The sequence below is a fragment of the Cygnus olor genome, chromosome 2 (assembly GCF_009769625.2).
Source record: "Cygnus olor isolate bCygOlo1 chromosome 2, bCygOlo1.pri.v2, whole genome shotgun sequence".
Taxonomy (NCBI): domain Eukaryota; kingdom Metazoa; phylum Chordata; class Aves; order Anseriformes; family Anatidae; genus Cygnus; species Cygnus olor.
The window spans coordinates 142,121,746-142,193,834 of NC_049170.1; the positions used below are offsets into that span (position 1 = coordinate 142,121,746).

At 38.9% G+C, this 72,089-nt stretch overlaps 1 protein-coding gene across 2 annotated transcripts; it reads right to left on the reverse strand.

The window, feature by feature from the left end:
* Positions 1-17,886: 17,886 nt before the first annotated feature.
* On the reverse strand, positions 17,887-41,167 carry EIF3E (eukaryotic translation initiation factor 3 subunit E). Of its 2 annotated transcripts, XM_040546745.1 has the most exons (14): positions 41,010-41,167; positions 39,326-39,440; positions 37,213-37,263; positions 36,208-36,325; positions 32,705-32,747; positions 32,115-32,219; positions 30,026-30,151; positions 28,454-28,578; positions 27,683-27,809; positions 25,653-25,754; positions 24,594-24,703; positions 19,576-19,678; positions 19,229-19,363; positions 17,887-18,068 (listed from the first exon to the last, which is right to left on the reverse strand). In XM_040546745.1, the coding sequence occupies exons 1-14, from the start codon at positions 41,097-41,099 to the stop codon at positions 18,030-18,032; spliced, it is 1,389 nt and encodes a 462-aa protein (XP_040402679.1). In that variant the 5' UTR covers positions 41,100-41,167; the 3' UTR covers positions 17,887-18,029. The 2 variants fall into 2 exon arrangements, with proteins under 2 accessions (XP_040402679.1, XP_040402680.1); XM_040546746.1 differs by lacking the exon at positions 37,213-37,263 and having other exon boundaries at positions 41,010-41,166.
* Positions 41,168-72,089: the final 30,922 nt, after the last annotated feature.

Here is a 72,089-nt window from a genome sequence, read left to right on the forward strand (position 1 = left end):
GAAACAGAACTGTTAGAATCATGAGCACTGATAATAAGTGGCTGTGAAAATGTCAGTTTGCAGATTATTTTCTTGTAACAGAGGCATTGTTCAGCATAGACATATTTTGTATTCAACAGCTCATCTGAATTATATAGCCTTCTAATTTAGTAACTGGTTTTGGAGACGTCTTCCAGTACAACTTAGAGACCTTTACTATTTAATGTTAACAAATGTTAAGTGCTAAATATTGTGATGTTAAGCACATGCTTTCTCCAGCATATCTGTTTAGCAATAAAGTGATTGCAATATTTGTTGGAATATAGAAGAAGCATTTCTGCCAAATGATAATAAAGAAGGGAGTTTAAGAAGAAATTTGGACAGTTAAGAATCCCTAGATAAAATCCTAACAATTTGTGTAGTTTATCTGCAGTGAGTTTCAGAAGTAAAGTTGCCTCCATTAATATAAAAGCGTATGTTCAAGATACTTGTATAATCTGTAGAATATTATACTTCTCCACTGCCACCTCACTGATTACCCCTTGTCTTATTTATCTAACAAAAAAGCTGAGGGAAACAAATTAAAAGAGAACTCATTAACATCCTCTCTGAAACACTGTCATCTTCTTTAGCCTAGCTGAAAAGAAAGCCTGGATCAGTAGACAACCCTACACCAGAGGAGCCAATGTGTCACACCAGTGGTGACATTAATGGGATACAGATGTAAGATCTTATTGCGCTCAGGATGCCAGCCCATGACACGCTGTTGGGACAAATATCTACATACAGAAATGAAGGTTTCCAGTGAAAGGGCAAGAAAAGAGCTTACATTCAGTTTTGTCAGAGAAATTCCACAGATGTACCCAAGGAAGTATTTTCAGAACTTGAGAGCCACAAAATACTACTTTTAATTTAAAAAGTGCACAAACCACACTGGAATCCTGTTTTGTTTAGACTCTATACTCTGTTAATGACTACGGGAACTGAATGCCAGCTTTTGCTCCATTACAAGTTTTGGAAAGGCAAATCACACCTTTCTTTTGGAACAAACATTTGACCCATTTCTGTCCTTACAGTTAGATAAAGCTAAACCATGAGAGGAAAAAGGTGCAATTTTAAGGTCATCTTTCTTCAGAGTAAAATGAAATTATAAGATGGGGTGGAGGAACTGTGATGTCTGCCATTTCTACAGTTCCCCAAGGGCTGAGAAGAGGACTGCCGGAACCAAAAGCAGGAACCACAGTACATAAGTAGCTTTAGGCTTTAACCGTGACTATCTTCTGCTGATCAGCAGAGAGCCTATAGATCATGCTCCCTAGGGACTGAAAAGCTTAAAGAAGTATTAAAGGACTCAGTCCTGCACTGGCAGAATAATACATATGGTAATCTAGTAGATGATGTCCACAATTAATTTCTACTTTCTTTCGGATTGTCCTTTTTTTCTCCACAGAGCCCTTTAATGCAGGAGAATAAGTGAGGCCATGCCAAACAGAGATATTTCACTTTGTTTTCTCTGAACTCAACACTGAAGTTTTATCACCTCTTTAATGGATTTTTTTGGGTCAGATAGAACTCAGTGTTGATTTCCATGTTTAATGTCAGCTTCTCTCCCTGGATAAAGCACAAGGTTTGGGTTTTCAGGCAGCATGACAATTAACAAAGGGGATATAACAAATCACATGGCTTAGTCTAAAAACAGCTACTGATCATCTGCAATGCCCTCATGACACTCCCAAACCTTCCTTCACCCCAGCCCTGGTTTGGCCCACAGCTGGCAGCTGAATATTTTCTGACTGATAGCTGGCTTGGTGAACACAACTAATAATAACACTGGGCCCAAGTCCACCCCCCACTGTTTAGCCCTTCTGTGGAACAGCATCTTGCACAGTAAGCAGTCGTTGCGGTATCAAAATCCATATTTTATCTGCCCAGCATGGGAGATGCAGAGAGATGTGGCTGGGACAGTTTCAGGCAATGGATTTTAAAAGTGAATTCATCTTGAGCAATTGCTGTCCCCTTAGCATTGTCACTATCTTTTTCAGATATCAGAAAACTTACGATTTCTTTTTTTTTTAATAGTAGGAAAATATGAAACACTTTATATCTTATAGCTTGCATACGTGTGGAATAGAAACTAGGGGCTAAAACCCTGAAGAACCTTAGTTCAAGAGGAACATATCTGAATGTCTACAACTAAATTTCACCTGAATTGATGCACCTAAATCCAAAACTGAAATAACAACAATAAAATTAAAACTGTTTTAAGCTTGATCCTCACCCTGAAGGCTGTGACCTCAGAAGCAACCTTTAGATTGATTTCAAGGATATTTTAGTAGCAGAGTTTTGGAGTTTTGCCTCTGCCTCAAACCAGCAAATGTGAAAGGCGGAGATCTCTCACAGCAGCATTCTCAAAGCCCAAATGCAAAACAAGCACAAAATGTGTATTGTTGTTTTCACTCTATCACCCTAGTCTTTTCAGTGTGCTTTTTTTGGACACATTCTGAGAAAATATCTTGGAACGGTCCACTCGCAAAATGCATCTGAGGAAAATGTAAACCTCCAGGCCTGAATGTACAGCAGTAGGGAAGGCAGGCGGGGGATGTAATCTCTACCTTCCTCAGTGCAGCATGCAAAACCATTTCAGAAGGGGTTGCTTGGAGCCTCCTTTACATCTGCTTTGGAGCAGTCAGACCACGAATACTCTCTCTGTGGTCAATAATGATGAAGTTGCTGTGACTGAAAGCAGCAACACATCTATTGCTAGCCTTCACTGAGGAAACAACATCAGGCTACCAGCCCCCAGGAGGCAGGAGAAGTGGACTCAAAGGACAAGGACAAGTCTGAGTACCCTGCTCTCCCTCCCTGGGTAATTTATCACACAGACAAAAGACATGAGTTTCCCAGCCTTGTTTTATAATAAAATTGTCAGATTTGATCGGTTCTTTGACAGTGTGGCTGACAGTAAGGACACGTTGCCTGTGCTTTCCAAAGGTCTTGGCTGGTTGGGGCAGTGTCTCCCTTACGGTGGCTCTTTGGAGATCAGAAGGGACCCTGTGCTGCCTCCCTGGAACTCTCAATCACCAGGTCACTCAGACAGCTCCACCAAGATTTCTTCAGCAGTTTCCTGAGCAGCTCTCCATGCAACAGATAAGGGAAGGCTTTTAGGTTCCAATAAAGAGAGCAGAGATCTCTGCTATGCTGGCTTGCAGCTACCTACTGTTTCAAGACTTTTAAAAAACACCAGACCAATAGGTTTTGTATTGGTATCTGCTTATCTGGTATCATTTATTTGATATGGTAACTGCTTGCTGGGTCAGCCAAGGAGTCTACTGTTCTGTGAAATGTTAGGTGAGCACTGGCTTGCTACCTCAGGTTAAAATTCTCATTTATAACCACAGATGTCTTGTCAGATGCTTGATGATTAAATTATGATCATCTGCAGGGAACGGATGGAATAGAAGGGCAGGGCACAGCACACAAATCAGTCTAGCTAGATAAGTTTTTCCATGCTCTCCTTTTGCAATAAGCAATGTTTGCTGTGTCTGTGACTGCATTTGAATTCTCAAGTTTGCCACCAGCTGCTGGGATGTGACCAACCTGGAGCAAAAGCAATGGACATGGAAGAGGTCTAAGACCAGGTTGACTGAGTCACAATGTATAGTTTTGTCAAGAAAGCCTGTGCTGCTTTACCCAAACTGCTCGCTCACTGTTTGGAAGAGTCACAGAGAAAAGCAAATGGTGCTGTCTCCAGGGGGGACACAAGCAGGAGCTAGGGCCCAGCCAGCAGCAGTGTATCCATCACCTGCCGAAAGAAAGCAAACCCTCAACTCACAACTGTAAAACCAGCCATAATTAAAGAGGGATGCAGAAAGAGAGAGAAACTTCTGAAGAGCTAATCCTAAGATTATCAGGTGGGAGAGCAGCAAATCATCTTTCTCACCAGTGATAATATTAGCAATACCCTCTACTCCTGTTCATGCCCAGGGTATGGCTCAGATGTTCAGAACAGGAGCAGGACATTCCTGTCTCCAGAGGACCCATCAGGGTCCTTAAACTTTCTTCCATCAGAACTCAGCCTTGGCCAGACCCATGTCAGATCCCAGCCACACTGATATTGAAGTTGTTGGGTAGGGACCAATTTATTTTGGACTTTCCCAGCTATTGCCCTTGTGAAGACAGTTTGTGCTGGTAGACATCTCGGACCTCCCTCCAAGACAAAAGGGATGCATACCATAGGAACCTTGGAGAATGAACTCATAGCAAGCTCTGTGGCCCTGGGCTGGGGTCTGACTTCAGCTCTGGCATAGCTGTCCTGCTTTTTAAGAATGGGTAAATTGAGCTGTTTGGTACTGGCACATTTCCATTCAGCTTTCTCAAATACAAATATGATTATCACAGAATCATGGAATGGCTGAGGCTGGCAGGGACTTCTGGGGGCCATCTGGTCCAACCCCTTGCTCAAGCAGGGACACCCAGAGTGGGGTGCCCAGGACCCTGAGCAGTCAGGTTTTGAATAGTTCTATGGATGGAGACTCCAAGACCTCTCTGGGCAAGCTGTGCTAGTGTTTGACCACCTCCTTCTCATCAGGTATTTATTTATACACTTTGATGATAATCCTCTGAGACCTCCTTTCTGCAGGCTAAACAGTCCCATTTCTCTCAGCACCTCCTCATATGAAAGACAGTCCTCAATAAACTTTGTGGCCCTTCTCCCAGCTCACTTCTGGAAGTCCATCTCTCTCTCAAATTAGGGAAATGAATGGTGGTTCTTCTGAGCTGGCATAGAAAGGCCAAATGAGATTGGCACAGGCCTGATGGCAATTAGGAAGCCCAAGGACAAAAAATCTGAGCCTGGTTATGGACAACCTCATCAGGCAGGCTGATAAGTCATCATGAACATAGCATCTACCTTAGTAGCGTTTGCCTGTACCAAGTCAGGAATCTGGCTGATGTAGCTGCAGCATGCCTAATTAAATCCCAAATGGTCTACAACTGTTTTTGCTCTTGCATTTGATACTGTAATGCAAATGTAACATTGACTGAGAAGTTGAGTCATATTTATGATTTGCTTTTTCAGTCTTCCAGCAAGATACTCAGGAAGCAGAGTTTTCATAAAAGCATGCAGTACCATAGCAGATAAAATATGCCATAGCAGATAATGAAAGTAACTTAATAATTTTAGTAAAATATATAACTATATACGTTGTACATGTCCAGGCTGAGACTGTGGACATAAGCAAAATCCTGCAATACTGCATAAATTATTTGAACAAGCACTAGAACAAAGCTACCTTTCCAGCCAACTAACTATATGAAGTCCTCCATTAGCACAGCTATACTTACTAAGAATGAATCTCTTTATGGATATCTCAGATGTCTCCAATATAGAATCATAGAATCATAGAATATCCCGAGATGGAAGGGACCCATAAGGATCATCAAGTCCAACTCCTGGCACCGCACAGGTCTACCCAAAAGTTTAGACCATGTGACTAAGTGCACAGTCCAATCGCTTCTTAAATTCAGACAGGCTTGGTGCAGTGACTACTTCATGGGGGAGCCTGTTCCAGTGTGCGACCACCCTCTCGGTGAAGAACCTCTTCCTGATGTCCAGCCTAAACCTCCCCTGCCTCAGCTTAACACTATTCCCGCGGGTCCTATCACTGGTGATTACAGACAATAGGTCAGCGCCTGCCCCTCCACTCCACCTCGCGAGGAAGTTGTAGACTGTGATGAGGTCTCCCCTCAGCCTCCTCTTCTCCAGGCTGAACAGGCCAAGTGACCTCCGCCGCTCCTCATATGTCTTCCCCTCTAGGCCCTTCACCATCTTCGTCACCCTCCTCTGGACACTCTCCAACAGTTTAATGTCCTTTTTGTACTGTGGTGCCCAGAACTGCACACAGTACTCAAGGTGAGGCTGCACCAGCACAGAGTAGAGCGGGACAATCACTTCCCTAGACCGACTAGCAATGCCGTGCTTGATGCATCCCAGGATACGGTTGGCCCTCCTGGCTGCCAGGGCACACTGCTGGCTCATATTCAGCTTGCTGTCAACCACAACCCCCACATCCCTCTCTGTGGGGGCTGCTCTCCAGCATCTCATTGCCCAGTCTGTACATATAGCCAGGGTTGCCCCATCTCAGGTGCAGGACCCGGCACTTGCTTTTGTTAAACTTCATGCGGTTGATGATCGCCCAGCTCTCCAATCTGTCCAGATCTCTCTGCAAGGTCTTTCCACCCTCAGCCGAGTCTACAACTCCCCCAAGTTTGGTCTCGTTGGCAAATTTGCTCAAAACACCTCCTAGTCCTACATCACTAGCTGATATTTCTCAATCAAAAACATCCACTTTGTCATTGTGTTTACCCTGGTGGGGAGTTTTGGCTAAACCAGAACCTTTCCATGAACTGTACTGTTTTGTACTCAAGGTATAAAAAAAGTATTTGTATCTGGGTTACTGGCTTGTAGATTAATAGTTTGTCTTTTTCTTAGAGATAGTTGTTTCACTTTGAGTAAAGCACTTAAACGTTGATTGTAAGGGAATGACTCTAAAATTTGCTGGAGCAGAACTGCTTCAAAAAAAAACAACAACAACAACAACAGAAAAAGTCATTTAGGAGGCCTAAAAACAGAAAAAGGAAAAGCCACTCTGATGCTTTCTTGAGAGGCGAGATATTTCTGTTCAAATCCTTGTTCCAAATCAGCAAAAGGTGGACTTCTGCCTGCAGCTGAGTGTCTCAGGCATGTGCCCAGACTATACAGCAGACATACCTTTCTTCGTCTGTTTTTGTTTTCCTGCTTGGCCAGATCTGAGGGCTATGCTCTTGGAGTACCCACGGTGCAGGCTGGACGCTGCGTGCACGCAGGTCATGCTGTGAGCTCTTGGAAAGCTTTGCCTGCACGCATGAAGTTGGGAATTCAGCCACGTGGGAAGTTCAGGAGTCTCAAAGGTTAGATTGCAGCCATGAAAGGTTTCACAGATTTAATTTTTAGATTTAGGCACCTGGAAGTGAAAGTAGTGGTTTTGATCACTAATTCTTCCTATGGTATCACATGGGGACACTGCTGGTGACAAATGGCGTAATGGTTATCAACGAGATTCCCAAATTAGTGTGATCCCACTGGCTGGCTGAAGAAAGATGATTGAACACTGACTGTTCTTACACATTTCTGCCTGCTAAACTAACACATACAACATAATATACTAACACATTTCTCCCTTCTGCTTTCTTTATCAACAGAGTTGTGGTTAAAAATGAAAATTAAAAATGAAGAAAACACCATACTCTCAGTCTTAGAGGATCCAAGTAAAATGTGCAGTAAATCTCTCATATACTTGACACCAGATGTAAAAGTATAGTTAGCTACACTGTTCACTTCAAAGTCAGACAGAAAATTTCAGGAATGTACAGTGTGGCTAGGACAATACTGCTGTAGCAGCCTTGGCATAACCCAACTTTTTGATACTGGGCAATCCTAACACTGGTATAGTTTGGGGGTTTATAGCAGGTGTTTTCAACATGGAGATTAAATCTGCACTGCAAGCATCACCTGGCAGACAGACGCCGAGAAGATCTTTGGGGGCTGGAATTAGGTGATCCTTAAGGTCCCTTCCAACCCAAACATTGTATGATCTAGCTGTGTGGGCTTCACCGTGGGCTGTACTAACTGCCAAGGACACTGGGACCTTATGTAGATACTTAATCTTTGCTGAGTCCTAAAAGGTAGCATCTGCATTGCTACTGGTATCCAGATCAGGTGTATATAGGCTAGTATGGGTGCACCCTCACGCGGTACGGTTACACCTCCATTTCGTGTGTGTGCAGGGGTGACCACACAGCTGTCTCATAACATTTTTATGGGCAGGTCAGGTGCATCTAAAGAATAGGCTTAGACCCTAATTCTTCAGTGAACCTTGTGCCTTTTCCATTCAGCACAGTTCAACAGATATATGTGAGAGGGCACTAGTGGAAGGATCCTAAAAGGCAGCTCTGGGGCTGGCAGATCCTGACCAAAATGACGGCTACATCTCTAGTTTGATATCCCAGGCCATTTGACAGCATGAGGACAACAAGCCACCTATAGTGCTTGGAACAACCACACTGTAATTTTTTATCCTCATTTCAGATCAATCTAGCAATAATAAACTGATTCTTATGGTTCCTGGCAGGCTGCCCCAGTATGAGAAGTATTCTCTCCCTTGTTCAAACCAGCGATCTCCCAGCCAGACTGCTCCTTTAGCTCTGGGAGGTTTGGACTCTGGCGACTCCTTGCTCTCAGACATCCCCACATGATATTATTTATTTGTGGCATTTTGTACAGGAGCTCCTATGCAAATTCTAGCTTGGAGCTTTTGTCAGATTGATAGCAAGATCTGTCGTGTGCCATTCCCCCAGCGGTGAGCCTGCTTCGGTGTCACTTAATAAATCAGCCTTCCAACACGAGAGAAAAAAATACAAGTATGTTGGAAATTTAAAATTGGACCTTTTCTGTCATTCTTCTCTCATCACAAATAAACCAAAAAGGAAAGAAAGAAGCTTGTGGTACTAGAAGCCTTTGGATTGTTACAGCTACTAACCAAAACCTCCGACCAGCTGCCAGAGACTACTTTCCTCAAGCTTATTATTCCATTGCTGTTTCTGCCATTTAACTCCTCAACTGTAATATTTCCATGCAAACAGCATGGTGTGCCTAAAATATCTTATCTTACATTAGAGAGAAAACAAAGTTTTTCAAGGAGAAACCAAACTGGTTTCTCTCTTGGAAGATGGGTGGGATTCTTAATGAGCCAACACACAGAAAACGGATAAAATTAAGAGACAAACACTAGAGCCTATTTTATCCTCTCTTTTCCCATCCTGTTTTGCCCATCTCTTACAGCCCCATTCCTGCAACTAAAGCAGACAGAAATTTAGAAAAAATGTTGCAGTGCCACTAGCCAACAACCACCTTTAATTGGTGCAGATTTAACACTTCTGCATACCCATGGCCATTAACAAGTTTTTTAACAACTTTTTATTGTGTATGCATCTCTGCTCAGATTTCCTCCTACCATTGCCTAGTACTTTTTTGATTTTTCTTATTTAACAGCTTCTTTCTTTATCTCTCTCCTCCATAATACACCTCCTGCTGTTTCATGCTGTCTTTGTACTTTCCCCAGGATTCTCCATCACTTGCTGTGTCCTGTTTCTTTAGACATCCCTTTCAAACTCTCCTCTGGAACAGAGGCTTTCCCCCATGGCTTCCCTTTGCATCCTTCCTCATGACTCACTCATACAAGTCCATAAAATTTCATTGGTTCAGGTATATCACAGAGCTGAAAAAAAATTGTGTGGGTTAAGTAAAGCATCTTAGATTTCCCACTGTGGTATAGTTGGCAATTTTGATGCAATCTACACAAATTGATGGATACCATTAGTTAAATAGATGGATACTGCCAATTTATAGATATCTTTTTAATATCCTATTTACTTTCCTGACACATATAGAGATAACATATGGAGGGAGTGAAAGAGACAGGGGCTGTGCTGACCCCCTCCACAGGATAAATTCAGACCCTGGTAGAGGAAGCAAAGGCGTAGAGAACACGGTGGGCTACTGAAAGCCGTGTGTTTAAACACAATGTGTACCTCTTTGTGGCTTCTTCTGCCTATATGTCAAACAGTCCCATTGAGTCTAGCTCTATAAATCAGTACATGTAGATCAGGCTATAAATAATGTTTAATACAATTTTATTTTTCCCTAGGAAATTCCGTTTTTAGCATTTTATCAGCATTCAGTTCTGCTGACTTCTAACAAGCCTTTTTGGGGATTTTTTTTTTTTCCCTGAGATGGTTTTGGTGGTGAGTGGGAGTGAAAAAAGAAATTCAATAAGCCCAAAGGCAATTGCTCTACTGGCAGCGTGCGTTGCTTTTCATTTTGGAATTGGCATGAAGGCCCTCCAAGTAACACAAGCTGTCCTTTTTGACAAAATTGACACAAATTATATAACAAGACGCAGTCAGATATTGGTGGGGAGGGAGGGAGGAGAGGATTGCATGAAGTCAAAATAGAAAGCTCATTTCACACCAGGGGTATTCCTTCACCTTATTATTTAATAAAGCACCTTATCCAACATGCTCCTATGGCACTTTACACAATGTAAACATGACTTGAAATGGCATGTCTGTCTGAATTAGGTTCCTCAATCTATAGTTGGACATACCAATAATAACTCGATCACAAGTGCTTGACCTCTCATGAATTCTGTTTACTTTGTGGGTGGGTGGGGGCACTGCAAATTATTACTACCTTTGAGCTGTGTGAGTAATTATAGTCCTCAGAACTGAAATTATATATTCTTTGAAAACACCAGTCGAATTAGTACTAGAAACTAATACCTAACCATGTTGAAAGCCAAAATAGATGAGTGTTCTTGTTTTTCCTAACTTGATTTGAACCTTCTGTAGTCCCATGGAAATTGTCTGACATTTCTCATTCTTGGTAACACTCCCTTTATATTGAAATCATACAACATATTGAACTATATTTTTGGTACTAATGCTTTCCAATAAATATTTTCAAAACTTTGGAGGCTGTCTGCCTTGAGCGAGTTTCAAATCCTTCAGGCAGTATGCAGTGAGGAATGGAGAGGAAATTAATTGAAATAAGACTTTTCCTGAATATAAGGTAAGAAAAGCATAACACTAAACAAATAGTCCCTAGTTAGGTCAAAAGTAAACCTGCAGAAAAGAAATAAACAGGTTACTCACTGTTGTATATATTCTCAATAACCAAAATGTCCTCCATTGAAAACAAAGATTCTTTGTTCTTTCCCGAAAATCATTAGAAGAAAGGTTTTCACAACAAGGAAATTATACATTACAAGGTTTTTGTAAGATAGAAGGATGAACTATAGTTTTATGTAGGATAAACTCTTAGTGTGTAAATATCATCACCTTTTTTCTTACTCAAAAAATGTATCCATCTGATGTCACGGGAAGAAAAACACTCCTTAAAGCAGTAAAAATAGTCTTCTCACCCCACATAAATAAATAAATAAATAAAAATTAAATATCTTCTGAACTAATAATACCTAGCATTTCTGTGGTTCCTACAGAGTACCAGGAAATGAAAACATACTGAAATAATTAAATTAATTAACATCACAAAACTCAAAAGAGGTATTTTAAGTGCAGGCACAAAGATTCCGTGCTTCCTTTTCAGGAGATTAAACAAGAAATCCGTGTCAAAGCCATTTAGACAGTCTTAATCCTCTCACACCCAGTCTTGTAGCTTAAACACAAGGTTGATACTTCTCTAAACACTGAGTAAGTGGCATGAGTTTTCCATAAATACCGTAACCTCGGCTCACCAAGGGACAACAAATCAAATAAGCGTTCCCAACATGGGTATAAAATATTGTTGTCCTAGTAACTTCCATGTATGCTGCCTATGGTCATGATTAGAGGAATATAACCTGCACTTCCCCAGCTCTTATAAGCTGCCACAGCACAGCTTCCAGCTTGCTCAGGGCAGAGCAGCAGGGCTAGCACCTCTCCGCACTTGTACAGATGCAAGTACGAGCTCTTACAAGCATCCCATGCCAAATTCTTCCATGTACTCTGGATGTTCACTGTACCAAGAAGTTAATCTACTGAAAGAAGCTTAAACTTTTGTGTTGTTAGCACTAAAATTTCTCTTCGTAGCCACCTTAGTATAACCAGGTTTGGTAACTAGTTATCCCCAGGAAGACAAGCACCAACACCGCAGCCGAATTCATACACATTTTTAGATTTCTTAAGCTATGGAATATGTTTATACTGCATCATGATTTTACCTGGTACTCAAGTTCAAATTTATCCAGTGGCCATAACATATGAATGCAAACTCTCACAAAAAGAGACATTTGGGGACACAGTGGACACAGAACTTTAGTCCATACTGTTAGCACAATGCAGATGGGAGAGTGTACTGCCACCACAAAGCCTCCTCTTCACAGAATTACAGAATCACTCTTTTACAGGAGAAAAAGGGATCATACACAGTCTCAATTTAAAATGTCCCTGTTATCACTTAAGGACATACTGAGCAAGAAACAAACATCCTGCTTGAGAAGATGTGTTTGGAGTGGAATCGAGGAAGGTGCTGAGGCACAGCTTATCGCCTAGCTCAGGCTGCTGAGGTACCATAACCATCCTCTACTTCAACAACTTAAGATATCTTCGGACAGCTATAATTCAGTGATGATTTCACTTTCTGTAAAGCATTGCTCATTCTAATACAAAATGAAAACATTCATTAGGAGGCTTGCAGATAAGCATTTTCATTTATTTAAATTATAGTTTATTCAATCAGGAGTGCATTATACAAGCAAGGAAGTTATTTTATAGCCTGTTAACTTGCTGCTAAGACATGCTAAAGAATTAGTTTCATAACTTGGCTCCTGCTGCCAGGTGTCATCCTTTCTTAGGCTACTGGGCTTGTATGTGTCTGCAAGGAGCTCATGCACTATATAGTTTACCGGCAGTCATCTGTTCTCTGTACTTTATACCGTATAACCTGCTGTTACCCATTAGCCTTGGAAGTCTTTGCTGCATTATTCTGCTATGAGGGGGCAGGTGTTTGTAAATAAAAAAAAAGATGACAACAAAGAAAGTACACAAAGACAGATTCAGAAGGAACAAGGAAAGTCAAATCCTGCCAGCAACGAAGTACCCACAAGTGCTTTTCATTGACTTTCTCCATTTGCTTTCTTCTGATTCCAACAATTCCAGCAGTTCTTGCTTTAGTCCTTACATTGCCAGTTAGCATGAAGGTACAGTATGATGCTGTTTCTGACAGCACTGGCAAGGAACAGCCCTTCCTTTCCCATTCTTACACACTCCCTGTAGCTTCCCTCACCTGTAGCTTCCCTCAAGCTCACATTCATCCAAGGTCATGGCGAAGTCACATAACAAACCTGAAAACAATACCCCCCAAAATGGTGGTCGTAAACACCACCACTAACATGACACAAAGGAATGGACAGGGTCATAGGTAAATAGCTGAGAAATATCAAAATGTTGCTTTTCTTGCATTTTTTGTTCCACACAGTTCAAAACCTTGAAAAGTTCTTGAAGTGATTTTATTATTTTTATATTACAATAAAAACTGTTCATGAGAAACTTCCCTGACATGCTGGCAGCAAATGGTGCTCAACAACTAGAGTGTGAACCTGGCAAGGACTGTGAACTGCTTGGGGGTAAAGCTCTACAATGTGGGTATTTTTTGTCTGCATCCACATTTATACCTAGCTTGTGTTTAGAGCTGCTGATACTGCATTAGTACAAGATGTAATGGCTTGAAAGCACCAAAAAATTATATCTGAAAGGCTTTTCTTACTTTATATCAAAAACAAGCAAGACTCATTGCTTTCACTTACCAAGAGATACATAGAACAAGGTACACATAAGATGAGGGGCAGAAAACACTTGAGCTGCATCTCACACGCAAAGCGGTTCATTCTTCTGTGGGCTCCACAGTCCTGAAGCTGTTTCTTCATCTGAGGACCTCACTGAACAGTGTTGCAGCACCGTTTTGGCTGTGCAAGCTTCTGGATTTCCAACAAGGAAATGAACGACAACCAGCTCTCCACTTGCCACCCTGCCACTTCAGATGCAAGGAGAAGTGCTGAATAACTCTCAGTGAAACATGGTACTGAATACAAATCAGCAGCACACACCAACCCACAGCAGCAACCTTCAGAGGTTTTGAATCTTTAGTTCTTGCTGGCAAAGCCAGCCACCCTCAGAACACGTTTACATGGCCCTTGTTACCATATATGCAGTGCCCAAATACATTAATGTTTAAAATCTCAATGTATTACAACTACTAAAATAGAAAGGTATACAACTCCCTAAACCATATATATTGCATTCACATCGCTTATGTCAAAACATTTTCTTAACAACTTGATCTGTTATTTTTGTTATATGATACAAAACAGTATTTTATTTTTTTTAACAAGATGCTGGCATAGTATTCTTAGGTATTAAAATGTAGAGATCACTTGGAATAAAGAATAACATGTCTGCCTTTCCATACTTGTGTGTTGAAACCTTCATTTTAACGTACAGCTCACAGGCATCTGATTTGAGTTTGCTTTTGTCTCGGATATTGAAGTCTACATAGTAATTATCAGCTAATTACAGAGAAGGAATGTAACTTGCAGGCTGAAGTTCCTCACACCCTTTTTACACTTATACATGGTATGAAAAGGAGTTTGTTATCAGAGGTACCACTTGATTCCTCTTGGTTCCCCTTGATGCTGCCCTCCTCTTGAAGAAAATTTTTTGAATGGCTTCTGCAGGTGTAATTTCTGGTAGCATTTCTCCAGTAAGAATACAGAAAACTTCATGAAACTATTAAAAATTTTATTTAAAAGAGAAAGGAAAATGACATTTTAACACCCAGAAAAATCAGAGCTTTACAGATTACTTTTTAAAGAAGGAAAACTATAGTCTTTCCTACCAAAGAAGGAAAACTTGACAATAATATGTTGTAAATGCTCAACAAATTTATTGGGTGAAAAAAAAAAAACTTTGTTCAAAAAAAAAAAAGCTCTTACAGGAGGAGAAGTAAAAGATTTCCCCATCTTGAACCTTTCCTCTGTTCCTCTCTTCCCAAAAAAATAAAGAGGGGGAAGTCTTAAAATGTTCTTCCTCTCTTCCTTTTCCAAGGACTTCTTTGAGCAGTTACTACAAATATTTTTCTAAAAACAAAGCCAAAACAAGAGGCACAAAGTTGATCTTATCCTCATGTAATTTAAAGATGGGAGGAACTATTCCTGGATGTTTATAAAACATCACTACTAATGAGATTTGTAAAGCTTAGTCAATGGAACGTTGTGATGGAATCTGCAATTGTCGTACTTGAAGTTTCAGCTACTGCCAACCTCTCGCAGCACTCGTGCTCCAGACAGCTTCATCCTTTGGCTGAGAACATGTTTTGCTTTCCCTCTTTTGCTCTTTCTCCCCTACATATTTCAATCTTAACCCAGCTATTTTGTTAAGACCTCCTAGGTGTACAACTTAAGACACGTTACCAATACCCACTGCAACAAGCCATACTGAGCACACGTTTACTTGTGCAGCAAAGCAGTTCAGCAAGATCCAGGGCAGAGCATTGCCACAACACTGACCACTGAATCCTGTGAAGGCTCACACTTCCAAATTCGGGTTGAACAGAATACTTCCCTCTAAATAGCCATGCCAGCACACCGAAAATGAAGAGGGGGCCATTTGGGCCAGTAAAAGCATAAATTTTTTTCATCAAAGAGTCACCTGGGACTACAGCCCTGTATAGCCTGAAGGATACCAACACCTTGAATGAGGCACCTCCTGTTCACCAATCAAAACTGGCAAGACCTATGTGATTTAAGAGAATGATTTTAATAACGTACCCTCACAGCTTCAAAACAGATACACTCCTTATCAGTGATATAGCTACTTCCATGTTTTATTTATTAAAAGGGACATAAATAGTCTTTCACAGCTTCCCATAGCAGAGGTATCAGGTAGCTGACAGAAGTAATATGAAGTTATATAAAAACAAACAAAACATCATTTCAAAGTCAAATTTTTAGAAAATTAGGAACTACTTACAGCACACTTGCAGGTACCTATGAAGATATCACCAGTGAACATAGCTTGCTCTGAATTTCACATACATATTTTTTTGTAATTTCTGTTTTAGTGAACTGACCAGTAAATTCTTTCTTTTGGAAAATGGTACAAATTACTATTTTGTATTCCTGTACTGAAACCTACCTGACTGTACAATGAAGTCAAAGGCTTCAGTGATCACTGCACTGGTATTGAAACGCTAGGGTGAAAGCAAGATATCACCCCTAACACCCTCAAAACCAAACACCACCACCAAACAACAACACCAAAATTCTGCTATGTGATTTTTACATCTCCAGCAAGTTGGATAAACTTGACACTTTCAGCTTCCTGGAATGGACCAAAACTATCATGGTCATTTACTGTGCATGAATGTCCTAACAGTGATTGATTTTGTGAGCTCGACTGAACCCTTTAATAGAGGACCCTTTGAGACACATAGGTCCAGGTCTGTCATATCTAATGTGTATGATGAAAAAACATTTAGGTATACAACACATTTACAGAAGGTACTGTAATAATTTTGAACTGATGTTTTTCTTCAAGTTTTATATACAGAATTACTCTCAAGCCTCAAAATTGCTGATTAAAAGTGATGTTCCACTTAATAGCGGAGGGAAACTCAAGAATTTAAGCAGTGCTACAATCTGCACACACCTTTTTAATGCATGTGCACCTGAGAGATGAAAGGTTGAAAATAACAGAACTGAAAACTAACAATTCTGTGCCCACAAGACAAGATGATTTTAAAACTCAGCAACTACTCTTAAGTAAATTCTTCCTGTCAAAAGGAAAGCTGCATGTGGGCCATTTTCCTGCTGTTTACAAAAAACATTCCAATTTTATCTCATTTTAAAATTCTTTAATTATTACATAACAGTTCTTCTGTGATTGTGCTATCAAACAGGGAACATGGCTATTACACAATCTGGACTGTTCTAAAGCTAGTAGTTCGGGGCTGTAGCAATATAGAACGAACCTATGGTTTGCAATTCAGTCACTCTCTCAAGAAAAAGCTTGAGAAACAGCAAGAAAACTCACCATAAAGAACACGCTCAGTCCTAGGAAACTATGCTCCAAATGCACCTTGCTAACTGCAGCTCTGATCCTTCAGCCCCTTCCTAGAAACCAAACATTCATCAGTGAAGTGACTGCTTGTGCAGTAGAGCAGCTTTCTGTGCCGCTATATACAGTCCAGTAACAATTCACCTTTAACTGCTTATCTCCACCATGCTAGCACAATTGTTTTATATCATGGGCTCTTCCTCCTTTCCTCCTCACCATTTCGGTGGCCCTCCCCAGAAGATCAGTCTCTTTGTATCAGGAAGCCCTGAACTTGGGCGCCATATTCCAGCTGTGTTCTCACAAGGAGAATAATCACTTCTGTAAGCCTGTAAGTTCCAGTCTTTGCTAATAAAGCTCAGACAGGACATTGTAGAAAGACACATGCCTATGGCAGGACCACAAAGCACCTGCTGACTTGGGTTCACCTTGCTATACACCATCCCCCAGGTCCTTCCTTTTTAGGAAAGTTGCATTCCCTTTAGTCCATGATCCTTGATGTTATTCCATCCCAGATGCAGGACTTCACACTTTGCCTTGCTGAACTTCAGTGTGACCACAACGTTCTGGCATATGCAAGATGAGCATGTTACAATAGATACAATAGAGGAGCAGGAAGAGGAGAAACACTTCAAGCTGGAACTGCTACCAAATACCTTCTAAAAATTACGATCGGGCCATAAAGGTAGAAAGGTCTTCCTTCTCTTTACATGAAAAATTCTAAAAATCAGCTTTTGCCAGCTCTGGCATCATACTAGCTGTCCCAGTAAGTCTTAATGTAGCCAAAAATACAAAATATTCTAGCCTGGAAAGTATTATAGGAGGAAGGTTGGGAAGTTGGAATAACTTGCTACATGTAAATAGGTTCCAGAACTTTAAGAAAAGAGGAAAGAAAGTATACGATTGGGGGTAAGGTGAAAGGGAGTCAATTCTTCCTTCAACCCTAAAAGCTGAAGTATGCGCGCAGCCAGTATCTCTTCCTTTCTGATATTTGCATTGACTTCACTGATCAGTCGCTATAGTTCACAAATCCCTAAAAAGGGACCTGGACTTTCTGGCTTGGAGGTGCTATGCACTATTCTGCAGAACAAAGGTGCCAAGGAAATCCACTGAAGTGTGATCCAAAATGCTCCAGAACATCATACTAAAAAGCCCCTTTACAACATAATTAAGTACAAAACTAATCAGATTACAGATGACACAGACTGTTAAAAGCAGCCAATTTTATTCAAATAATTTTTAAGAGAATACACAATTAGCTTTTCTCAAAAAGGTTACATATTTCATATTTATCATATGCTTTTTAGTCAAATGAAAACTGATTTCTTCCCCTCCGCAGAATTCTCTCAGTAGAAGCCAGAGTCTTGAGTAGCCCAGTTAGGTGCCTAGAATAAAATAAGGATCAGTAGGAGAGAACTTACTATCCCTATCAGTAAGTTACTGAAATTTATGAGAAACGATTTAAAATTCTTCTAGGACTGATACAGGACAGAAGTGGACATTGTTAATTAGTAAAGGAACTCCTCAAGTTTCAAACTAGTGTTGATATAGCAGAAGTATGCAACATAATTAAGTCGTACAGCCAGAGTCTCCCAACCTAGTAGCTTCAGAAAATGAAGTTTAGAGCATTCCAAAATAAAAATATAAAAAATTGGTAGCTATATTCACTAAAAAGTAAATTCACAAATTTTACAAAACTTCTGTCTAATAAACTAATATACCATTGCTTGTTCAACTTACCTTAACACTTTCGTCAAGTAGTGAGGAAGTCCAATAAAGTTTAAGTTCCTAGCTTTTTTTTTTTTGAAAAATTTCTCAGCAGATCCTTAGTGGACCTCAGTCATCCATGCTACACTATTCTTTTTCTTTGCAAAATTTCCAATTTTCTAAGTAAGATGGACAAAAGCAAAAAAAAGATGATTTTGCCAACTTTATTTTCACTAGTGGCCAGCCTCATATTCTCTAGCCCTTAATGATATAGGTCAAAACATCAGGGTTTTGCACAGCTCCACGTCCCAGTTTTAAGCGTTGTTAATTCTTCTCCCAGTAGTACTTACCTAAAAATACTTCAATTACAAATGACACCGCAGAAGGAATACTTGCACAAAACCCAGTAATGTCAAAGAACACTGAAGTGTGAGGGAGAGGGCCATTTATCTCAGTGTTCAACATTCAGAATGGTTCAAGTACAATCCGCTTGGAAAAATAATGCAACTACTTTCATACATGTTCCCCTCCAGTAACAGCCTTTTAAGGTAACGAAGGAGACCATTGCAAGGAAGTACAGAATCAAATGATGACAAACAACTAATCTGGTATTCCTTTTTTCTTCTTGTTTTGTAATGTGAAGAGAGGCAAGAAGAAAACAAGAATCACCATCTAATGCTCACTATAAGAAATAAATATCTTCGTATTTAGCTTCTGGAGCCAGAACTAGAATTAGGTACTTCTGGTGAACTTGAACTAAAGAACATTTTAGAATTATACTTCAATATTACTCACAAAAAAGATAGCAGGAATTCAGAAAAATACGACTTATACCAACCTCAGATCTACCACTCTGATTCAATTTCTTCTCAATGTTCATAGCCAACATTTGACTACGAAAAGACAGGCTTTTGGTTTTTTCAATCACTTGTTGATAAGGTGACACTGCGTTGTTGCCCATAACTACATGGCCCTAGAACACAAGATACAGGAAATTTAACAGCCACTCAGAATGCACAAGCCTTTAATTTAATGCTCTGCTTTCAAAGCTTTCACAAGTCATCTCTCACACTAAATCAAAACACAGTAAGTGAAGTCCACTACATTTTACGGACAAAAAAAAAGAACTTGTTGCTTCTAGATAAAGAGAAATAAATTTGATGAAAATTCAACAGATTCACATACCAGCTTTGAATCCAATTTGGCATCTAATCTTGCATTTCGTATTAGATTAACAATCCATCTTTCTGCTTCCTCAGGAGTCATGTTCAGTTTATCTGCCAACATACTAAGAGATAACAGACTTATTAGAAACTGAAATACAATCCCTCTCATGTTGGTAAATATACTCCAGGCCTACAGAATATGCACTAAAGCAACACACCAAATTTAGCAGAGCACAAAGCTTGTCTTCAGCAGATATCACATACTTGGGAAGCATACTTTCCTTTGATTGAAATAACCCTAAAGCTTACATACATACACCCTTTCACATCTTCCCCTTCCTCCCCTTTTGTTTTTCCCTTTCATAAAAAGATTTACAAAATTCCTATCACTGCTTGGGACATTCTGAATAAGGAAAGTAATTTTTTGAAGTATACACCTACTTGCTATGAACCTGTTATTTTGCACTTAAATCTTGGCCTGTACAGTTTTATATAATATGTTCCTATTAAACCTTGCCCACATGAAACAGCAACCATCACCATAAAGCAAAAAAAATGAATTGCTTATAGTCCTATTTAAACACAGACAGTAGTCAAGAAAGTTTACAGCAATTACTCCAGGAAAGTGTTTGACAATAACTCCATTAGCAACTCCGAAGTTCCAGGAACAAGTGCCATGAGACTACACAGCTTGGTATAGAAGATGTGACAAATACATTACGCATCCAAAGATGATGCACAACACTCCAACTTCTTGCAGTTTCAAAGAGGAATGAGAAAGGAGGGGAAAACGAAGGAAAATGCCTTATGAAGCAGACACTTGTCCAGGAATAATTCCCCCTGATGGTGTTTTCTGTGGCTTTCCAGCCAACTCCTCTAGTTCCCTACTGGCATTTGGCTCCTGCAGGTTATTTGTAATGCTCATTCTTCCATCAGCTTTCAGACTGACACAACAAACATGAGGTAAGGGCTGCAGACATCACCGAAAACCCAGCTGGCTATGCTGGAGTTGCACAAGAGGTCAATTTCTCACCAGTTCACAGGATCTTGCTTACATATTTTTCTGCATCTGAAAGTCATTTTTATTTTGATACTAATTACTGACAAGCTAATACTTGATAATCTATCAATTATTAACTAGTCTACCTAGCTAGGCTAGGTATAGAGTCTTCTTTATACAATCTTCTCTCCTACATGCTCTTGATGTCTCATCCTTCTTCCAGCTGTAAAGATAAACTCAATTCTCCCCACCACCACCACTGATGACTGTGAAGTGGGATAAACAAAAAAAATCAAGTAATTTATATACTGAATTCACTTCAGAGAAATGACAACAAACAGACAAGGTACGTGGAGCTTGACAAAGCAAGGGAAAGTTAAGACCCGACCACAGTTGCTCCTATTCCATCAGAACTTTAATCAGTGGCTCACTTTAAGGTTGTAAAGACTTAAGACAGACAAAGCAAGAGAACAGAAAATATCAGATGCAAACATTATGGAATTATCAGTATCTTGACAGTATGAGATCGACATTTAAATAGGAAGAAGCTACAAATTGCTTTATCATCTTTGAATCAATGATGCTAAACACTATGAAAATTCCAAATTGAAAGAACATGGGGTAGGAGGGGAGGAAGGTTAGGGGAGTTCATATTTCTCTTTTGGAGGTATCATTTGGATTCTGATAAAGTAACAACTCCTCCAGATGACCCCAAAGTTGGCTTTTGCCACTACTTTGTAGATTAAGTTATCTACCTTGTGATTTAAATATCGACTCTCTACCCTTGGAAGCAATCAACAATCAGCTAGGTAAGGCTTTGAGTAGCACAATGTGATGCTGAGGTAGCCCCTGCTCAGAGTTGTAATTGGGTGCACAGGATTGAACCAGATGGCTTCCAGAAGTTCTTTCCAACCCTCAGCACCTAGATTTTGCTTTTTCCTTATCTTACAGTCCCTCTGTACTTCAGGAACTGAGGGGAGCACAGAGACTTTGAGGGAAGAGTTATTCCAAACTAGAAAATATTGTGTCTTACAGCATTTAATAGATAATTGTACCTTTTCCTATTATCAAGAGCCAATGAAGATGCACTTCATCAACTGGATAAACTACAAGCATTTACATTAGCATTTAAGTTTGGACAAGAAATTCAAGTCTCTCAATCAAGCTGACTTACCATACACTGAACTTGTGTCCCAGTGCAATGAAAACTATGATCAAAAACAGCCTGAAAACTAGATTCTTCTGATTAGACAGTAAACTAGAAGACACTTAAGTATAGAGCGCTCTAACTACTAAGAGGGGGTCAAATCTATATTTATGTCAAATCAGAACATGGAGGAGTGTGGATGCCAGGATCCTCAGCAACAACTTTCTCTGTAGATCCACTCCTCTTACACCCCCTAGGAAGTTTTCCAACCCTGACGATGGCTTTTCAGAAGGAATACATTCTCTACACCTACATACTATCAGTCTCAAACCGGGGATAAGCGCTATAAATTGCTTTATTCATGTCTATAATTTAGTAGCTCAGCTTCTTCAGAGGTAGGCTCCTCTGTTAGTTAAAAAGTTATACAGCACACATGACAGAAGTCACACCTCTGTACAGCTTCTGGACAGGTTTTTTCTTCTTGCATATGCATTTAGAAAATTTCCATATTACAGAATGAAAGTGACAGATGGCACAGAAGGATATAAAAACAATTCTCAGTTTAACTTTGAAATGTACATGAATTTAACTTTAATATAAAATAGCTGAAGTTACCAAGCAACAAAACAACTTTTAGTGAAATATATATACACATACACACCAGTATTAAAAAAAATCTATGATTTTATCAAACTTTTAAAGCAAAAGATGATCTAATTTCAGCATTTGCAGTTATTGGCTTCCACCTTAAAGTCCCCTTGAAGACACTAAGACAGTACTTCCCTGGTAAAGCAACACAGCCAAAAAGCATTCGATCTTTCCAAACTGATTACACTGAATACTCATCCTGATTATAATGTTCCAACGGTATTCTCCTATTGCACTGTTGATATATGTATCTAATACTCCTATCCCCCAATTCAGGTTACAGGTGGTTTCAAAATTCGTTTCAGAAATAGTTTTCTTGATTATTTCCATCCCTCTGTTTGCTAAGGGAAGTTTACCAAATTCCACACATCTTTGTATATAAACAATTCTATTGTGTACTGTGCACAGAAGGAAAAGAGAAGAGCTCTTCAATTAAATATAGGCTTATCTAACCACACTAACCAAATCATATTCTGAACTCATTTGATCTATTATTCCCTATTAAACATTACAAATAGTGAACTATTGTAGGATGATATAGCATATATAAATTTAAAATTACAATTGATAAGTGAACTGTGTCCTTCAGAAAAACATCAACTGCCTAACAGATGTAAGTAGTTAAAGAATTAAACTATCCCTCTATTTTCTATTTAACATAAGGAATAGAAGTTCTCCTAATCATTTTCAAATTTGTTCTGAATGCTTAAACAGTACTTAACAAGCACTGTGGTACAGCCAACTAGTTATCAACTCCAGGAATAGCAGTGGAAGTCACTTGTGGACTGAAAAATACAAGAACTATGCCTTAAACTTAAGAACATTTTGACTGGCCAATTCCTTCAAAACAAGTCCAGAATGCACTAAGAAATACTTATGCACCACACTTAAGCCTAAATTTAACGATTGTTACAGCTTGTGCAGAAATGTGCCCATCATTTAAAACACTATGTCCTAGTGAAAAATCTTATTACTGATTGATTCCACATGCAATTACCTGAAGCAGTATATGCTAGGAATATCCATGTCCAACTCAACTCAGTTTACCCCTTGCCTCAGAACACCATAATGCTTATAAAGACGCTGCTACATACATTTACGATCACACAGAACAAGTACAGCAAGCCACAATATTTTCAGTCATACTGGAAACTAAAATACCATATACAGCATGAAGCAGTATGAACCATAAAACAAGTAGCAAATACTAAATAAAGGACAACCACCTACCACAGACCTTGATTTGTTAAATAAAGCTTGCTACTTTTGCCTAACGAATCATTTGTTGTCCAGTCTATCAGTATCTTCCAACAGAGACTTCAAACATACTTAAAATGCATCTTCCAGGCTCTCTACTCATAGCTTCTATAATCCAATACCAAATTTCTCAAAGATATTTAGTCTTCAGTTAAAGAAAGCTTAAACATCTTTATAAAAAATTTGTGCCTTCAAAACATAAAAGGATTTTTTTTTACAGCAAAACAGCAAGATGCTATGTAGCTTTATATTCCTTAAAAACTCATCCTTGAGAGAGCTTCACTTAATATATTTTTTCTAAATACTTATCCAAAATCGTTTTATCCCCAAATGTGCAGTACTTAAGGTGATTTTTAGGTAAAAATATTAGCCTACTCACAAAAGTGAAAGTATTGAAAAATTTTGTTCATCACCTTTAGTTCAGATTACAAATGAGTATGCTTAAAACATACCACAGCTAATGAAAATTCCCTCCAAAATTCGTTGTCTTCTATCAACTTTGGTATTGAACTCATTAATGACTATTTTAAGCTGATACAAATAAAAAACCCTATCATTTTGCAGATGCATTTGAAGACAACTGTCACACTAAACAGGAAGTAATAGTTTCTTTCGCCTACTATAAATATTCATGCAAAAAAGTAATCCTTTCAATAAGCTTCCAAAACTCCTAAGACAATTTTCTGTCAAATCTTTTTGTTTTGAAATCAAATAGCATTAAAATGCATCTTCAGAGGGCCAGAGACTCTCATATTTGCTCTGGATGCAAAGCAGGTAACAAGATTCCATTGAACTTGATCAATTTACCAGCTTTGGTACCTGCTATCCCAGATCTCTGCAACGTTCTCTAGAGATTTAAGTGATGTGGAGCTATGGGGAACAGGAGCATAGCATAACTGAAATACATCACTTTGAAGTTTATGCTGTTTGTCAAACTCATCTGCAACTGATTTTTCTGAACTGCAGTATTAAAAAGTTACCTTACCCAATGCTGATACATTGATGGATGCGACAGAAAGTCTCAAATATAAAGAGACGGGCATTCTCAATGAAGTCTTCAAGACATGCCACTAAGAAGAAATCATTCACAAGCACCTGCAAGCGTAAGGAGAAAGGCAACACTTAAAACAAACATGGAAAGAGCAGATATGTACATACCTTCAATAAGCATGATCAGGGAGCAGTCCATCTAAAAACAGTTCTTGGCATATTCCAAGATGTGGACAGAAATCTACAGATCTAGAAATTTTTATAAATCTGTAGCTTGGTAAATTAAAGTCATGCACTAATATACCTGAGGTTGGACTCAAAAAGCAAACAAGGTCTACAGTTCTCATAACTCTGAAGACCTCCCTGAGTAATGCATAAAATTTAAGTACTGCACTCATTCTCTCATCGGGCACTTATCAGCATTCTCCTCAGCATACAAACCAGCTTAATAGATGCATTTGCACTACTGAGTAAGTTCAGACAACAGGGCCATCAGCTCTATGAAGCAAACAGAATAACTAACCTGATTTACCCAATTAGGTGACCAATACCAATGAAAAGAGCCAAAACAGAAGCTGTAAGAACTGGTACTAGCTTTCAGCTATAAGAAGTATTAACCTTTACACTAGTCAGCTCAAGTGCTAGGTAACTTTAACTATGTTTGTTTATTCCAAGAATATGCACTTGACTATCCTTGTTATTTCATATTGTTTTTTAACATCACAATTCAAGGGTGCAACATCTTTCAGAACAAGAGGTATACAAGCTTTTCTTCAGACACTTCTCAAACAAATGGAAAAGCTGAAGCTCAGACAGATGAATGATCACTTATTCCCTTTTTGCTCTAGAAACTGATTAAATATAATTTTAAAGCTATACTCTTAACAGTAAGTTTTGTTTAAGTGTTACAGAATGAGTTGATCAAAAATCGTGAATTAATGCTTATCAGAAGACATCTGCAATGGAATAAAATACCACTTCAAACAAATTAGCTGACCATTGCTGACTTTAGAGATCTGTACTTAAAGGAAAAGAGAAGTGTTCTAAAGCTTACTGTTTCACACTCTCTCAGCTTCTTCTGTGCACCATCAAAATCAAAATTAACATACAGGCATTCCACAAATTCTGTGATGGGGTCCCTGTACGTGTAGGACTCCTGTCAAAAATCAGTAAAATCAGACAATAATATTGGAAACCAAGGCCACAAGATCACTTGATCACTGTATCACATAAAATTTAATACTTGAAAAAAGTCTATACAGTATCATAAGAGCCACAAACACCTATTTTTAATAGTCTCATGAAATAATCAGGAGTGCAGATCACTTTCAGCGTGGCAATCTTCAGGTTAGAGAAGTGTTACTGAATAGAACTGATTTTGTGTCAAACATGCTATTTTCTTAAAATGTTAGAACACATTCTTCCTCAATTTGGATTAGTTTTTGTAATTGGAATAGTCAATGCTTTCAACTGAATCAGCACTCAATATACACAAAAAAGTCATGACAAATAATGCTACTTCCCTTATACAAAAATACTTAACTTTGACATTACAGAAAATACTCTAATTAAAAGGCAAGAACAATAGATTTATATACATCTGTGTAAATACATAATACAATTGGTATGTTCCTAATGTATATTTTAGGATAGTTTAATTCAATAGCTGTCATTATCAGCTTCAGCATCCAAAGATGAGCAGATGAAGGAAAATTACTACGAAGGCTCTTTTTGTCAAAATCATTTTTCAGTCTCATTTCCTTGGAATCTCATTATTTATGTTTAACATTCAGTTTTATGGGCCATTTTACACATCAAAATTGCACTTACTAACCAAGAAATTAACACTCATGTGAAACAGCCCTGGATAACATTTTCAGCGTAATAGAGATGAACATAGAACTGCTCACCTATTAGTTCAATACTTGCAGAACATTAGTGTCTTAGTGTTTAGAGAATGGACTGACTTGCCTCTTATCAGTAGTCTACCACGCAACACTGCACAATTGCTATTTATCCTGTGTGAAACACTTTCATATATATATATATAAAAATAAAACCTCTACCATGCAACAATGATATAATGAACCACACAACAATGATATAATGAACCATACAGAGTAGAGGAGTACTAAGAAAAAACTTTTAATGGGCATTTCAAAACCAACAGAATTGTTAGTTTCAAAATGGAATATGCTACTGATCCTTTTTTCCCCCATACTGAAAGTGTAAAATAAAATGAAAGCAAAAAACGCTGTAGAAATGTTGGTTTTTTTCAAATACTAGAAATGTGTATTACAATTCAGTCCTAAAATAAGGTTTTTCCTCAAGACAGGTCTTGACACTTGAACTTCTTTACAGTTGCTTATGCTACTTCTGCTGTGAAGACTAACACTTAGAAAGATTGAGATGCTTAAAACTTGAATTTTGCATTGATTGTACTCAGCACAGGTAGTTGTATCGCTGCTTAAAGTGGACAAGATTGCTAGCCTTTAATAAATGCACCATCACATATATACCATAGTTTATTATTCACTATGTATGGCAGTATTTCATGTTTAAAGGCTGATGGCTTTTATAAAAAGTCACATACCAATTTCAGCTAAGAATCTTTGTGATCAACCGCTTAACTGCTATTATCAAACACCTTGATTCTTTTATAACTCCTATCGATGGCTACATCCTCTCATAACTGTGATAAAACAAACATTTAAGAAATGCATGTGAATTTGAACATAAAACAGGGTACACTGTTCAATTGTCCTGAAATGCAAGCAAGATTTTACTCATACAATTCCTTGTAGGGATGGCTGAAAAAGAATCAGATCCAGAATAATTCCAAGGATCTTGCTGAAATTTTCTGCACTTGATCATACAGGGAAAAAAGCAAAATTGACAGCACATTCTACTTCACTCATTATTCTGTCCCTCCAGCAAACAATATACATTTTACTCCACAATGAATAATGAATTCAGTGAGAGAGGTAGGAATGAAATATGTAAGAAGTCCCAGAACAGGCACATAAGACTAAAGTTCTACAGTCTCAGTAAAAAGAACAGGAAACATGAGATTTCAGTCCTTACCTGTTGAATAACCTTGACTAGATCTTTCAGCACTTGTCTACGTTTTCGAACATCCTTATTTGTTATGACTGCAGTAGTGAGGTATCGGAGGATATGTGGGCACATTGTCTGAATTGCATTGAGATACCTGAAAAGTCCAGATAGAGCTCAGAAAATGTACTTTTGCATCAAAACGATATTTATAATAGCTCATATCTTTTATGCAATACCATAGTACATTTATTCAAATACAGAATGATTATTTATATTTGTTAATAATGACCTCTGGTGAGGAAGGAGAAAAGGCAGCAGTGCACTAGGAGAGAAAGGAGTTTACACTGCAAAAGAACAGTCCATGTAATACTCATAATTAATTTCTGGTGTTAAGCTGTTCCAGATGTCATAGTTCTACAACTCAATTCGCATTTTTATTCTTCTCAGGTTTTCTTCAGAAATTCTCAAATTGATCTTGTAAAATCAAACCAGATTTTACAAGATCAAACCAGGAACCTTCCCCACCACCCTAAAAGATGTTGTAGGAGTCAATACATAAACAGTTATTCCATACACTTCAACATCGGAAAAAAGGGCCAGTTCTTCCTGTTTTACCATCTGCCTCCTTGAAAGGGAAGTATAGCCACAAAGAAAAGCAAAGTATAAACAAAAATTTGGAAAATAAAGTGCTAGTATCACTGGAACTCCTGAAACAGTGGACCAAAAACACTGAACAAGCTTGCATATGTATCTTGTCTTCACTAACCCAAGAAAACAATAGAGCACAAAGCAACTTACTGTGGTTGATAGAGAAAGAGATCGATGATATTGTCCCTCCCTTTAGGATGATTAAAAAACACAAACAGAGACCAGTGGATGAGCCATGTTCTTTGCTGAAGGGACTGCAGTGGAGAGCTTACTGACTAAAAGAAAACACTAGGTTAAACCAAAATAACAAAACAAGACATACAGAGTTCACATGAATACCAATACATGGAAAATACATGAAAATGTGTAACTAACTAATTTTCCACTGACTCCTTTTAGTTATCATTCTAAGGCAGAGTTTAACCTCCAACTTTTTAACTTATCTGGAAAATACAGATGTGCTGAAATCTATGACCAAGATAACATTTTTTCCAGCATTACATACCAAATTGTTTGCCAAAATTCATATTCTGTTACCACAAGAGCATAGACTTCAGTTCTCAAAAAAATCACCATACTAACAAAGTAATTACTTCCCTTTTTAATCCTGAATTTCAGTTCTTGTGTCTTCACATACAATCTGATGAACTACTTGGCTTCTCCAGCTTTTCAGTTTCTCTTCTAAGCATCATAAGAATATTTTTTCTGTACACTCTCAGACAATGATGAAACGCCACAAACATTTCCAATGAAAAAATACAAACCTAGCTATCTTCATTTAAACTAATTGATACAGCACAAATAGGGCTTCAGTTCTAAGCTTACCTGGATTCGCTCCAAATTTAACAGCACTTCAAAGAGGTTGCAAAGCAACATATTGAAAACTAATGTATACAGCAAGTAATAATCACTCACAGGATCAGGACAACTATTATGATTCTACCCTCCCAAAAGACATGTAGTCTCATGACTAAACCAAATTTAATAGTCTATTATAAGCATATAGGTTCATAGAGATTAGAAAATTTGACAAGAAAAATTAACATTTATTATCTGCCATGTAAGATAAAGAACAATGGGGGGTAGAGGGGAGGGAAGTGTTTCAGATACAGACACCGAAGCTTTACAAAAAAGTAGTTAGGACTAAGACAGAGATCCTTAATCACTTCAGGTGCTTTGAATTAGTATTGCAGCCCCATTCTTCCCCTTCATGTTCCTGGTAGTCATCTGAACTCACATGTAGCTGGTAGGGAAACTGAATTGCCTGAAACTTGTTTCCACTAACAAACTTTCCTGCGTTTTCTGTTAAGAGTTGTTTTCATGCAACAAGAATATAGTTCAGATACATGCATTTAATTCTTTACAGAAAAGGAACAGTACAACTATCTGAAATTTAAGTAGCAAACAGTTTCTCAGAGTGCTACCTTGCTTTCAAACTCATCCCTGAGCCAGGTGTTTTTTGTTTGTTTGTTTGTTTTGGAAATACCTTAAAAAGTTCTCAGCTTCATTTCTAAAACAAAAGCAAATCATTTGAAAAAAGAAAGCCTGGATAGCTCTTCAACTTTTCTTCTTGAGCATCCTTCTACTCTCCTGTCACCATTTAAGAAATGCATGTCTCTAGCAAAAGCATGATAAACTGCTCTTAATGACATATGAAGTAATTAATAGCAAAACTTGAACAACAACTCCTCGCCTTACTAACATGACCAAGATCTTACTTACATTATTATCTATTGTCTCCTTCAGTCTTGTGAGATCTTCCATGGCTGCATCCCAATTCTGCATCAGAATTTCAGATGCAAGTTTCCCCCACAGAGAACTCAGAGCATTTCTGTCTGTAGCTGGAACCTATTTCAACAACAGCAATAAAAATTATTTTTTTAAAAAAAGATTTTAACTTCTAAAAAGAGAAGACATTTTCTGGTAATATTTTTAACTTACAGGATGTCAAACTCAGTCCTATCTTTCTGAATTAGATGTACATACATACACACACTTCAAATACTTATGTATTTAAAGCAATTTAGGTTCAGAAGGTGAAAGAGCAGTAAAAATTCTAAAGTAGAAACTAGAAAATCCTCTAAGACAAAGTTCCCTGCTGCTCCAGTTTTAACTTACACAAAAGAAAAAATTATATGGCTGAGCAGGAGATGACACTAGTTCCAAATCTATGATACCATGTAAAAATGCTTCTGAGCTATTAGAACAAATGTCTCTTTCAAAGCAGATTCCCAAAAAACTTAGGACAGCAGATAACCACCATCACCAAATCTAAGACTCCAGAATTCTTTCTGCTAATGCTGTAGAGAAAACATACTTCTTACAAGTGTTCAGTAAAACTACAGCTTTGCAGCAGTGAGTCTGTTTCTTACAAGAATAGTTCCAAGGTCAAGCTGTGTTAGTTTGATACAGGAACGAGTTACACTAGATCATTCAGTGTTAAATCTTATTCTCAAATTAGTTACCAGATTTCTTTCACAGGTTATGGTTCATCAAAAAAATAAAATCTTCTCCCAGAGTTAGTAAGCAAGCCCTACACCAAGCTATTACCAGCACCAAAACAGTATTTCATGTTTTTAAATCCATTGACCTAAGAATATAATGTTAACCCCAGAGTTACAATGCAATTAAGGACAGCTGCCCACAAACCTATACAAGTTAGGTATTTCCTCTCTCAGAACATTAAACTCTCAGTACAGAAAAGTAATACAGAAGAATTCCACCTTATCAACATTTGACTACGAATTCAACTCAATTCTTACTCTCAACCCTATTTCCATTAAGGATTCATTTCACAGATTTGCTTTTTGAACTACAGGCAACTACAAAAACTGTTGCTATCTAACCTAGCAGCATTTCAGAAAGTTTAGGGCCTTTTTAGATGGGACTAGAAAGTAGATAGCAAGAACTGAACTTGAAGACAACTGACTTCAGTCAAGTCAATCACTACATACTGTTTTCAGCAGTCATTTCGCATATCCTTGAATGATGCATGGTTTAAGTCTATCTTCCGGAAAACCAAGGTGACAATTTAGTGGATACTTTTAATCAAGGTGGTTCACAAGTACTGTGCTGGTTCCAAATCACAGTTAGCTAGCTATTCACACTAACTGCCTTCAGATACTGAAACTGCTCTATCTACAGTTACTTTAAAATTCCATTTATTAATAAAATGGCACATTCACTGTACAACAATAAATTGACTGTATTGAGATTCTCACAAGACACTCTTGTCTCTCACAAAATTCATTCCCACAATTAACAAATGATATGAGTTACAATAACACGAGCAGAGTTGCTTAAGGGACGATAGATCTGGTTCTACAAATCTCATTTACTGCTTACACTTCCTAGGTACATGACTTATTCTTAAATCTGTCAAAAATCACAAAAAGACAGTTTAAGAGTCCAGATAAGTTGGCAGTTCACTATTACCAGTGATTATCTTCAATCTACCTGCAAGCTTTTTACCACTGTTAGTGCCTGTGCACAAAAACAGCTACCCATTTTGCTGTTTAAGTTTTTCTCTAGGATACACTTACAGAGGGGAAACAAGAAATACGGAACAAGAAATAGCGCAAACCTCAGTCTGATCACAAGACCTACAAATGTAAAGAACAAATCTGAAGTTTAGCATGAAAAGAGTTTCTGGATAACAGTCACTAAGACTATTATGAGTCTGACAAGTCTTTTCAATTTTTCCTTGGTGCATAGTAACTGTCTCAAAAAAGCTCGCAAGTACTGTATTTTCACAATTACCACAGACTATAAAGGTCTAAATATTTCATTAAAAAACACATCTAAAACTTACCAGAACCCTAAAGAAGTATAGATATTCTGCAGCTCCAGAGTAATTGCCACATTCGTACTGGAATTTTGCATACCTGTAGAGTGTATCTAGGTACTCCTGCCTAAACTGAAAAGAAATACAAAAGAAGTGTTTTCTTCACTAGCAAAACAAAATGTTGTTAGAAATCCATTTCAATAGTAACCCTTAAAAGCCCTTTTCGAAAAGTTGAATAACTTGTCAAAAGTTATTTGAAAGATATTGTAGACTCCATAGACAATGCAAAAGCTACTCTTAATTTACATCACTGAATCAGTGATTAAACTAATACTTTGGAAAAAAGTTCTGCATTGCAAAATAAAGCACAACTTAGTTACAAGGGCGTAGCTAATATTAAGCTCCAGCTTTAGTTTTTGTTTGTATTATTGTATGAGCACAAAAGCATTCCAATAAAATACTTCAGTACTAGGTATTCCATCTATAAGCTACAGTCAAGTGAGACAGGCCAAAATGCCTGGTTCGAGCATAATGGTTCAGAGCTATTGGCTGTGGGAGAGGTGGGATGGAAATGTTTAGACCTGAGTTCCAACAGATAGAGCAATTAAAACACTTACACCATGCTTCTCAGCTAAGTAGTCAAACAGCATTCGACCGTCCCTATAATGAAAAGATAAAAACTGCTGTTTTCACAAAACATACTGATTGTCACCACGCAACACTACACAAACACAATCTTTAGCTGTTAAAAATAAAGTACCCAAATAGTGCATGAATTTAGAATGATACTTCTCCAGCTGTTGTGCAATAGTAACTGCAGAAATAGCAAGCCAATTATTCCCTAAGTAAAATTAATGTAATTTAAAATAATGAATGCCACCTGCAACAACAGATAGAATCAAGAAAGGGTGGGAAATTGTTTTAAATTTGACAGCATCCCCAGTGTTCAATATGAAAATTAAATTCTAACACAGCTCTTCTCACTCATGTTCTAATTCACAGCAATTACTCTAGCCAAGAAGTTTGCATTTAATAGGAGATGAGAAAAAAATTGCAATGACTCAAACCACTAGAAAGGAAACTTATCACACTCAGCACTGGGACACAGTGGTTAGTAGGGATACATCTATGACAGAAGTACCTGAAAAGTACACAACTATAAATAATCATACTTAGTAGGTTGTAAATGTTTAATTTACACATGAACACATTTATGAAGCTTTCTGGATTCAATATACATAATAAAAGAACAACCACCATTATCGTGATCAAAGAAAAGTTCAAGCCTCCAGCAGGCAAACACAGGATGACCTACCACCAGTGTCACACTACTGACCACAGGATTTTATACACCTGATGTATTTTTAAACAATAGCTGATTTTGTGAATGATTTTTTTATCCAGGATTTGCAATAGTTCCTGATCAGCTCTTGGAGTGCAGTTCTACCATGCCGGCTTTTTAATGTGATAAGAGTTCCATTCAAACTCACATGCAACCACCATCTGGCAACAAGCACCAACACTGAATTCATAAACACAGCTGAATTGGAAAACATTACTGAAAAGAGTCTCAATTTGGCACTTTGATTGTATGAACCACCTTTCTACAATACTGAAAGAACATTACTTTCTTTCTATTCTAATGCCTCCCACTTCCTATACCCTTGGCTACCCTCTACTTCTGAGAATTCAGATTTCATTCAATCATGTGGGATAGACACAAGGACTCAAATATAATTCTCCAGAAAAATAACTTAGTGTTTAATGAACTCTGTTCAACTGCATCCTATTTTAGGAAACTTGCATGTTAGCTGTTCTTCATGAGATTGACTGCATTTTTGCTATTCGGTAATTCAAAGAGAACAACGGCAAACAAGTTGAATTTCATATATTACGTAAGTAAATCCATATGTTAATCCATTTCCATACTCTAACATACCCAAGATGTAAGCACCAAGCTACAAATTACTCTGCGGACAAAGATACAGTGAAAATGCACACAGGAGACAACTTCCCCAGTCATTCTGAAATCAACTGACCACGAAGCTGTAAGACTGTGGAACTACAACTTAGTATCTGAGTCAAGATCATACAGGGAAATGGCACACTGCCAAGGCAGCCAACAATGACAGACCTCAGTAATACCTGTCAAAGTTCTGAAAGGCTCATAGGTTTCTTCCAGTGGAAGATACTGCAAGGAGGCGGCATACTGACTATTTCTCTATAATTTTTAAAGCTTTATGGCCTTTCTCCAACAGCTGCATGGAAAAAAATAAAAAGAGATATTTTGGTTTACTCTTGAAAGAGCTGCCAGTTGCAAAGTCTTTCACACATCTTCCAACATTTCCCAGACTTTGATGTTCTAAACAGCATTGTCATGGTTCAAAAACTGATCTAGAGCCCTGATGATACATAGCTCTAAGTTTGATACAGGTTACAAGTCACCAGCAGAAATTCAGAGGCCAAGGAAACAAAGATTTCTATCTACTTATCTAAAGACCACTACTCAGTTCTAGGCTGATTTATACCTTTCAGCCCAATTCACCCCATTACTGTAGGATAACAACAATCCCAATCAGGATTCCCATTGAGCCAATAACCTAAACCACTATTTCTGAGTGGCAAAGTTTTCAGAAATTTCAAAAATAAAAAAACGCACCAGTCCTGAAATAAAACTTGCTGCACATGAGGAGCAGGGATAGCATTTCTTAGCATCAGACAAATTATTTTGTGTGGTTTTCTGATACTCTTGCTTCTAAACAGTGTCTACAACTCGGGATCAGTACTACCAACGAGCTCCCTTGGACCAAGGATCAAGGTAACAGGATCAGTGTCCCATGGGATGCTAGGTATTCGAATTGCAACAAGGTTTCTAGTCAAAAAAATTGCTTTAAAAGTACTGGCTAAAGGCAAAGCAAGGATTGAATGAAGTCCCTACATATAGATCCGAAGTTCACTTTCAGATTTGAAAAGTTGCGATACCATCTAGTACCTTGTTTAGGATTAATATAGTCTCCATCAACAACTTCAAGACAGTTAATTGCAATTGGACTTTTTACTTTCAAAGCTGTATTTCCAAATGCTCTCAAATGGCTCCCTTTTTCCTATAACCACTCAAGCCATAGGCAAACATAATTCCTTCTCTTATTAGAATGGACTTATATCCGATTTCTGCATGGATATGCATATAAAGGTACTTTACCCTGACAATGCTTTTTACAGGGGAAGCTTAAGTACTTTCTGAACAGAAAATAAAACCTTTTCCTGATTCCCTGGAAAGCTAACTAGTTTCAATATTCCTATTCCATACATAGTGGTACACTATTTGAAATCTTAAAGCAAGCAAGTCTGAATAAGGGATCTAACTAATTTTTTACCAAAAGGTAAGACACTTTCACAATAGTAATAACAATGTTGCTAACGTAAAGACAATAAGCAGTAACTTACACACCCCCCCCCCGTTGAAGTCACACAGTTACTTCCTCAACTACTACAGCTGAATCCTTTTAACTCAGGCTTAATCATAAGAAAACTGTCTAAACACTGCATCTAAGAACCGACAGACTCATTCTACTTGAATTACTTCAATTCAAGCGAAAAGTAATTGGACACATCTTCAAAAAGATGATTATTAGCACTATCTCACATCAACAACATGGTCAGTCCATGGTGGGAAGCAGATGGTGGAAGGACATTACATGCCTGAAAGAAATAATTGCTATGAGGCTGAAAGGATGTTTATCCACCAGGCTTCCCAGAATGACAGACAGCATTCAATAATCCTCTGTGAAAGATACAGGGAGAGAAGGTAGACATCCACCAAAGAGGAATCCAAGTTATTTCAATTTCCCATCCCCAAAAAACAATGTACTGAATAACAGGAGTCACTTGTCTGCAGTTGATTTAGCTGAGCATTAAGAACAGAAATACTTGTGTACAACAGGTAAAAATTACTAAAAAGAGTAAATTGGGTATAGCAATTGTAATCAACTGTCCACACAACTTAAATACTGGTTAGAAATATAAATGCCTTTCTTGCAGTTGCTACAGACAGCATTCCTATTATCAACACTTAAGAGGTACCAACAAGCCTTCCTGAGAAAGTTATGTTAAAAATTACCTAGTGGACTGCATTTGCCTCGTAGTCTCTGGATCCTCAAACATCTTGACAATAGGTTCAGTTTCAGCTTGAAGTTGTTTCAGCTGTGCAACAACAGTTGTTCTCTTCTCACGCAGAGCTACACACAAGCAAATCCATGTAATGCTTTAATTTTTTGCAGAAACCAAGCTGTAATTACATGGTGCTGACAGCACATGTAAACACGTTCTTCTAATCCCCACCTAGCTTGTCCTCTCAGTCAAGTCACAAAAACAGGGGTATCTAACAACTCATTACTTCCACACAAGAGGAAAGGAACCAAATGATAGAGGCTTTTTATTAAGTTAATGTCTCATCAAGCCATCTAAAGAGCAGCTAGCTCAAGCCAAGGCTGTATTAGACAAGGTATCTCCAGGCTTCCACTGTGGAAGAAAAACTTTAAGTAACTTCATATATTCCAAAATAAACTTGTAAAAAGTAAACAGTGCTATTACACCAATCAGATTAATTTTCCTCTAACTGACCTGGTTCTAAAAGCACACTTTTAGAATATTTAGCTGAAAATTCACAGAAAGACTTTAAAGCAGTTCAATCTGCGAGACTACAATCTGAAATGTTATTCATGTTTATTCAGAATATTAACCCTTTTGTTTGTTTTATGAAAAATTGGTAAGAAACAGAACAGCTTCAGGATGATGGCTTTACAGACTTACAAGCTTTTCCACCCAGTGCTACCATGTGCAACAAAAATCAATACTTAAATTGCAGCCCTTGTGCTTTAAGAAAAAAACAGAAAAAAAGCAGCTTGAGACCAGCAATATGAACAAAAAAATATGGGCTCAGAGAACCCAAGAACAAATACCAGAAGAGCACAGAATCCAGGAAGACATGACAGAGGGCCACGCACCAGGGCATTCAACACTACAGTGAGCCCATTAGACTTGGGTTTGTGATTTCGTTGGCAGAGGAGGTCCAAAGGGGAAAACACCATAATAGTGACCCAACCTAGATCTACAAACGACTTGCCTGACAGGAAGTACTCCAATAAGGAGCAACTATCTCCAACTTCAGATGAATCTTGAAGTTATAACAGAAGGGGAAACAGATGTAAGAAACTATTGGTAAGTTATTAGGAGTACAGGATTTTTTTTTTTCTATGACATCTTCTGGCTATGGAATTGTGAGGTGATCACAGAAGACAAGACAAAAGGAACTATAAATTGTGCACAGACTTTTCTAAATATAATAGTTTACTAAGTATAATAGTTTAAGTGAACTTAGCTTTGACGACTTAAACCAGTAAGGCCTTAACAAAAAGTTAGTATAAAATTTAATGAAACCAGCAATTTTGCAAGCAAAGAGACCCTGTCTGTGCCTACATTTTGGTAGTATTGCTTCATGAAGGGGACATGTACCAGAAAAATCTCACAGTAAGTTAAGACCATCACATAAAAGAAAACAAAAGAAATCTGAACAACTCTCAGGTGAAAGTACTACCTCTGTTAATTTAATGTTATACTGTTAAATGAAAGCCAAAGATCAAAGAGTATGAAGTCATTGTATTAAAGAAAAGTTTCACACTGCCAAAATAACAACTTAAAAATTAACAAATAGTTTACGAAATACACAAAGCAAAACATTAGAAGGGTGGGAGCTGCTGGACTGTATGAAGGCAGAGCTTTCCCAGTGGCCAAGTTCATTCAACTTACACACAAATGAGAGCTTTTAAATTTATGCAGTTTAGCGATCTGCTTAAATAACTGGCTGTAATCAGATTAAAAACCTTGGACTAGTTATTTTGTGAAGGTGTACAAGGATTGCTACTTCTTGTGCTGACATTTTACTATGCATTTACTATTGATATTGTAATATCCTTCAGTAGTTTAGAAAGTCTGGAGCAAGGAAAGAAAAACGTTGACCTTTAAGATTTTTACAGCCCTGAGACTAACTTTTGCAACCAACAGCACCAAAAGTAACTTAAAGGTAAAGCTATCAATACAACTGTTTTTTAGATGAGGAAGTGAAAGCTTCTGGTTCTCCTGATTGGTATTATCAGTCCCATGCATCATTGCATATGCACCTGTAAACAGTATCTAATGCTGGCATATAAAGAGTTTGTCCAAAAAGTTGAATCCTACACCTACAACTCAGCTCTATGCACTCAAAAAGGGCTAAATGCAACTGTACAGTTCAAAGAGCAAGACCCAGAGGCAGAAGAACAGCTGGATCTTGCACCTGACTAAGCAAGAGCACTGAGTCTTCCTCCTAAACTGCACAGGCAAGGCAAACTGTAGTCCCTCTACAGTTCAGGAAAAGGTGATTAATTCCATAAAATTCAATAAGATGTGGAAATGGGGAGAAAGCAAATATTCGGAGACTAAGGTCAGGAAGGAAAAAAACACAAACACAAGAAGAAATGACAAAAGGAAAAAAGCCGCAAAGGATAAAAGTTATATAAGGAAAGATATCCTATTTTTCTCCCCTCCCCAGGTGTTATGCAGGAAGATAAAAGTTGAAATGTTTTAAGAAAGCTTCCAAAAATCACAGAGACAATAAGAGACTAAGTTTCATATTCATCATGATAATATTGATCAATACTGATTTTCATATATCTTCAGTTATTTCATTTGGAGTTTCTCCTTCTAAAGAAGCAGCAATTTATCCATTCACACAAGCAGGCAAAACATGTATTTCCAAAAATGACTATCACCTCAAGATCTGAAAATCAACTACTGATCAACGGAATTACTTATAAGGGAGATCTAGCCTTAATATACTGGATGCTTTAAAGAAAAAGTTACGCTAACCCCAAAACATTTTGCAATAGTATCTAATTTGACAGATGAAAAATAGGTGCCACTTTCAGGCTATACCACTGAAGTGCTTGGAATAACCAAATCAGCACTGAAATACGTGCCACGTTCAAAGACTAGGTTCCTGACTGACCAACAAACCCCAATGTCCCGGGATTAGGGTACTCATTTCAGTGTCACACATCCTGTCCATAAGACCAAAACTAAACAGTTTTGTAGTCTGAGTGCAATATGCAAATTACTACCTGCTATTTATGATTTCAGATAGGTTGCAAAACAAATACATAAAATTTGTTTCAAAACTTTGTTTTAACTGAGCAGCTTACCATGTGGAATTTCATCGGAATAAAGGTTTTTGTACACATCCATAGCAAAATCCACCATGTTGGTATCACTAAGGAGATCCAGCTTTCCTTGAAGCAGTTCTTTTTCATTGTATATCTGAAACAGGAATTATCAACAGATTTCTCTGAATACCACTGAATAGTTTCCAATGACTATTACACAGTTAACTTTATGGTAAAGTTTATTTTATGAATTTCATCCATTAAGTTGCTTTAAACATCAGGTCTCCCACCTCTACAATGCATCACACAGCTCTGTCACTTAGTGTGATTACCATACAGCCTCCCTACTTCTAGTCCAAGCAAGATAATGCCAATTCCCTACTATCCATGAACACTTGAACTTAAGAATAGTCACAAAACAAGTAACATTTTTAGATGATTATTTCTAATGAAGGTAAATTAGCTACTTAGTAGGCCAAAGTAAGTAACAATTCACATGGCGAAAGGGGGTGGGGGTATAAAACAGGAAATTTGACTAAGATTTAAAAAGTTTTGAACCCAGAACTTAAGAGATGCAACACAGAGGGGAAGTTCAGAGAACAGTTTCCACAAAATAGCATCCTGAACCATGCAGACTCATCAAATACTTTAAATTGGATCTCAGAAGAGACATTCAAGTTCAAACTTCGCATGTAACCGTAACACATCTTAATCTAAGACATTATTAAGTCTATAGCATAATAAGTAAATTTAGCTGAGCTTTTGTAATTAGTTCACTATTTTTAAGCTTATTTAATTATTTCTTAAACATCCTAATAATTTAGCCTTCAGCTGGTAACTGCTGCTAGATCATCAAGATGCAGGTGGGGGTGTAAACTAGCACACACCTCAAAAATACATTTACATGAAGGGTGCATTACAGTTCACCACATCACATGCAGATCTCTCATATATAAAACCTGCAGAAGCTTAATTCAGCTCTGAACACTATTATTCAAGATAACACACTGCAAAAAAGTAACTGTTTAATTACCTTGAGCTGGTTTACAAACGCCAAAATACAACTAATGCACTCAAGATGAGTGACGTCAAACAAAATCCACATAGTAGATATGAAAGCTTGTTATGCCAAGCTGTTGCAATGTACATACACTTCACTGGTTTGTTTCTGACACAAAATTTCAACTTCAAAATTTAAAGTTTATGAAACCTGGCATGTTTTTAAATTTTAAAATAGACCAGCTGAGTACCTTAGGTAATTTTCGTTGGCAAGAGCTGAGCCTCGAACACTTCTGACATCACCGGGATTCCCCCAGTGACCTAGTTTGACGTAAATATAACCAACCAACGAGGATTTGCGGCACACAGGACCTGCCCCTACCCTACACACCAGAAGAAAACCAGCGAGGAGGGCGGCTCGGAAGGCCAGCTGCTTCCTTACACCGCCCCCCCCGAAGGGTGACAGCCCCGGACCGGCAGGAGAAGCCGCGGCAGCGAGTGTCCTCTCCTCACCAAAACGGCGAAGCCAAGGAAGCCCCAAGCAGCTCCGAGCATCCCCCTGCCCCCTTCCACCCGCCTCCCCCCGGGGCGGCCCCTGCCCGCCGCTCCCCACATGGCGCCGCGCCGCGCCCCACCCGCAGGGAGCCGGCCCCGGGCCCGAGCAAGACGCCGGCAGCCCGCCAGTGGCGGGCCCGGCCCCCCCCCCGCCCCGCCGGGCACGCACCTCCTTGACGGAGAGGAACTCGAGCAGCGGGAAGACGAGGTGCCGGTCCAAGAAGTGCGCGATGCGGGTGGTCAGGTCGTACTCCGCCATCTTGGCGCGGGAGGCGGGGAAAAGGAAGGGCCGCGGCTTTTACCGTGCTGAGCGCCTGCGCGCGGCCGGCGCAGGCGCGGCATTGCCCGACCGGTATGGCCGGGGCGCATGCGCGGAGGGGGCGTGGTTCTTAGGTCGTGGGTGTTGGGTGTTCGTAGAGTCATGGGCTGGAAGAGACCTCCAAAATCACCTGGTCCAACCATCCCCTTACCACCACCATCACCCACCAAACCATGTCCCTAAGCACCACGTCCAAACTTTCCTTGAACACCCCCAGGGATGGTGACTCCACCACCTTCCTGGGCAACCTGTTCCAGTGCCTGACTGCTCTTTCTGAGAAGAAATGTCTCCTCATTTCCAACCTGAACCTCCCCTGGCACAACTTGAGGCCATTCCCTCTAGTCCTATCACTAGTTATCTGTGAGAAGAGGCTGACCCCCAGCTCCCCACAGCTTCCTTTCAAGTAGTCGTAGACAGCAATAAGGTTTCCCCTGAGCCTCCTCTTCCCCAGACTAAACAACCCCAGTTCCCTCAGCCGCTCCTCATAGGACTTAAAAATTTTCTTGTGAAGTGTAGTTTCTTGGGAACTGTCTCTCACTCTAAAAGCATTGTGTGGCATGCCTTTTGTCATAACTTTTTATGTTGAGAAAAATCCATGTGGATTTGTAACATTTTTTAAAATGTCATAGCTGGAGAGCCCATGTTTTGTTGCTCCTCTTTGTTTTCCACGATGTAGGCTTTATCGAAGTATCAGGTACAATGATAGTGAATTCTCCTTTTTACAGTACTAAAATGAAGAAATGCAGTTAAAGGAAGGAAATAAATGTAGTGAATAAAGCATCTCTGTGGGGAATGTAATTGAAAAAAAAATATATATATATGGTCATATTTCCCAATGATCCAGAGATTCAGGTTGTTGGAGTTCTGCACTCAAATTACCCAATAAATTGGGGAGAGGGTATCTGAAGTATGGCACATAACTGTATCTCTGTGGCTGTCATATGAGGCAGGGATTGTAAGTTCTGGTGGTTTGTTTTCTTTTTTTCTATTCTTTTTTTTTTTTCTCCCCAACATTCAATTTTGTGAATTGATGTGATCTTATTCAGAGCAGGGGCTGTATGTTGAATTTGTTTATAAAGGTCTATGCATTGTGTTTTAAAAGAAAAACTTATTTTTTTTTTTTCTGAATCAGGTTTTGGCATAATGCTAGAAAGATATTGTCCATCTAACACTATCTTGTCATGCTGGATGGATCTCATTAGTACTTCTCTTAGAGTCCACTAGGAAGTTAGGGTGGACAGTGCACGTTTGGGATCCAAAATCCATGATCTTCATTGGCATCGTTGGAACAGATGTTGGTATTCAGTGTGTCACTAGTGCCTTTCCTATATAGTGGAACAGATTTTTTGTTAGCCAAACTACCTCAAAAAGAATTCTTAGCATTCACAAGACAAACTTCCTAGATTGTTTTTAATACTGGAAAGTACTTTACTGAGTTGTACCCAATTCAGCTTTTAGGGATGGGAAGGTGGCTTTGAAAAACAAGATGGACAACTTGAAAAGATCATCTGATTTTCAGATCTTTCATTTTTTTTTACTTTTGGTTGGTGACTGACATTAATCCACATTTTTTTAGTTTTCTTATTTTAAAAGGGGTCGGGTGGAAGAATCACCCACCAGTAAGCAGCATATGAAGTCTAATACTAGTCTAATAGTCTAACAGTAGTCTAATAGGACTTTCTCAAACTGAAATGTGACATCTTGAAGATGTATATTTTTGTTTGAAGGCTGGAAATGTGTCACTAATTTCTTAGTTATGGTAGATTAATAATACATTTAATTTCAGCTGTGCAAAACATTACAGCTTTGCCTTTTGTAGAGTTGATTTTTGTTTTTCCTTTAAAATATCAGTCATGTTTTCCATGTATTGTCAGAAAGAGTCTGTGTGTTGCTATCTGGAGGTTGAACAAAGAAAAGGAGATCTAACTATTAAGATTGAACAAGAATGTGTTAATAGGATTCGTCTTTAAAGCTCAGTCTCATTCTGAACTTGTGAACAAGCTGCATGAATTAACTTTTCTAAATTGTGCATAATAAATGCGAGAAGTTGCTGCATGAGAACACTCCACTGATTTTTATCAGGACACAGCTGAGCTCGTTCAAGCGAGTCAAGTCTCATCTCTTCACGTAAAGCATGACTCCATGGTTTGTCAAAAGGATACAAGACCTTTCCCTCCTATGGGAAGAGGCACAAATCATTTGCTTAGTGAATCATATAACTACAGATTATGTCTGTGACAGCTACAGTTGCTGTTTATGTTGGAACAGAGAGTTAATATAGTTGTATTACAGGCTAGTTTTACAGCTTGTTTTGTTTTAAAAGTCACTGAGAAATAAGAAATAAGGAGGTGGTACACTTGGGAAGCCATTCTTCAGACTGTTAGTGGCATACTCCCTGTCTTGGTGGAGAGATGTAAAGGCAGCACAATTAAGGTTATGATAGGCTGGTTTTTAGAGGTCAGTGTTTGGAGCAGCTCAAAGATTACAATAGTAGAAGGTGTCCTGTAAGATAAGAGTGTTTATGCAGGATGAATGAAGTCAGTTCTTTACAGGATTCTGTTTTGACACTTTTATATAAATCTATGGTATAGGTAGTTTTGCATACAGTAACACTCTTCCCAGAACATCAGCTGTGGAAATGGCTTTTTATCTACAAGACAAGCCTGTATTTTTCATGGTAATTGTAGACACCATTTCCTTTAAATGATATCTAGATGATATCACTGATGGCATGCATCAATGCGAGTGGTGAAAGCTGTCCCCCTGTAGTATTTTTCATGTGGTGATCATTAGGACCTGATCAAACTCTCTGCTGGTTGTTCCTGCTTATGCAACTGATAAGTGATGGTTGGAGCATGCTTTGGGGCAGGTGCTGTGGGCTTGTAGGTTGCTAAGTGATGTTCGGGCCTACGCTCGAACGCAAACCAAAAGGGGCAGCCAGGGGTTAGGAGGATGGGGAATAGGAAGGGCTGTGACACTGGTGGTGGTCTCCTGCTGTGAGGGCCTGCCCAGCCAGCAGAATCTGGGTTTTCAGGGAAAGGCCATTACAGTAGCAGCAGTAACAAGAATAACAGCAAACAACAGCATTAGAACAATTAGGGGAAAATACTGGCACGGCAACTGAGGAAAAAGGCTGCAGAGCTGCCTGTGGAAAATGGGCCCTGGAGGTACGGATGGAAGGCCTGTAGCCATGCAGAAGCCTCTGCATTCAAGACGCTGTGCAGCACTGGCACCTAGTTTATCGATGATTGTCTGCCAGAAATAAGTACAGTCATGAGTGAAACAGTGTAAAGAGCAGGCTGAGGAGGGCCTTTCAGCAGATGGGACAATGCTGTGCAGGAGGAGCTGTCAGGACAACTGTTTGTTGTAACACCACAAAGTGGAACACGCTGTGGTGAGAACTATTGCTCTAAGAAACGTCTGAGTTCTTAAGACCTATCACCTAGTGAAATAGCTAAATCCCCCTTGGTGAAAATTATTCTAAAATACACTTTCATGGCAAAGCAGTTTTAGCTAATTTTAACTGTAGAACTGGAAATTTGGATTTGTTTTGAATTCTCGTACAAACACCTGACTGAGGAACAGTGTGAGGCATGGTAACAGCTAGGCAAGCTTTCGTATTTGGCGTAGACAGGACTTGAAGTCAGAGTGCTTTGACCTAGTGGACCGTTTCTCTTCCGGAAATTCATCTCAATGTACTTAAGATAGTTAATGTACCAGTGTGCTTAAAATCTCTGTTTTTCATGATGAAATAAAAGCCATTTGGCTAGAATTACCTAGAAGAATATCTTAAGAAAATTAACCAGGGTGTATCTTGTTCAGGCTGTCTATTTTGATTCCTTAAATCTTAGTGAGCAATTTTTGTCTAAAAGATTCCAGTTTTGTAATTGGTTCTCATTTAACTTATTGTTACCACAACAGTGAAATCCAACATTCTTTGAATTGCTAGAATTAAGTAATCATAGCAAAATATTTTTCCTCTTTTATTATCAAGAGGATATTGAACCTATTAACTTCTTGCACATCTTTTGACAGCAGGGATAGAGCATATTATTCAAATCTTATTTAACTTGTTTATTGAACTGCTCTCCATAATTATTTATTTTATGTTTGTTAAAATGAAAATATTTCTAAAGTCAAGAATGTGACATAAGAATTCTCTATTGTCAACTATTTCTGAATAGCTGTATCATAATTCTGTGGAGTCATCATGAAACAGAAGACAAATATGTTGACTTGCTATTGAAAGTATTTGGAAATAAAACAACTAAGGGAACACAAGAGACCAAAATAGAGTACTGTGTGAAAATTTTGTAATTGTTCAATACACTTTTGCTGGTGCAAGAATGTTAGTAAGGAAGCTGACTGAAGATGCAGGACCAAGACAGGAATGATAACTAACTAAGTGGAGTTACTCTGCATTTATACTGGTGGAACTGGTACTGCAGGGTTTTTTTCTCTTTGTAGGGAGGCCTCCTTAAAAAGCTGAGGGCAGCAACGCTCACCTAATTTGGCTTTACCAATGGGCGGCGCTAGGTTCTGTCCACAACTTTCAAGTAATGTTTTCTATATTTTTGAAGTATTTCTCGTATTAGAAAAAGTAAGTAAATAAATTACGGAACTCTGTTGTGCTGCAAAATTTACCTAATAATGTGAATCAAGTGAATATTTGAATAGAAGCCAGTCAGTTCTGAGACATTCTCTCTCTGGGTTTCAGCTGGACTTGAGTTTTTCTGAAACAGGCAGATGGAATGCTTATTCTGTTGGGTTTTCTTCTTCCACAAAGGTGATGAAGAACAGAGGAAGCAGGAAGACATTTATATGTACATTCCACTTGCAGGGAAAAATGTTCTTTTTCTCCTATGCTTGCAAATATAGGATGCCTGTCAGGAAAAAAGGCTTATGGGTTGAATCTCTAATATATGTAGATGTCTCTAGTGACTGACATCCTGTTAAAGGATACACCATGTACCATAATACACTGGCAAATAAATTATAATTGCAAGGAAACTTGTATGACTTGTAGCATTGAGCCTCTTCATAGTCTGTTGCTTTGCTTTGTTCAGGGAATGTAATAAGTCACAGGAATGGCAGGGTGGGAAGAACCATTTGCACGAAGGTGTCCCTATCTTTTCCACCCTTTTGCCACAATTCTGATTTTGCTTGTGAAGCTAACAAGAAAATAATAAATTCGTCTTCAGTGTTTCTGGTTTGTCCAATCCTCTGCTTTCAAGAGAGATTTGGAAAGCCTGTTAGAAGGCAGAACTAGAACTGGGATTTACAGAAGACTTGAGTGAGCTTAGTTGGATTGCTTAGGAATAAATGAATTTGGGTCTGTAAGTATGACATAGTATACTTTAAATATACAAAACAAGGCAAAGGAAATTGTAAGTAAAGCTTTTTATCCCAGAATATTGGAATCAGTGCAGAAGGGCATAATTCAATCTCAAATCTTTATTATTGGTGATGACGGATGAGCATGAAAGAAACCAGCTTTGCTTTCCAATCCCAAGCTGTTAGCAGGCAAGAGATCTGGAGAAAAACCTGAGTTCAAGACTACTTCTACTCAGGATCAGTGGAACAAATGAGCTTTTTCAGAATCCGCATATTCTAAAGTTATTTTTCAAAATAGCATTGTAAGATTGTAAGTTAAGGTTATAATTAAATATAAATTATAAATGAATATTGTGTAAGTAACTTTAAATTTATTAGGATTTTTTTTTTTTTTTGGAGGGAGGGGGCAGGGGGAGGATGGGGTGAAAAAAATTCCCAGTAAGGAATTATTTGTGACATGTTTTATCTTCTGGAAGTTTTTGGGAAAGCATAATAGGTTATTATGGGAAAAGTTCTAATATAATGATTGTACAAAAACTTGTAGTAAATACTCTCTTATGAGTTTATATATGGGAAGAAGGCCTAACTCTTCATGCTGATGGACTGAAAACAGCTCTTATTTTACCTTCTTTCTGCCCTTGTCTTTTGTTTCAGTTTTAGATTGAGTTTTAAAAAGAAATAAAAATAAAAATCATAAAAAAGTAGAATGTTGGTACATGGAAATCTGAATTGAAGGTGATGCAGGTATTTATAGCACTAGGCTTTTTAACCTTACTTGAAAAATGTCTGAGGTTGATATAAACCTCTTTGCAGCCCTGAAGAAGTTTACCAGCTTGTGATTAATTCATTTTTGTTGCGTTTTCTTATCTTAGTATAGGGTAAATGCTTTGTTGCTGCTTTATTTAGTACTGCATCAGTTTTTTTAGTTACTGCATTATTTAAATAATTTTTTCACAAAACTGGTCATCTTTCTTTCAGTAATTGTGGCACGTTGTGGATGCCATATTGCTCCAATAAGGGCTGCAATTGAGTAACACTCACAACGCTACCTTTGACTCCTAAATGTAAGATTTTTAAATCTCTGAACAGAAGTGGTACCGAGATCTAAATGCTGTACTTGCTCTGCTTGCTCTCTAGGTTCACTAGGACCCAGTAAGCTCTGATCCAGATGTCTAAAGCTCCATGTGAACACTGCACTACCTCCTTAAAAGTCCTGCTAACTGGAGCACAAGTAGACAGATCAATCCCGCAATAAATTAATGGTCAAGTAATCTGCCCCGTGAGTTTAAGGGGAAAGCTTGGGGGGAAATATGTATAATGCTTGATACATGTTCCATCTTTTTTAGGTTTAAAATCCATAGCTTTGTAATCAGTGATGGTAGGCCCAGCCAGAAACTTGGAACAACATCAGAAGAACAGTGCAGGGTCAGTACTGGGTGGAAGGGAGCTGTGACTCTTCCACTTCTCACTTCCACACATCCTGTTTTCTTTTCATAAACAAACCAGCTCTGTTGCCTCTGGGAAGGATGGGTTAGCATTCTCTTGCAGCAAGACAAAATTCAAGGAGAACAGGGACTTGGGGTGGTGTCCACCTGCTGGGCAGATGGAGAAGGCAGGTGTGGTGGATAAGGTGAGAATGTTCCTCTATCCAAACCGTAAATGCTACAGTAAGCAGATGGTCTGGACATTGGTTTGGGGCATATTAGGAAGAGTTTTGGGGCATTAAAAACAGAGGCACTCCTTCAAGAGGTAGTTTTCTGGCAGCTGCATATTTACCTGCTCTTTTCTAAAGAAATAATCTGTCATTTCCCAGGATTGGTCGTTAACCACCCCTCTGTCAACTTGCCTTGTTTTTTGGGGGCTTAGGCTGGCCCCAGTAAGTTAGAGGATGGGGTGTCTCAGATGCTAGCCCCACACTCGTGCTCCTTCCTTGTGCTCTTGTGGGACAGGACTTAGGCAAACCTTGCCCTGCCTGCTTGCAGGAGGTTCTCAGGAGCGAGAAGTGCAGGAGGGGGTGGCAGGTTGTGCTAGGTGCCTTTGCTGTGGGAGCAGGCTGGGGACCTGCTGTGAGCGTGCTGTATAAATGCAGGCAGGACGCTTCAGCTTTGGGTGCCTTTATTATACCTGCCCCTGGGGGTAGCAGAGATACAGCTGCAGAGCGATCCATGATTGCAGTCACCACGGCGGATCCTACCAGAGAGCTGTGTTCGGGTTGGTCTGTACATCCGTGGCCTTGTGCATTGGTGCCAAACAGGCGGCGTTTGCTCAGAAAGGCAAATGGATGTGAGCATGTAACTTACATGGGTGAGGCAGAGTAGCCGACAGCCCACAGGGGGTCTGGTTTCTGGATATATTCAAGAACTGAGAGTCAAGCTTTCATCCTCCTTGATGATCTCCCACGCTCGCTGGCTCCTCCCCAGTGCTACGGTCAGTAGGTCTGGGCTTCCCTTCTCGTCAGGGAGGTCACTGCTGGCCTGGAAGCGCTGGGGACGAAGTTGTGCTGGGTCGTGTTGGGCTGCTGCTGGCAGTAACCAGCCTTAGGTGTTACAGGGCAAGATCCCTGAGCACCCTGGCAGCTGTTTCCACACATCACCCCCTGACCCCTGGGGTCTTCTTCCACTTCCAGGATCTTTATTCCAGCTGAGATTTTCACCACCACCTTTCCAGGCCCCTTTCTTCTTTCCAAAACCGTCTTCTTTTTGGGGAACCCTGCTGTGAGGTGCCTAACCTCTTGTTTTCCCAACCTAAGCAGTCAGTGTGCAGAAACACAATGAGTGATCAGCCTCTGAATAGAGAGCATTCTGCATCTTTATTAATTGGAGGATTTGGTAGGTGCAACTCTGCAGGTCCAGTTTTATGGAAATGAACAGCCAGGCCATAGTGATAGCAGCTCAGAAGGAACAGTCTTCTGAGAGTTCAGAAGTTCAGTTCTGGACATTCACCCCCACACAGGTGTAGAACCAATTATCAGCTGCCTGCTAGCAGTTAAACTTTTTTTTTTTTTTTTTTTTTTTGGTATACGATGGTAATGCATCAAAGATGCCAGAAAATGCAAAGTGAAACTGGCTGCTTTCGGGCTTTGTCCCTGAGTAGCAGGCTGAGTCACTGTGCTGACTGTGACAAAAACAGCCGAGCCTTAAAGTTCTCCCCATACTCATCTCAAATCAGCTTCTCCAGGAGGGATAGCATTGTAGGCACAGTTGATGAGGAGGAAAATTTGAAGCAGGGGGATGATAAAGACTTACTCAGAGCTAACACAATAGATTGGTGGCAGAAACAAGGAAAGAGGGAAAGATCTGACCCCAGTTTGGTCTCTTCTAGCAGGACTTAATTGTTGTAGGGGCCTCCAGTCGGTAATGAGTCTAAGACAGTGGAAAGGCAAAGTTTCTCACGGGGCGGGGGGTTGTGGTGAAGATGTTCATTCCTTTTCTTTTGTTCAAGAGCTGTCTTTGAAGGCATTGTTCTTCCACAGCTGCAGTAGCCTACATTCATTGTGATAATTGTGGGACAATATGTAGGATGGATGATTGATACATGAGATGAAGTTGTGTAAGACTTACTAGAAAATCATATGGAGATAATAAATTATGCAAAGGCAGCTCAGATGCTAAGGACAATTTTAGTGGGGTGCAATAAGGGAAAGGGTACAGCAGATCCAAACAGGGCTAAAAATGGGTCAGAGAAAGAAAACACAACAGTCCCTGTAACTAATCACGTAATATGACTCGAGTTGAAGTATTACAGACATCTAAGGAAGAAAAAATACAGTAAGTACCTCACGGACAGAAAATGGTCTTGACTGAAATGCTACTGCACTCCCTGTGCACCTCACCTCTTTTTCCGTATCAGAACAAGGACTGAGTGTGCCGTCTTCCTTTGGTAGGGAATCCAGGCATGCGGGCAGGGTCTGGCTCTCTGGGAGGCTGGCACCACAAGGCACACAGCAGGGCTTGCAGAGCAGCCTACATGCAGCTGAAGAGGCAGCAAGATGCAAAGGTGGAGAGACTGCCGGCTTCCCAAACGTCAGATGGACTCAGAGCATTTGAAGCAGAGCACAGGTAGGTAGGAGGTCATTCATACTCCTGAAGGGTGTGGGATGCAGGCAGTAGCAAGCAGGAGAAGACTTCTTTTTTTAAAGCCTTTGTAAATTACTTACAGCTCTGTGCTGAGGTGTTTTGGGAGCCAGGTATTCTCACATTTCGCAACTCTTCTGTTCTCACCGTTAAACGGTTGCGCTGTTGTTCTGGGCAGTTTGAACTCTCAGTGAATTTAGCTTTAAGAACATCATGAAGGATTTTATAACAAATTAGAGAAGTGGATAGAAAAGTGAAGATACAACCTGCAGTGAGGACAAATTGTTGTTATTATTAACAGAAATATGAGGTCAAGATACTTGCTGTGAACAACCGTCTACAAGTCCACCAATTTACTCTGTCTTTTTAGCAGATGCTGTAAGAAATGAAGACCCAGTTGGCTGCTTTGGGGTAGGAGCAAGCAGTGGAAGGAGGAACGGTATGGGCAGTCCTGTCAGGTTAATCCCCTTCACCCCATGGTTGTGGGTTTCTCTCCCCTTGGACAATAAAGGGAAAATAGTTGCTGACTAAGAGGCTGTGATTGCCTCCACTGGTACGAACTTGCTCAGAATCCCTGCTCTAAATGCAGCCTCAGAAAGGATGGAGAAGGGAGAGCTGCCTTGCCTGTCTCACTGTTGCATGCATAGTACAGTACTGATCTGCACAACTTGTATTAGCATTTCAGTCAATGGTAGGTGATGTCTTTGCAATAGTTCTACACTGTCCTAATAAGGCTTCTATATCTAAATTTGTGGAAATGTAGAAGAGCTTCCTGTGGCACGATATAATCTTCGGGAATTTGATGCAAAGCCTGTTGAAGGTGGTGGAACGAATCTATTGATTTCAGTGGATTTTAGAGGATTGGAAACAGATATGTGATTTGGACCAGAGCATTAGCCTAACTGATAATATTATTGTCTGCAGAAGCACAGCATTTCCCATGCTGTGCTAGATCACCTTAAGATGTTTAGGGAAGTATAAGAGGTCCAATTTTCCTTTTACCTCCCAAAATACTTTAAACATTTCAGTTGCTTATGTTAATCTTTTACAATATTGCATTTGAGAAATACAGGCAGCACAATATACATACAGGCACAGGATGTTTATGAAACTGTGAAAATCTTGTTTTAAGTTGTGGAAACAACCTTTATTCATGATGTTACACGTTATGTTTCAGCCCACAGGGAAGGTGTTTTACTGTTATTATTATTATTATTATTATTATTTATTTTTATTTTTTTTTCTAAGCTGAGTTGTTAGCACCTGAAAAAATGGAAGTGCTGATATAATCTGAAATAGTATTTCCTGAAGGGCCATGTTGGAGCAATATTCTAGGAGTTTAATAAGTCCCACTGTGAGAGTCATTTGTCATTTTAACCCTAGAGGGAAATTTGTAAAGGTTAGTGAAGGCTATTTGTCAAAGTTAAATCAGCTGCCTAAAATGTTGTTTCTAAAATTAGTAGCTTGAAAATACTACTAGTTGTTGTTTTCAGATTATTTTGGTTTAAAAAGCAAGGGCAGATGGGCAGATGGAAAAAAGTTTCTAAACTGAAATTGTTTATACATTTGCCTGATTATGAAATCATTTTCTGTGTAAATACAGAAAACAAACAGCACAGTGAGGCTGCATTGTTTTTGAAAATTAGGATGGTCCCTCTGTAAAAACTCCCTATGTCAATGGCTGGTACTCAGTGCAGATATTTTGAGTGGGAGTGGTTTAAGAGAGGAACCTAATGTATTGGTGGTTAAATTGTATGAATTGTGTATCCTGCTATTTTGTCCTTCTCTAAATGCAAATGATGACTTGCAATTCCAAAATGTCCTTCTCAGTATGCAATTCAAACGGTTATACTTGTAGATGCAAATTAAGTTTCCAGTCTAGCAAGTTCTCCCTACTTAAAGACTTTATTAAACCATATTGTAGTTATATAACCCATTTGGAATACTAGGAAAAAAGGCTGATATATAAACTTTGCCTTTTCAGTGGCAAAAGGATTTGTAGTTATTGCTTTTTAACATGTATTTTAAGGCATAATTATATGAAAATGCTTATTATTGAAAAGCATATTCCACTTAATTACAGCATTGGCACTCTGCAGGGAGTTGTGTAAGACCCTTTCTTGTAAGTTAGGGGAATTTAGGGTTTTCTTTGTATTTTTCATCGTTACTTTTTATTATTTTCTGGCAATGCATAAACAGAGAGTTAGGTAGCTAAGTTCACAGTAAGCTTGTTGTAGGCTTACAGAGCTTGATTTAATTAAAATAGCCTTTAGTTAGGCAATAGCTCTTCCACATAGCTTTATAGTCAGTTACCCCAATTAGTAAAACAAATACTGAAACAAAAAGGGCAGTGCTTGTTTTCTTAAACTTTGTAATCAGGAAACTCTTCCCAAAAGGTGGATCAAATTCTCTTTTTTAATTTGTTCAGAATAAATGAATTAAATTGAAAACTGATTAGCTCACAGTTGGGAGAATATTCCTGCAATGACTTGGAACGCTTGCTACGGATTAACCCTAAATCCCAGGCCCTGTATTCTTCTGCACTGCTTTTTCTAGTTGCATCATTTGTTCGTGGTAGCAGACCTTAGAGCCTTTCTTTTGGAGGTTGCTGAAAGACTTAATGTGCCTTTCACCTGTGTTTTAAAGTGCTTATATGTTAATATTATACTCAAGAATTCTCCAGTAAGAATTTCCTGAGAATCAATCAATGAATAAGTGTTTATGAAGTTCTTAGCTACACAGAGGTATTGTTATATTACTTGAAGCAGTTGAGGAACTGCCATGACTCTAAAGTAGTAATTCCATTAGTTTGATGTCAAAACTATGCCTGCTTCTTTTCTGTTAAAGACAAAAGCTCTTGTGAAAGTGCTTGCTCATTATCGAGAAATAATAGGATAATACTGTGCAGTTAGAATAAAACTTTTCATGCTTACATCAACAATATGCTAATGATGAGCATAGCATTAGCCTATTGACATATTGAATGCTTTAGAATAATCGTTATGTCAAATGTTTTTAAGTTTTACAAAGTCATATTTTTAAGTCCAGATCATAGCCAAAAGGTGGCAGTATTCTATTCAATATTCATTTATAAAACAGTAAAAAATGCATGTATGTATTGATGCTTCATCTTCTCATATCAGATCGAACTGGATGATTGTGTCTTGCAAATAACATTGGTTTATTAAAAGGACTTGTTTAGAATAAAATAATGAATGAAATTTTTTGTTTACACCTGAAATGTTGCATAAATACATTTTCACTAAATACAATACAATACAGTATAATACAATACAATACAATAAATACATTTTCACTAAAAGATAATTTTTTATGGAGTTCTTAACAGGATCAGAAATTTATCTTGAAGTGTTAACAGAGTTAACTCCTTTTACCTTCAAAACCAGAAATTAATCTCCACATGCTTTTAATATGAGCCTAAACTGCTTCATTAAAAGCAATTTATTTATTACACCCTAGAGACTTTGTAGTGTTTTTCATAAAGTGAGTATGGGCTTTCTTTTGTGCTGAGACGGCAATAAGTTGAAGAATTGTTGAAATACCGCTTCTTCTGACTGCCAGGTTGTTTAGCCATACATCAATGGTTTGTCTTAGCATACTTGGAGATAAAAATTTAAATGTTAATGGGGGAGAATGTGTGCAAGTGCAGTTATATTCAAGCAAATGTTTCCATGTAAATTTTGATCCATAGTTATATCGGATGTAAATATAAAATTATTGTACCTACAGAAGAAGTCCCATGCAGTAAATAAAGTACTTTGTTACATAAAGTTCTTTTACAAATCACTTTGTGTTACACCCTTTCAGAAATATTAAAAATCAAACAGTTTCCCTATTCTCTTTCCAAGTGAATGTATTTCATCCTTTTCAGTGTCGAAAAGTTTTGATAAATATTGTATGTGGGATAGAAGAAAAGCTGATCAAAAGGGCAGGATCTGGGAAATCTGGTTGCAGTGGTACTGTTCTTTTAATAGATTCCCATATTCAGCTCCAACCAAGTACAAAAGACGAATAGGTGTGAATTATAATGTCAAGCAAAACACAACTGGTACAGTTCCTAAGGGAACTGGAATTAATAGGCATTGACATTCAACAGTGGCTTCTATCTTTTGCCACCTTAGTTTCTGGAATAGCCCACTCACTCATCACATCTCTAATGGCTGTTCCTTTAAAGAAGGTCAGGAGACTTTTTAAAGACGTATATTGCTGTTTGTGCATCAACAAGAAGATGTTAGGAAAACTAGTTAATTATTTGATCAAGTAAGGCAGACCATTGAATCACTTGCATACACTTGGGAAACGTCATGAATGTAAGCAGGATGAAGATATCAGACAAATATAGTTAGATGCAAGAGAATTAACTGAGACTATTCAGAAGACCAAAATGAGTGATATTAGTTTTTCACCAATAACTCTTTACCTTCTAACAAAAAGAAAAGTCCTAAGGAAGTACAAGTGTGTGTTTAATTGCTGACTTTGCTAGAAATTTGTTTCCTGCTGGGATCTGGTGTTTGTGATCTATCTGCTTCTGGAGTCTATTTCCACAGGATATTTTAGAAATGATAATTATTCAGAAAGGCCTAGAAATTTCCTGAAATTATTCTGGGAACAAATCCAGGGGATAGTGGAAACTCTGGAACATGTTCCTGCATATGGATAATGAAAGAACCGTTGCTTGGGGCAATGTATTCCCAAGATACTTCATATATCCCCAGGGCTGGTGAGGGGAAGTCTTTTCAGTGTATGCATCACATTTTAAGGAAATTTGGTGAGCAAGCAAAGCATGACTGCAGCAATAATACTTACATCATATTTCAAATACTGTGATCACATCTAAATTGAAAACCAATGGCATACAGTTCAAATAAAATGTAACTGTCATAGCTGTGTGTAGGTTAAAGGTCTTTTTATGCATAAGCATAAAAAGAGGGCAAATTGTGCTCAGTTTTCTTGTGATTAATCTAAGTTGTGGGTTTGTTTTTTCTCAGATTCAAGTATTATGCTTAACACTAAACTTCTTTGGTCACATGAAATTAGAGCTTTGGGTTGAAGTTTATTTGCTAAGAGAAAGACGAGCTCCCTGAACAAAACAGAACAAGTGGCGGAAGCATTAGGAAGATTTTTGTAAGCCACATTCATGTGTGGGAGGAGGTTTGCATCTGCAGGATGCATGTGTGCTATATACTGTGTATTTACTGCTCTGCCTGCCCTGTGCCTATGCACTTGTTTCTTGGGGCTGCTATCTGTGCTCATGAGAGAGGTTGTGGTTTCCTCTTGAACTTTTCTGCTTCTGCCAACACCCTCTGTTTTGTCTTGCTGCCAAACGCAGCAGTAGGCGGAATGGGGGAGGCCGTGCGAATGTACGGCCGCTCCTGACGTGCATGTGCTGCATCACGTTGCGCTGGTCAGGAAAGTCTGTGCTCCTGGACCCTACGTCGTGCTGATGCTGCTCTTACAACATAACCAGCATGCAAATTTTGTCCTCTGGTCCTCCAGGAAAAGTTTGCAGTCTGCAATAAATCAACAGTTATTGGTTATTGTGCCCTGGTGGCCAAGAAGGCCAATGGGATCCTGGGGTGCATTAAAAGGAGCGTGGCCAGCAGGTCAAGGGAGGTGATCCTCCCCCTCTACTCTGCCCTGGTCAGGCCTCACCTGGAGTACTGTGTCCAGTTCTGGGCTCCCGGCTACAAAAATGACAGGGATCTCCTGGAAAGAGTCCAGTGGAGGGCCACAAAGATGATACGGGGCCTGGAGCATCTTCCCTATGAAGAAAGGCTGAGAGACCTGGGTCTGTTCAGCCTGGAGAAAAGAAGACTGAGAGGGGATCTCATCAATGTGTATAAATACCTGAGGTGTGGGAGACAGTGGAATTTGGCCAACCTCTTTTGAGTGGCTTGTGGGGACAGGACAAGGGGCAATGGCCACAAAATGGATCACAGGAAGTTCCGCACCAACATGAGAAAGAACTTCTTCATGGTGAGGGTGACAGAGCACTGGAAAAGGCTACCCAGGGAGGCTGTGGAGTCTCCTTTTCTGGAGATATTCAAGGCCCGTCTGGACGCCTACCTGGGCAGCCTGCTCTAGGGAACCTGCTTTGGCAGGAGTTGGACCCAATGATCTCTTGAGGTCCCTTCCAACCCCTACAATTCTGTGATTCTGTGAAATGAAGTTGATATCTCCTTTGAAGATACCATTAATGAGAGCACTGATGATGGGGTACTGAAGTTGCTGTGAAAGAATAGAAACGACAGGTCTGTAATTTTCCTGACATTTATTTGAAGATGCATGTGGGTACTATGTGCATTCATTCCTTACACGGTGCATAAGCAAATATTGCTTTCTCAAGAAACTGCTGCTTCCATTGAAGGGTTTTGGGAGATTATTTTCTAGATTCTGTTGCACTGGTATCCTGGTACCCTCTATTTTCTTTTCTTTCCTTTCTTTTTTTTAATTTTTTTTATTTTTTACATTCATAAAACCACACAATTTGAAGAATTAATTATTAATTTTGGTGAATATCATCATACATTTAAGCAATATATATTTCTCTCTAGGGGCTTTGTTATAAAGGGTGCTTATTGTTTGGAATGCATTATTACTTTTTTTTTATTTGCCACTCTTCTACATAAAATTTAGAACATTTAAAGTATGCAATTTCCTATTTTAAGAGAAATTTCTAACTTACAAATTTCCATCATGCTACATAAAGGATAAACTTCCTGTTCTATCCATCCTGTTCTTCCTTCAGATTTGGACTGGGAGCACTTGTAGGAGGACTTTCAAATGTTTAAGGTTATTCTTTCTCAGACTTTTGAAGTGACATACCTTTGTGGAACCCTTTGCATTAGGTTCTGGTGGTTTTAAAGGATTTGAAACAGTGGAAATTGGGAGGTAGTGAGATAGTAGGCAAAAGGGAGTATTAACAATTTGCCCATGAGCGTGATCCTGCAAAACTTTAGTTTAACTACTCCCAGGAATAGTTGGTTATTCTTGCATTTAACAGCCACTGCTTCATGTGTAGTTATTCCATAGGTCAGGTGTGAGTTGTTTTTCAGCCTAGTTCACTGAGGAAGTGAGGCTCTGCAGTCCTGCTGCAGGTACCTCTGTTAGTCCCTCTGCAACAATTCAACCTGGAGGATGGTTCAGTCAAGCTTAAAAGTAGGGTAGAGAGCTCAGAAGACAAAACCTTCCATAGTAGTTCCAGGGACAAAATACAGCCCCTGAACCTATTTATTCATCTACCAGAAGATGAGAGACTTGGCTGCCAGGAAAGCCAGCTGAAAATCAAGTAGATCAACATTTACAGGTATGTATTTAGCAGGAAACAAATACAAGCAAATAGGGAGAACTTGAAGATGCAACTGCAAAAAATGTGTGCGTTGAGGGTCAGGAGGTTGGTGTTATGGTTCAGCCATAAGACTTGAAGACAAAGAAATGCAGCTGTAACAAGAGATGTTTGATTGCAGTGTGTGCAACAAACCTTAAACTCTTTTAATAAATTGTTCCTTAGTGTATCTGCAATTGAAAATATAATCACACAAGTTAAAGAAAGTTAACGTGAAAGCACTTCTGGGTAGTTGCTGTGAGTTTTGTGGACTTCTGTGCTGAGTCAGTCATCCTTATTTTATCTGAAATTATTTTAAATTTTACTTAATATAGTAGAATTTTAAAATGCTGGAAATCATCAGGGAAAAATACATCCTCTAAAAAAGAAAAGGCCCATCCATATGGTTGATGAAGCTTAAAATCTTATTTGATCTTTTTGGCAACCAGCCTGCATGCAATCTCTAACAAGGCCTTTCTATGTATCAGACTTGAAGAACTGCTGAAATACTGAGAAACACAAAAGCAGAAATGAACTTGCTCATATTTCTTTTCCCACAGTGATGAAGTAAAGATATAATACTCATGCTTTAAAAATGATGTTGACTAAATGATGTGAGTGAAGGGAAAGGCGTGTGCAGCGCTGTCCGAAATCACAACCCTGAGGGCCTTGCCCTTCTGGTCTCAGGTCGAGATCGCAGCAGAAATGACATCCTCTCCCCCCTCAAAAGGATGCGTGTCTTGCTAACGTAGCCCCTTGGGGGTACAATTAGTTACTTGGAGGAAAATGCTTGTCCTCCCATTGGCAAAATACGTGTAGGAATCACAGCTGTTACTACAAATCCTGAAAATGTCTTCAATAGCTGTATGCTCTGAGCTCAAATGAAAACTGACTGGCTTTAGCTATTGTTACAGAATTTAAAATTTCTTTTCACGTATGTATTGCTTGGCCCTGCCTAAGGATAATTGTATGTAGATTTTAAAAACATTCAAACATATATGTAAGTACAAAGTTTAATGATATCCTTTAATGAAAATGTTCAAGGTAATTTAAACAATGTTGACATAAATAAAGGTACTATCTGTTTTTCGTAGAAAAGCCAATAAGATGACTGCTGACTGCTTATCTTGATACCAGAAGCTCATATGAAATAGCCCAAAGCAGAACTTCTTGCAGATGCTAGCTCTCCAGAGTTCACAGTACAACTCAGTTTGCAAAGACTTCAAAGCAACAATAGTCTGTCTTACAGGGTATTTTCATATTTGCATGCATATTACTAGCTATTTCATTGAATTAACATATATTGAATTAACAGAAATTGTAATTAAAAGCATGCTTGGGCCACTCCTGAAACTGAAGGCTTGGTGGTAAGGGATGATTCAACATGCTGCCTTACAAGCATACATGCCACTTCAGCTCACTTTTCCAGTTTTCAGTCATATACAGTTCGAATTAATTTGGAATGCAGTTCAATTTATGTGTATTTCAGATTTCACTGCTCAGAGCACAGTATATTTTCCTTTTTATGATAGTTATACTGAGATTAAAAGAGATACAATTGCAGGCTCTGGATCAAGTCATAGCTGAAATGTTATCTTTTTTCATTTATTTTAATGGAGCTACTCCCTGAACTAGTAGTAAATGTGAACAAGACTGGTTAATGTGAATTTAAAAGAAATCCATGAGCTTATTAAGTGTGAAAATTTTAATTGACAGAAGGAAAATCATTATATTTCTGCAGATCTTTATAGCAGTGTTGCAAACAGGGAAATCAGGGTGTGTGATAGGATGAGGGGTAATGGTTTTAAACTAAAAGAAAGTAGATTTAGGTTAGATATAAGGAGGAAATTCTTCTCTCAGAGGGTGGTGAGGCACTGGCAAAGGTTGCCCAGAGAAGGTGTGGATGCCCCATCCCTGGCAGTGTTCAAGGCCAGGCTGGATGGGGCTTTGGGCAACCTCGTCTGGTGGGAGGTGTCCCTGCCCATGGCAGGAGGTTGGAACTGGATGGTCCTTAAGGTCCTTTCCAAACCAAGCTAACTTCAGGGTATATAATTTAAGATTTAAAAAAATCATAAAAGTCCAGATGTATTTCAAATTATATAAAGGAAATTTTCTCATAGGTTGAGAAGAGAGCACAACCATTTTTTTGTCTAAGAAATACTTTTTAACTCTCTCATTTTATATTTTTCTCTCAACTGCATATATGCTTAAGCAACTCCAATCATGCCAGAAGTACAACTGACCAAATTTTAAGAATTTATCTTATATTTGCTCAGCATTTGCTTTAAAGTTCCTTATATATCATTTTCCCACTGAAAGCATACAACATTTCTGTTTAGTACATTTAACAAATGCAGATTTATTTAAACAATCCAACCTTGATTTAGAAATCCAAAGTTCTCTTTGTAGAAAAGCAGAAATATTTGTCTATGAAGCACTTGCTGGCATTTCACTCAGTCTTTCAGAGCTAAGAAATAATGCAGCAGATTTAACACTGTAAAATACTGCATTTTATGAGCATCATGGTGATGAACATCTCATCTCCGAGTGAATACCAGCCTGTTAGCCCAGGATTAGGGAAGGCATCTATACAATCTGCCCAAAGTGGAATAGTAGAAAGAAGCATCCTGCAGGTCCTGCTTCTCTCTAGTTCTGGAAGCTCTGTCTGTGCTTGCCACATGTATTTAGAGGTGGCTTAATTCTTATCTACAGGCCAGTGTGTATCCCAGCATAGGTTAACCATTTTAAAAGCAGTGTTAATACCTGCACTCTCCTCAGTGACTGTGGAAATGTGATTTTGAACTCTGGACATGCTCCAAAATAGCTCTTGCATGCTTAAAGTACAACATAGATGCAACTTACACTTGGAAATATGGGGGAGCAATCCTGGATCAGGTTTCATCTTCTCCATTGGTTTTGGATTTTAAGTGCTCTAATCACCATAGCTGTTTACAATATTGGTTTTTAGCAGTAAAAGAGCAGCACATTTCTGAATTCCAACAAGGCCTGTCAACATGAACCTAAGTAGTCATGTCCAGCTCTGAAGCCCAGTTTAACATGCCACTGCATGTCATGAGTTTGACACCTAAAGTTTAGGTGACAGATTTTTAGGCATACTTCGTCTGGTGTTACCGTGGAGCCAGAAAGAGAAGAGTTTAATTCCACAAGTACTCGTGGTAAAACAACTTTAACTGTAGCATTGATAATTGGTTTTGAAAGACAAGAAATCAAGTGACTCTGGTCAGCTGCCTTTGTTCCCCAGTCCTGTAGATCTTTCTGGATCTAAACAACAATTGCCTTTAAACTGAAGAAGGTAGTTCTTGGTAGCTTGCACTTAGAGAGAATTGGTCATCACAGAGAATGATAAAACTCCTGTAAAAAACAGCTTGAATAATTTAATTCACTGAAAATTCACTGAGGTGCAGAGAATGGAGGTAAAAATTATTTTAACCATTACTCAGTAACTAAAGACAAATGACAGATGTGCAGGATAGCTGGCTGAAGTAGCAGCTCTTGGTTTGCTTTGCTAGTAAAATTAGCTCATTTTCCCCTTTGTTTTAAACTACATTTCATTTTACACTGTATGTTCCAAAGAGGCATCATTAATTTTTTCAGTTATTCTGCTATCATCCCCATGTCCCCTGTGGCTTTGGGTTGCAGTGTGTGATTATTTATTGGGAAAGCTCCTAGTGTCAGTGCATCTGTGCAGGATTGTGATTGGAAAGAAAAAAACTGTGGTGGTATTGTGAGATGTCCAGAAGTTCTCTTCTGGTTGTTCAGGCTGCAAATTCCATAAAGCAGCTTGCCAAACATACACAGCAAAACTGGAAACTTTGGTGAATTTCCATCAGCTGCACTGAAAGGAAAAAAAAAAAAAAAGAAAAAAAAAGAATTGATGGTCCTGTAGTCATCATGGGCTGGAAGATACATTGCCATATACAGCAACTAACTCTGTGTCCTCTAAACTCTTTCTTTCCTTTGCATGGGTAGTTAAACACTGTTGTCAGAAGTCTGGCACAGTTCACGAGCAGGATTCCTTCTGTCGTCCACTCATCAGTTGCTGGCTCTTACGAGGTGCTGCCAGGAGAGAAGGAAATTACTTGCAGTTGGTACAAAAGCACACTGGCCCTGGCGCCTGGCCCGCTGAGCAGACATGGGAGAAGAGTGCCTGTGCAGGGGAGTGTGGCTGCTTGGGCATGGCAGTGATGGTCCCAGTCCTGTGTTTTCACACAGCTTTCCATCAATCTTTGGAATTCAAGGGACACTTGAAGTCAAGAGCTGGCTCAGCCCGTAACAGCATGGCTCCAGTAACTTGTGCAACCTCCATTAAAATCTCCTGGTAAAATCTCGACCATGTTGCAATCAATGGGAAGGTTTGAAGGCAGGAGGTTACCGGAGACTTGAGTGGGATTAGTTTTGTTTTGTGGGCCTATACTTGGCTTATAATAAAAAATTTCCAAATTGCTTTAAAGATGCTGAAAATGTGTTTTGCCTGTTGAATCATAGTTGTTATGCCTGTTGACTTCTGTAGGACATTGATTGGATGTTCACATTTCAAAAGATAATTTTTTTATTTGCTAACTTAGATGAGAATTTAAGAGCAAGTTTTGACTCTCAAATTTGAGCTTTCAGCTACTTCATTATTGTAAGGAAAGCTTGAGAAACATACCCTAGAAATATGTAGCTACTCTTTAGGCGATCATGTAGAAATCCAACAACACTGTATAGCCATCTAAAACTCTCCTAGAAGTGCATGTTTTCTGTTGCTTACCAGTGCCAGTGGGCAATCAGCTGGGACTTTCTTTTGTGTGCCGTATTATTCCCTGCTTGCTTTCTTTGCCCTCGCTGTTTATAAAAAGCTGAATGCAAAAATAGAACTTAGTGAAAATCAGAATTCATGCATGAATGTGGCATTCAGGAGGTTTTTTTTTCTTTGTTTTAAGGCAATACTTGTTTGATGTAACCCATATTGTTTTGGCTCTGTGACTGTACATACCAGTGAATGTTTTTGAGTTCTTTTGCAATGAACTAGAGGATCATATGTTTAGCTTTCGTGATTCCAGAATCTTAACACCACCTCCTAGCCAGTGACCCTGTAATGCATGTTCCATTTACATGACCAAATCTCATCGCTGTATGTCTGTGTATGCTGTGGGGTTCAGAGCAGTGAAGACTGCTGTAGTTAGGTGTGCGAGATGAAATGAAATACAACTCCAAGTGTTACACAAGGAATTTCTGCAAAGATGATATTTAAGGATACAGTTACTGAGGAGAAACTATTATGAACTTCGAAATTAGCTTGCCTTATAAGACTGAGCAAAAGATATTTCCTTTTTTTTTTTTAATGTACACAGTGAACATTGGCAGCTAGTAGCTGTACAAGCAGAGATTTTTATTAATTGATATGATTCATTCTTTTAAATAAAGCTTTGTAGGTGTTTTATATATGTGTTCTGAGGAGATAGTTAAGGTTTTGTTTTGTTTTGTTTTATTTTGTTTTGTTTTGTTTTGTTTTCTTCAGAATGATTACTGACAAAGGATATATAAACAGACAGGTTGACTTTAAGGATGAGTCATTCAGATACAAATGGTAAGTAAAACGAGTTATTTGCATTGTGCTTTTTGAAATTTTTGCTTAATATACAATGCAACATGGACAAATTTTTGGTCTAACATGTATAGTTTCCTTTTTTAAGCCTTACAGGTTACCATTCTGATAGTGACATTCTTTTCATCTCCTAAAAATACTTAATGAAGAAGATTTCCATTTAGAAATTATTTCGTGCCTTTAAAGATTTTTTATATATGCATTTATATACACTCTGTCATGTGAGAAAGATGGCAAGGAACTGCCTCTGTACAAAGTTGACTGATTCTACTGAAAGTGCTTAATTATTTAGTACAAGAATACTTTGACTGCAGGGTAATTTATTATAATATATTCACAGATGTGAAGGTTGAAATGTTTCAAGGGATAACACCACTTTCTTCAGAAGACTCTTGATAATCAAATAGGAACAACAGAAAGAACTTTCACTGATTCATGGCCTACTTTCTATCTGCCCATTTTCTTTTAAACTGTTTTTATAAAGAAAGACAAATTATTTGATTCTACTGCTCTTCTGTTCCTCCATCCATCCATCCGCTTGTCTAACAGTCCTATAGTAATTTCTGAACCTGGTAGTCAATTTTAACTAAATTTGACTGAGGATTAGAGGTCTCAGAACTATTAAGGTCTTGCATATTTCATGAAAATTGATACTAAAGGAGAGAGACTTAAATCAGTGCCCCTGCTGAGTGAAGTTCAGTTGCAGCTTGCCACGGGGAATCTGCTTAACTGACTGCAAGTTCACAAATGTAAAGTTAAACAAACTTAAGTACAGGCTAGCTCAAACCTTAATTTTGTAGTGAGTGAACAACAATGGTGGTTGGTATTCTTTTTGTTTATTTTGTTTTAATTTTTGCAGAAAAGATTTAGACATTAGAAAGAAGTTTAGACATTAGAAAGAAATTCCTTACTCAGAGAGTGGTGAGGCACTGGAGCAGGTTGCCCAGAGAAGCTGCGGATGCCCCATCTCTGTAGGGATTCAAGACCAGGTTAGATGGGGCTTTGAGCAACCTGATCTATTTGGAGGTATCCCTGCCCATGGCAGGGGGGTTGAAACAAGGTGATCTTTAAGGTCACTTCCAACCCAAACTATTCTGTGATTCTGTAATTTTCTCTTTGCATTTGACCCTCCCTTGGCTTTTCATCGTGGCAATGGAGTTTCTTGCTTTTTCAGCAAGAAGCTGGAAAGGGGTTTTTAATACTGTGCTGGAATAGATGTCTGCTGAGTTTCAGACATTTTTGAGGTAGTAACCTATATGGTAAGTTTGCAGTTCAGAGATAACTAACAGATCATATTCTGTGACTAGTTATGAGAAATCTGCAGAAGTTATACTTTGGTTCACTTTCATTTTAGATTCTCATAAATTTTTTTATTGGATAACTGAAATGATTTGTTTCGGAGGGAGTTAATGAACTCCCTCATGGTAATGTGATAGGATAATTAAGGTTTTCTACTATTGCAATTTATATTGCTTTAAATATTTTTAACATGGTTTAATTTCATTTCTTGCCAAGGAGCGCTCTTGTTTTCACAGCAGCTGCTGGTTTTATCTGTAAAAGTGCATGGTAGTGTAGCTTGGAGTCCATCTTTACTCAGGCAAAAGTCCCATTCTTTTCAGGATTAAGATTTTATTTTTGTTAATAATAATGGGTTTTAATCTCAGTTAGTCCTCAGTGGGAATACAGAGATAAATATTTGAACAAATCTCTTTATTAAACCATTTGTTTTGTTGGAGTTGAAACATCTGACAGTCATCCGAATGGTGCCAATGAACCTGACTGATGTGCGCTTCCAACTTGCAAAAGGAAACTGGTATTCATAATCCTGTATTCACAGGCTTTCAGGCTGGTACTCTGCTGCCAGAGAAAACAATTTATAGCTACCTGGCACCAGACTCACTGCCCTGCCTTGAAACTTAGCTTCCTAGAACTTGGCACATCACCCTGTGGCTGATGCTCCTCTCTACATGAAGTCTGCAGCTATCCGTGTTGGCTGGCATGGGCAGTGCAGGTAAACGTGCAATAAGGGTTATGGGGGCAGTGGCATGGTGGAAGGAGCACCTGTTTGCACTCTGTTATCCCCTCCTGATGTTCAATCTGTGTCTCGAGACACTGTGCTCTTCTAAGGTTTGCAAGTTTGTGCTGAATGTGTAGCTCAAATTCAAGGGTCAACATACACCATCCATTGGACATTCAGCTATTGCGCCTTTGAGAAGCTGTGCTAACTCTTCCAGAGTTGGCTCAGAGGTGTCTCCTTTAAAGTGGTGTGCCTGGTGACGCAATCATACAATTTCTTTTCACTTTCCTCCATTGAAATTACAGATCCAAGAAGGGGCTTAGTCCTTCTATCTCTCCTTTGATAACTTCTTAAATATCAGGAGTTTCCTATAAAGAAACTAAGATACACTTAGTACATATATGCTATTAGATGTATCTACTGTATACACTAATGCCTAGTCCATAGACTGTCTGATACAGAAGTTTTTCAGGGCCACTGCACCCTGGAACAGACTGGTCATATCCATAGTGTTTGATTCTTCTGAGCCTCATATGGTGCTCTGGTAGCCCTTCAAGTTGCTATTTTTTGTGTGTTTTTGTGATCAAGTGTAACGCGTAGGTTGAACTGCAGTCCCACGGAGTGGTTGTTTCACTATGGGAATGTTAAGGTATGGGTTGCAGGCTCTTATGTGAAATAGAACAGTGTGGGATTATTTGGAATAGGGGTGGAGGACTACATGAAGCAGGACCCAGGGAGTGCTGGCTAGCCCGTGCTGTCCTCTGGGACAGTTCCTAGTGAACTATCCACACAGGTGCTCTTGTGTTTTGATATGAAGGGAGATAACTGATCTTTTCCAAATGAAAGCTAGAGAGTAAGTTATCATTTATTCAGTGCGGGTTGTCAGTTTACCACTACCTCGGAGTTTATCGAGGAGCTAAACATAGCATAGACAGGTCCCCATGTGATGTATTTTGTCTACTGGAAGATATGATGTCATACTGTGGTATTGCATGATACAAAGCAGAATACCTAGCTCCTGGGGCAGTTTCTGGACTGGCTAGTGCTTCGACTATAAATCACCAGATTTCAACAGGTCTGGAACTTGCAGCCTTTGCTATTTTCATAGCCTCTATCATGATCCTAACCATAACGAAAATACTGCATGGCTTAAGGCAGCACAAGAAAGTTAGAGAACATTTTCCTTAGCTTGATACAACTTTTTTTTTTTCTTTTTTTTTTTTTTTTTAAATCTCTTTGCTTATGATCATCATTTTAGGTCATTTTCACACTTCATCCTCTTTTGTGATTTTGTAGTATTGTACAGAATTGCCTGCAATATTGATATATGTATTAAAACAAAACAAAAACATCAGTTCAGTTCTTTCACCATTGTTGAATGAAACTGTTATTTCAGATCATGGAAAATAAGATCCATTGGGTATTTGGATGCTTCTGGATACTAAAATGTTTTCTGTCATCACTCGAAGCACTGGACTATTGACTAAGCATCATACTGGGGTCTGAGTCACAGAGGACTATACTAATGTCTGAATTCATACGTGCTTCCCTGGAAGCATCTACACAGTCATTTTGTGAAGTTTTCCCAATTGTAGGTTCATTAATCTGTCCACACATGGAAGAAGTGAGAATTAGGTGCTTTTTCTAAGTTTTATTCTTTTTCCTTGAGAAAAAATTAGAAGGCGTAGTTCACCAGCTTAAGTAATTTTTCTGCTCCTTCACAGCATATGCATATGTTAACATTGTAATGCAAATTAGGAGGGCACTTTTGAAGGAAAACTTCCAATTGTCCCTCCTGACTGTGCTCTGCTTTTCATTGTAGGGTAGTCTTGGAGCATATGGAGTAGATTCCTTTGCGTGAAACTAAATGGGAGAATACACTCCCAGAACACACTTAATGCTTGCTAGCCATAAGTAGGGCATTTAGTCCATGGAGCCAGTGTAGAGCTCATCCATCCAGAATTCTTTGCTTAAAAAAAAAAAAAAAAAGGCACCAAGACCCTTAGTGTGCATACTGTCAACAATATCAGGTCTTGCACACTGTATTTTGCTCTACCAATTCTGTCCTCTTGGTCTTCTGTTGATGTAGAAGCCACAGTGTACAATACAATACTCAGTGCTTTTGAGGAAAAGAATAACATGACAACAGAAGAACCACTAGTCTTTGTTTCTTTATCTCTTTGGAAACTGATTTAGCTTCATTATCTCCTTATAGAGAAAGGATGTGTGGGCACCATGCCATCTTGTGTTAGATATCTAGCTAACCACTAAGGCACTGAACTTTGTCAAGATTCATACTTGGACATCGCAAAGAATTAAAATCAGTAGCTTTTTGTGTAGAGTGAGGATGGGGAAAGCAGAGAGTATTTCAGATGTCTATCACTTGTTCTTAGAATGACTTTATATTTGTTTCAGTGGTGTTACTTGAGAGTTACTCTATTTTAAACAATGAGAAAGATAAGGCCAGTGGCTTGCTGTCCCTGTTTTCTCTGTGCATCCCAAAATACCTTGGAGGCAATTCAAATAAGTGCACTCCATTCTATTTACTTGACTGTCTGATGGCTTAATCATGCAAATAAATGTGTGGATGATATTTATTTCAGTGTCTGTCATGTGGTCTCTTTGTATGGTAAAACATACTTTCTTTTTCCCTGAAGAAATAAATTAAATTAAATGAAAAAAAAATGTAATGCTACAGTTGAGATTTTAAACACACAAAAGTCAGGACATTCAGAATTATGACTCCCTAGGGCTGTTGCTCAGCCGTGTTTACATGTGGTGCATATTAAAGCAGGGATTTCCTCTCCTTTCTGTACTCTCCTGTGTATTTTCCTCTTTTTCTTTTAGCTCTTTCATACTGTCTGCACTGGAGCTGCTCCATGGGATTGGTGATCCTGTATGTGCCCAGGCTGACAAGACCGTAAGGGAACAGTTCCCATGCACATGGGACTCCCATACCACTCACAACGGCAGAGGACCATAGTGAGGGAAAAGGAGAGCTTGGGGACAGCTCCTGGGACACACAGCAACCTCTTCTTATAGGACATGCCTTCCAGTCCTTTTACCTGCTTTGCTGCCGTCCTCTGGATGCGTTCAAGTACCTTCTTACATCCTTTTTAGGTTGTTGAGACCGGAACTATACACAATATTCAAAGGATCAATAGGTCCTCATTGCCAGGTAGAATACATGCGAGTATCACAGATACCTCTATGAACGAGGTGAGCAGATGATAAGATATCATTTCTCAAGAGTCTGATGCAGACTAAGCTGACTGATGATGAAGGCTGGATGCTTCCCAGCACTCATGGTGGTAAGAATTATCCAAAGAGAGCATGTGAGCACCCACAACAATTTTACTTCCTGGGTCCAGATACCCTACCAGCAAAAGTACCTTGCTACTTTTGATATTCTGTATTCCTACATAACCTGAATAAAGTACTACATACTCTTTTGTATGGTTACCATTTTTTTTGCTGGTCTTGTAAATAACTTCCAGTGTTTTCTGACTTGGCACAGTAAAACTCCCCAAAATTCCTTAACAGTACAAATTTCTGAAGGCTGATAGGTGTAAATTGCCCTGAAGAGAATGTTAGTTTGCTTATAGTCCTCCAGGCCAAATTCTGTAATGGAAGAGCTTCTCTGCCCAACTGTTTTCTTTTTATATAAGTGCAAGTCATTATACCGGTCTCCGGATTTTTCAAAAAAATAAAAATATGTGAGACTGTCATTATTAGTAGCTAAAAGTTCCTGCTTTTTCAATTCTATAAACACTGAGATAATTAAAATATTATTCTAAATCCTTTCGAAATAATAGTTTTGGTTTTGTTATTGCTTGTTAAGCACTTACTGCAGTAAAAATAAACACCTTTCTATTTCAAGTTATACAGGCAGGATATTATTTCTAAGCACCTCAGGGCAAGGATTGTACTTGTCTTTGTATCTGCAAATTACTTATTGGAAGAGGGGTCCTATCCTACACAGGGCTTCTGTATTAACATTAAGTGATGATCTTAATAGTGAAAATAATGAATCTGAATACATGGAATTTTGTAAATGCCAGCAGCCTGTTGTAAAATTATGATAGCACTTTCAACTATTCAAATTTTTCTCCTTAGTTCTTCTACATCTCCTTGTTTAATTGACTAGTGCACAAAGCAGAATAGTGAGACTCTAAAGTTAATAACTGAAGTGCAGTTGCTCTGAAAAATATTATTATTTTTTGCTTGTTTGTTTGTTTTTGGTTCTGTTTTTCCTGTGAGGTAAAGGATATGTTGAGATGTGTCAGGAGTGGTGAGTATATGCATTATTGGCTTAAGGAGGAATTCTATCTCAGATCTAAATCTTCCCACTACTTCATGGGCTAATCTTCACTGTATGACAGCCATGGTCACCCATCTCTTAGGAATGACAGTTCTGGTGTAATGAGTCTGGTGTGCTTGTGACAAACTCAGACCTATTCAGGTTCAATTCACCTTCTCCCAGGTATCACAGAATCACAGAATGCTTGAGGTTGAAAGAGACCTCTGGAGATCATCTAGTCCCTCCTCCCTGCTCAGGCAGGGACCCCTAGATCACAGCACCCAGGATTGTGTCCAGGTGGCTTTAGAATTATCTCCAGGAAAGGAGAGTCCACAACCTCTCTGGACAACCTATACCAGTGCTCCATCACCCACACAGTAATGAAGTTTTTCCTCATGTTCAGGCAGAACTTCATGCGTTTCAGCTTGTGCCTTTTGCCTCTCATCCTGTTGCTGGGCACCACTGAGTCTGGGTCTGGCTCAACCTTTTTGACACTCTCTTCTCAGAAACTTTCACACATTGACCATGTCCACTTTGAGCCTTCTCTTTTCCAGGCTGAACAGGCCTAGCTCCCTCAGCTTTTCCTTATATGTGAGGTGCTCCAGTCCCCTAACCATATTTGTGGCCCTCTGATGGACTCACTCCAGGTCTCTGCTGCACTGGGGAGCCCAGAACTGGACACAGCACTCCAGCTGAGATCTCATCAGGTCTGGGTAAAGGGGCAGGATCACCTCCCTCGGCCTGCTGGCAATGCAGTTCCTAATGCACCCCAGGATACCATTGGCCTTCTTGGCCACAGGGGCACATTGCTGTCTCGTGGTTAACCTGCTGTCCACCAGGACTTCCAAGTCCTTCTCCACAGAACTGCTCTTCAGCAAGTGAACCCCCAGCCTGTACTGGTGCTTGGGGTTATTCCTCCCCAGGTGCAGGGCCCTGCACTTGTCTTTGCTGAACTTCATGAAGTTCCTTTCTGCCCAACTCTCCATCCTGTTGTGATCCTTCTGAATGTCAGCTCAGCTCTCTGCTGTATAAACCACTCCCCCCAGTCTTGTATCATCAGCAAACTTGCTGAGGTTGCACAATATCCCTTCATCCAAGTCACGAATGATTAAGTTAAACAATACTGGACCGAGTATTGACCCCTGTGGGACAGCACTAGCTACAGGCTTCCAACTAGACTGTGCCACTGATGGCAACCTTCTGAGCTCTGCCATTCAGCCAGTTCTCAATACACCTCACCATCCACTCATCCAGCCCACACTTCCTGAACTTGTCTATTGGGATGTCATGGGAGGCAGTGTCAAAAGCCTGTGGTACTGTGACTTATTAGTAATACACTAGCTACTAGGTTATCAGTTCTAGTGAAATAACAACAGTGAAAGTAATCAGTCTGTAATTATTTTTCTGTAATCGCCTTCACACAGTGGCTTCATGTATGTGCCCACTAGTAGTGCTTTGCATGCTAGCATGCTCAGGTAGAGTCTCATAGCATCCCTGTTGACCCCTCAGGATCTTTGGGACCTTTCTTATGAGTTCTGCCTTTTCCTGCAGGTTGATAGTTTTATCCCTTGCAAAGTTCTTGCTTACTTGGTACATGGAGCTGAAATATGAGCAAGGTTAAAGAAGTCCAGAAAATAAAAGCAGATGTAAAAGAATTGGTTTGCATATGTGGTTTTACTCAGTGTTGCCAGTTCAGTTTCTATTTTATAACAGGCTTTGACGATGGATAAATGTTGTATTTTTTAGAAAAAGAAAATACTTGCTAGTACAAAGGAAAGTGTATTCCAAGATTTAGTGGAAATTATACTACCTTTTCTTTCTTGGTCTAAAGAAAGAAATTAAATGAACTTATTCAGGCCTGTTTTTGATAAAAGTAGAAACTGAGAGCAATAACAAAATTGGAGAAAATAACAGACATTATGAGAAAATATTGGATGGAGCAGCAATTGCCAGCATGACATTGTAATTGAATGTACTAGATCATTGTTTTTGTTTTTTAATGAAATGCTGTATATAAACCTGTAAAAAGGAGTACCTTTTCTTCCTGCTTAAATATTTACAGATGATATTTGGAAGCTGTTATCAGAGTTAAATTAAAAGAGTGTACTATTTTGTATCTTGTATGTTTGCTTAAACCATATCAGTTCACATTTAATAAGATTTGCTATAAAGAGAACCACAAGCTTTAACTTCATAGCATCTGCAGCTTTTTGAGATTTTTTTAGGGGTTACATATCTGAGTGGATTTATTTA

What these genes read in the sequence shown, in the direction of transcription:
- EIF3E (XM_040546745.1), bottom strand. Translation starts at nt 41,099, where the DNA reads ATGGCGGAGTACGACCTGACCACCCGCATCGCGCACTTCTTGGACCGG. An exon ending in TTCCGATGAAATTCCACATG is followed by an intron (nt 37,264 to 39,325) that starts GTAAGCTGCTCA and finishes TATAACTTCAAG; the next exon opens with ATTCATCTGAAGTTGGAGAT. An exon ending in ACTTAGCTGAGAAGCATGGT is followed by an intron (nt 32,220 to 32,704) that starts GTAAGTGTTTTA and finishes ATTTCTTTTCAG; the next exon opens with TTTAGGCAGGAGTACCTAGA.